The sequence below is a fragment of the Dermacentor variabilis genome, chromosome 6 (genome assembly GCF_050947875.1).
Source record: "Dermacentor variabilis isolate Ectoservices chromosome 6, ASM5094787v1, whole genome shotgun sequence".
In the NCBI taxonomy this organism is placed as follows: Eukaryota; Metazoa; Arthropoda; class Arachnida; order Ixodida; family Ixodidae; genus Dermacentor; species Dermacentor variabilis.
The window spans coordinates 61,194,718-61,266,806 of NC_134573.1; the positions used below are offsets into that span (position 1 = coordinate 61,194,718).

At 44.8% G+C, this 72,089-nt stretch overlaps 1 long non-coding RNA gene across 1 annotated transcript; it reads left to right on the forward strand.

The window, feature by feature from the left end:
• Positions 1-23,815: 23,815 nt before the first annotated feature.
• Positions 23,816-44,631, forward strand: LOC142584177 (uncharacterized). The gene is made up of 3 exons (XR_012828717.1): positions 23,816-23,947; positions 43,768-43,832; positions 44,556-44,631. It is a non-coding gene; the product is annotated as an uncharacterized LOC142584177 (long non-coding RNA).
• Positions 44,632-72,089: the final 27,458 nt, after the last annotated feature.

Consider the following 72,089-nt stretch of genomic DNA (forward strand, 5'->3'; position numbering starts at 1 on the left):
CCATAGACGGACGCTCCACAGCGTAGTGGCGCTGAACGATGACTCACCGGCGAGCAGCCGTGCTCGTCGGTGTTTATTGTGGTGCGGTGACCAATGTTGCCTGCCGAGCTTTAGCAGGCCACCGAGCCTGGCGACGAACGAACATTATGCCTGGGGGGCGTCACATGCTTGCTACACCCCCTTACCCACAGTTCGTTTGTTAAATAAAAAACAAACGTGCACGTTCAAAATATGAGGCTCTGCCTACACCCTAGCTCGGTCGACGGTGCCTGCTATCCAGGCGAGTAACGGTCTGGTGGCCTCCGCCGTCGAGTACTCCACCTGGGCACCGGTGTTGATGGGTCGGGTGTTGCAACGCCCGGTGCTGCCTGAGCCAGCCTCGTTCCATTCGGAGGGTCCGTAGTGGTCGGCCTCGTGAGTGGTGCCGAGCTCGACACCGGTCCAACGGGTGCCGCACCACTGGCTACGGTTGCCGCCTCCGAGGTAGGTGGTGCTCCGCTGGAAGCGACTGGTGCTGCCGCTAGTCCTCCTGCGGGCTGGAACTCAGGAGTGGCAGTCGAGGGTGCTGGCCAGGTCCCGAGGCGAGACCTGACATGGTTGGCGTGTCTGTGCCACATGGCCCCATCTGGCATGCGGACGAGCAGCGATGAGGCGCTGGCAGGAGACACCACCTGTCTGGCAGACCAGGGTGGGCCAGGACGGAAGTGCCTGGCGAAAACTGGAGCTCCCGACTCTGGAAAAGGCCCGGGACGGCACCCTTGGTCAGCAGCCAGCTTCTGCTTCAGCTGCTTCAAGAGCACTGTCGATCGGAGGTCCGGATGCAAGACGTCCAAGGGTGTCTTGACCATCCGACCCAGCAGGAGCTCACAGGGGGCACGGCCAGTGACATCGTGAGGTGTGGTCCGGTACTGGAATAGTACCCGGGCAATCTGCGTCCGGAAATCTCCAGTCTGGCTCTTCTTGAGCTTATCTTTGATGGTTTGCATCACCCGCTCGGCTGCACCATTTGAAGCAGGGTGGTACGGCGGAACCATCATCCGGCGGATGGCGTTTTTCGTCAGCCAGGCCACGTACTCCGCGCTGGCGAAAGCAGGACCATTGTCGGACACTATGACGTCCGGCAACCCCTGGGCGGTGAAGACCTGCCGTAGCGCTGCAATGGTCGCGCTTGTTGATAGAGTGGTGACAGGTACAACCTCCACCCACTTCGAAAAGGCATCCTCCACCACCAGGAAGTAATGGCCCTTCAAGGGTCCTCCAAAATCCACATGTAGTCGGGACCAGGGTCTCTGTGGGAACGGCCAGGGGGTGATTTCCACACGACGCGAGGCTCGCCGATTCTCCTTGCAGATTTGGCAGCTCTGCACCAAATGAGAGATGTCTTGGTCCAGGCCAGGCCACCAAACATGGGACCGAGCCACCATCTTGGTCTTTTCTATCCCTAGATGGCCCGCCTGCAGCAGCTGCAGAACCCTGGACCAGAGACTTTGTGGGATCACCACCTTCGAAACCCACAGTAGGCAGCCCGGCTGCAAGCTCATCTCAGCGGCCTTGTGGCGATAGGCCTGCTGCACCAATTCCTCTCCACGGGACACCGCCTTGACCACCTGAGACAGGACTGGGTCCCAGCTGGTCGCTTGAGGTACCGTAGATCTGGAGAGCACCTCCGGGTACGCGTGTTCCAGCATGAACACTTCAGCAGGTTCTGGAACAGCATAGGCACCTCTGGCAGGGGCAGGCAGCTCAGGGCATCAGCAGGTCGCAGGTCCTTTCCCGGGCGGAAAACCAGCTGGTAACTGTAAGCTGCCAGCCTCAAGGCCCAGTGTACCACTCCAGGTGATGCCTGCACAGGAACTGCCTTGTCAGGCCCCAGCAGCCCCAACAGCGGCTTGTGGTCCATGACCGCCTGGAACTTCCGGCCCCACAGGTACTGGTGGAAGCGTTCGACACCGAACATGAGGGCTAAACTTTCCTTGTCCAGCTGGCTGTAACGTTGCTCTGCAGTATGAAGCCGTCGAGAAGCAAACGACACATGGCGTTCCTGGCCATCTTTGTCCCGGTGTGCCAGGACGGCTCTCACACCGTACGGCGACGCATCTACGGTAAGGACAACAGCGTGAGCAGGATCGAAGTGCACCAGCACTGGAGCCTTGGTGATTAGCTCCTTGCTGCGCTGGAAGGCCTGGTCCTGCACCTTCTTCCAGACCCATTGTTGACCATCTCGAAGCAGAAGATGGAGCGGCTGTAGATGTTGCGACAGGTTAGGCAGAAAACTCCTGTAGAAGTTGATGAGGCCCAGGTAGCTCTGAAGCTCCTTCTTGTTCCGGGACTTAGGTGCCTTGAGTACCGCATCAACTTTGCGGGGATCCGGGGCTAGGCCTGCCTGGGAAATGACATGTCCCACTCTGGGAGCTAGGAAAACACACTTTTCCAGCTTGAGCTTGAGGCCGGCGTCCTGTAGTCGTGCCAAGACGTTGTGCAGGTTCTGAAGGTGGTCCCCGTCGTCGCTGCCAGTAACCAGGATGTCGTCCAAGTACACTTCCACGTGCCTCATGCCCCTGAAGAGGTTGTCTATCTCCCTCTGGAATATGGCTGGGCCGAGGCCACGCTAAACGGTAAGCACGCGTACTGAAAGAGTCCCAAAGTTGTCGATATGGGGACATACTTCCGGGAGGCATCCTGGAGCACCAGCTGTTGGTAAGCATCTCTGAGGTCGAGCTCGGTAAACTTCTGTCCACCGGACAATGCTGACCAGAGATCTTCAATCCGGGGCAGCGGCTACTTCTCGACGGTGTTTATTTATTTATTTTACCCTCAGGGTTTGTACATAACAGAGGGGAGGGGCATATTACAGACGAAAATTGGAAAAACAGTTGATACAATCACAATAAGAAGCATGAACAATCACCAGCTTAATACAAAAATGAACTGAAACAGTCGCATCCAAGAAAAAGCAGAGTAATTTGAACATCTAAAACTGAAACAACAATAAGTAAAAAACAGAAGGACAAATTCAATACAATAATTAAGCAATATTAGGCATGTTATTCAAGAAATCCTTAAAAAGCGTTGTATCCGTGATAGCTGTAGCTGCTCGTGGCAGCTGATTCCATTCGGAGGTGGTTCTAGGTAAAAATGCATGTGAATAAGTTACAGTTCTACAACGAGGAACATCAACTTTTTGTCGGTGGTCAATTCTAGATGAAATGAAAGGAGGGGATTTAATGAACTGATTGCGGAGATGATTGCTGTGATAGTAAAGTTTATGAAAAATAGCGAGCCGGGTTATTTGACGCCGAATTGTAAGTTCTGGAAGGTTAAGTAGTGATTTCATCATGGTAACACTGGCTGTGCAGTCATAATTCGATAAGATGAAGCGAACGGAACGATTCTGCACTCTCTCAAGTTCTTTTATCAGTGTAGTACCACCGGGATCCCAGATAGATGATACGTATTCAAGTGACGGACAAATGTAACTTGTGTAGAGAAGCTTTTTAAGTGATGGCGGTGCCATATAGAAGTTTCTTCGAAAGTACTCAAGTGATCGGTTAGCTTTGGTGAAGACGTGCCTCGCATGATGGTTCCATGATAGGTTGCTACAAATGTTAACACCGAGATATTTGTAAGATGAAATAGACTCAAGAGGCGTGTTATCAAGATGATAGTGTGGCGATGCTAATAAGGTGCGGGATACGCGCGTTGATTTGCATTTGGAAATGTTCAATTCCATGTTCCACGTTTGTCACCAGGAATGTATAGTATTTAAGTCGGTCTGAAGTAAGGCAACATCGTCTTGATTAGTTATTTACTGATAAATTACACAGTCATCCGCAAATAGGCAAATCTTTGATGAATGTTATCGGGTAAGTCATTCAGGAAAATTAAAAAAAGTAATGGTCCCGATACAGACCCCTGGCGAACTCCCGATAGCACTGGCTGGACTTGGGAATCAACATTATTTGCGGAAACAAACTGAGTACGGTTAAAAAGGAAAGCTCGAATCCAGTTTAGAACATTGGGATCTAGATTTAACTGGCCGAGCTTAAAAAGTAGTAAATGATGACTAACCTTGTCAAATGCTTTGGAGTAATCTAAAAAAAATACTGTCTATTGCGAATCCAGAATCATGTAAAAGATGCAGGTCGTTAGTACAGACTAGAAGCTGTGTTTCGCAAGAAAAATTTTTGCGGAAGCCATGTTGTGAGGGTGTAAAAAAGCTCGTATGACGCAAGAAAATTGACAAGGTGAGTGAAGATAATGTGTTCAAAAACTTTACATGGAACAGGTGTGAGTGAAATTGGACGGAAATTTGACGGGTTGTGTGTTACCGCAGACTTGTGAACTGGCACAACCTTACCTATCAGCCAGTCTTCCGGAAGGCTAGATAGCTGCAGGGACTGTGAAAAAATGCATGCCAATATGATAGAGGAGTATTCAATAGTATTTTTCAAGAAATATGTACTGATGGTGTCGATGCCACATGATGAGGTTTTCAGTTTCTTAATGATTGTACGAATACCCTCAGAAGTAACAAAGATGGCGTCCATGGGCAAGTAATGACGTAATGGCAAGGTATGTTGTGCATTGGTAACTACTGGGTGAGAGAAAGCCTTTACAAATGTATCATTTATTACGGACGCGCATTCTACGTCAGGCACTGGATGTCCTTCCGTTGTTAGCAAAGCTATTGCACTGCGCTCATTGCCCCGTATGACACTCCAAAATTGTCTAGTTATTTTTTAGCATCCCTGGAAGGGTGCGATTAAAAAACAAAAATTTAGATCGTTTCATTTCAGATAAGTAAGTTGTGGTGGCAGATTTATAGGCTGACCAACATTTATCCGACAGAGATTTGATAGCAGCGCTATAGAGCCTTTTCTTACGGTTAGAAAGACTGTTTATGTATCTGTTGTACCACGGGGCTCTCGTATTCGAAAAAAACTTTCTTGGTAGTAATGTATTCAAATGTTAGTTCTGAAATTTTCGTTTTGAATAAGTCCCAGTTGCTTTGCACAGATCGTTCAAGGTAATCGGACAAAAACTCATCTAAAAAGGAGCATAATTCGTTGTTAATTGCATCGAAATCCGCTTTTTTGCAGTCGCGTATTGTTCTGAGATGCTTTCGCGCGCGTGAGAAAGGCAGTGAAATTTTTGCCTGTATAATTACATGATCGCTGATACCAGGCGTGTTAGACACACAAGATACAATTTCCGGCGTTGATGTCAAAACAAGGTCAAGAATTGAAGATGTATTATTTGTAATGCATGTAGGAAATTGAACCAGCCGTGTGAAATCGAAATCAGAGCACTTGTGAAGGAAATGGTCTGCTTCAGCTGAATTAGGCGATGAATATGAGTACAAATTTGACCACATAATGTTAGGAAAATTGAAATCACCTAGTAGAATGACTGGCACTCCGGGAAACAAAATGTTTATGTGATTCAGGCAATCATGAAGGTCGTCATGAAAATTGGAACACCCAGAAGGAGGCTTTTTTAGCGACGGGGTTGATGGTAACTTTGAAATCCCCGCAGATCCTGACACTGTCATCTCGCTTGAGGACTGGCACGATGGGAGCGGCCCATTCAGATGCCTTTATGGGCACCACGATGCCCTCTCGCTGCAACCGCTGCAGCTCCTGGGTGACCCCGTCCATCAGGGCGAACGGCAGTGGGCCAGGCTTGAAAAAACGTTGCCGGGCTCCCTCAGGTACATAGATGCCAGCCGTCGTGCCGGCAAATGAGCCCACCCCTGGCTGCAACAGGGACTTCAACTGGGTCAGGACGCTGGGGACGTCTTACACCACATGCAGGCTAGCTTCCTGGTACTGTGGCAGACGAACGTCCAGTGCATGAATCCACTTTCGGCCCAGCAGCGTCGGCGACGACCCCTTCGTTAAGTAAATGGGAAGGGTTGCTTCCCTGTCGCCAAAGCGAACGCTGACCTGTGCCTGACCCTGGACCTGGGAGAGCTGCCCCGATTAGCTGCGCAGCATCACGCCCGAAGCCTCGACGGACACGCCGGGGAAAGTACGCTTGAAGAGCTTCCCGGCCATTACAGACACGCTGGCTCCTGTGTCCAGCTCCATCGAAATGGGGTGCTCGCAGATTTCGACAGTCAGCATGTCTGGCGGCAAAGACGACGGTACAAAGCCTGTGCACCACATGTCGAAAATCAGCGGGTCCTCGGCCACGACGTGGAGCCTGGCCGCGGAAGAACTTGAGCTTGCTGTCGCATGCCTCCGCCGCGTATCCTTGCGATGGCTACCCTGGCCGCGGGCTTGTGTTGTACCTGGGCTTGTATCAGGCTGCTGCTCTGTTTGCTGTTCGTCCTCACGCTTCGGCAAACACGTGCGAGGTGCCCAGTTTTCCCGCACGTAAAGCATTGTGCTTGAGAGAACTGGCACTGTGAGGGGTAGTGGGCACCACCACAGCGACCGCAGCTACTGTCCTTTGTCGCCAACTCGTTGACTGTCGCTTCCGCCGACGGTGAGCCAGTCGCACGGGCAATCTCGCTGTTGTCCTTGGTGGCAGCTGCCATTGCCAGCGCTGCCTTCACGGCGTCGTCCAGCGACGGGTCGGGAAGCTCCAGGAGTCGCGTCTGCATGGCGGGGTTGTTGATGCCGCAGACGAAACGGCCGAAGGCGCAGGCACTCGCTAGCCCTCGTACCGCAGCAACGAATTGCCCGAAGGTCTCTCCTTCCCGGCGGCTCCGGTTGTTGAAGCGGAAACGCTCCATTAGTGTGGACGGTGCTGGGTTAAAATGAGAGCGCAGTATGGCAAGCAGCTCACCCAGCACCTTAACGTGCGGCGTGGCTGGCTTGAGAAGGTCGAGCAAGAGGCTGAAGACGCGGGTCCCGCAGCTGGCCAGGAAAATGTCCCGCTGTTTGGCCTCGGGTGTGTCGTTTGCCCGGAAGAACACGTGGACTTGCTCCTCGTAAATTTTCCAGGCGGACCCACCTCCCTCGAACGGCTCGAACTTTCCGTACAGCAGCATGGCGACAGCAACGCGGGGCGGTGTTTCGCCGCTCGTGCGGCGTGGGACAATCCGCGGGTACTCGTCGCAATCCTCGTCGCCAGTGTCACGATCCAATCGGGCTCGTGAACAAGGGAGGGCTCAAGGCACCCTCCGATAGACGGACGCTCCGCAGCGTGATGGTGCTGAACGATGACTGACCGGCGTCACATGCTTGCTACACTGACCTGCTTTCTAAGCGCATGCTCAGACACAGTTTGTAAGGCTCAGCCAATATATTTGGGCTGGTGTCGTCAAAGCTGTAATTGCTCATCTACAGCATACGCCCTTACAAACGCAGTCTTCAGGCTCCTCATGAATGCTTACGCGTCGCTGCCGGGCGACCAAGATCTGAGCGTCTTTATCGAGCCACGATCTCGCTGTAACTACGCTGTAACCTGGAAAGCATGCTTCATTTCGACGCAGCGAGTAATCTAATCCCACCAGCAGAAGAGTGCCGATCGTCTCGCTCACGATTTGTGTACCGCACCCTCAGTGATGCAGAAGACTTCGCCGCCTCCCCCCCCCCCAAAAGAAAAAAGAAGAAAAATGCTCGGCACGAAACGTAGTAGCTACTACTCGCTCACCGCTCTAGAGACCACTACGAAACAGCAGCACACAGGGGGCCATGCGAGCAAGCAAAGCTATCAGAATAAACGGGCAGCAACAGATGGTTTTCTTTCTATATATATAGAATTCGATGGACTTCGGCGCGGCTCTATTTGCTCGGCCGCCCCTTGCCCAATGAAAAGCGACCGGAGGTGACCAGACGACGCTGTATCGTCACAGACCTCTAGGCGCGCAGCAGGACGGGAAGGCGGAAGCTGCGCCAACATTGCATTCGCTGTTCTTGTTACATGAAATGTATTGTCTCGTTTTCGCCTGTGTTCGCATCTCGCGCTGTGCGAAGTAATTTTAAACGTGTGATTAGTTTTGTGTTTGGTGTAGAAAAAGATGTGGCCCGTGCTTTGTGTATTACTCGTGCCCCACTTCAAAGCAAAGCGTTCGTACGCACTGGAAGATGGATCTATGGTCGCTGAAACAAGCAGTTGCAATCTTCCCGGTGTCGGCGATCGGTAGTACTGCCATAATGGAAATTTTCAGGCAAGTGCCGGTTTATTTATTATTTGTTTGGTAGGTTGCATGTTATTGTTTGCTCTAGAAGTATCTCACTGTGATATCGTAGCATAATTCACTAATGTAGGAGCAAGAGCAGCTGCGCTTCTAGTAGGGGCAAGTTAACTACCTCTATCGCGACCCGTGTTAATGTTTCTCAAACCTACCTCGGGCGTGGTGCGCCTGCATAGCTCCGCTTTTTTTATCAGCGCTTGAACTTTCGTAGATGTTTGTCTTGTGCGTTTAGCGCGGTTTCTTGTATTACGGTCGTTCGAAATTAAGTGAAATGTGGTCGACCACTTTTGCGTCGCGTAAAAAAATGACGACTGCCTTTGCCACCTTTCGAAAGAACCGGCGAGGTATTGGTTATCCCTGTTGCGCTCGCGTGCTTCTGTTGCTGCTTGCCGGACGCCTTCAGCATGTTTTCGGCTCGCTTTGTGTGGGTGGGCGCGCTCGCGCTCGCGCTCTGCTCACTTTGTGTGTGTGTGTGTGTATCTGTTCGTGTGTGCGTGTGCGCGCGCGCGTACATGCCGGTTTGCATGAGCCCGGCGTGTTTGCCTGTGTCTAGTGCGTACGTGTTCTGTGAGCGTGTTTGTGTATGCGTACGTGTGCGCGCATGTTTCTGTGTGAGTCGCTGTGTGTGCGTGCACGTGTTAGCGTGTCTGCTTGCATATATGTGTGCTTCTTGGTGTTTATCAATGACTGGTGCAGCGAATTTTCCCGCCTGAAAGCCGAGTTTGGTTTCAAGCCACCTTGGAAAACTGATGAGGCGCCGTTTCTCGGCAGGACCAGTGGGAAGGCGTCAGGTATACCCTTCCTTCTTTTTTCCTCCTCTATCCTTATGAATCCATATCATTGATTGTTATTGTGAAAGGAACCCTACATCCAGAGCATAAATAAATGATTAAGAAATCTGGCAGTGTGTGTCGCCAGTACCCTAATTCTGATCTTAAAGACATGGATTTCCCATTAGCCTACATTTCCGTTGATCTAAACAACCGCTAAAGCTGAGAATGGTAGCTTATTCTATTCGATACGTTCCACGTATATAGCAGTTGGCTTCTGGAGCTTTAATGAATATTGAAAATTTGAAGTGTCGTGGTTTAGAGGTATCATAAACAAGCTTTAGGTCTCTCTGGGTAGTTTGTATGCCCCTCTAGAGCTGTCGCCTATAGTCCTATTTAAATTCGTAACTACAGTTTGGAGCACTGTGGAAGCTCGAAGGCTTGCCCTGGCTTTCGAGAAAGTGTTTAAGCAGGAAGTGTAGGTTGAGGAGTTTGGGGTTGGTCACACAAAGGCTTTTTTATGCCTTAACAGTAGGAGAGTCAAAGGATAAAAAAAGTGGATCTGCGTCATGCGTGGGAAGCTGCTCTTGTGGTAGAGACTTGTGTGCGTGTGTGTGTGTGTGTGAATTCGCTCCTCAAAAGGGAGTATGTGTGTAAGGGAGCTACTTCGTGCTGGTGTTGTTTGCCAAGAATTGGCACGAAAGCACAATAATCAATCTAACTTTAAATAATAAACTATGCAAAGCATGCGGGTACAGTGGGGACAGCAGCATATCAGCATACAAACATGCAGCTTTGTGACAATCTTAATGCATGACTGCGACATCTGAAAGCAGGCTTGCTTCTTTTTCAGTAAGCAGCACAAAGTCCATATTTTGACTTTTCTCGTGCAAACAAAAACGAGGTTCATTGCCAATGATATTGTCTTTTGTTCTAATAGCATTTGTTTATCTTGAACTTAAAGCGTTTTTTCTCGCAGGTCAGGCAATTGATAGCCGCAGTTTACCAATGCCCAGCCTAGGTGCCCTCCATCAAGGGCGAGCCACTTGTGTTCGCCTTCGGACAGATAGTTGATGTATTGGACGCTGTTGTGAAGTCAATATTGTAAGTATATATAGGTGTGCAGTGTAATATAATGAGTCAAATTATAATTTAAAGGTCTTATGCTCCTTGGCGGCCTAAGCAGTTGTAGGGTTTTAAATATTGCCTATGGTACAGTGCATACTGCAGGTATGACTGCTGCCCCAAAGTATACACTTGCATTTTCTTGATGGCCTGTCATAATGAGGATTTTCTTTATGCAACAATATTCACAGAATAAGGCATTGCAGCATAATATTTTCATTTGTGGATTCAGTGCTAATTTCGTATCATTTTCCTGATACCAATTTATTTGCAGGAAAGTTATATTTACTGTCTGCAATGAGCTTGTTATTTACTCATTGTATTGCTCTTCTAATTTTAATTTAGTTCCATATATATGTAAAAACCGTAAAATTTGAGCTGTTTTTATTTTGAATACTATATCAAAATTAACATGCGTCGGATTGCAATCTAGACTGCAAGGGACTTGAAAAAAATGACAAATAACCAGGACCTCTCGTGGGCGTTAAAAAACGTTTCAGCAGGCAAGGCGCCTATTTCTCGTGCTGAGCTAGCTGCTCATGAAAATTGCAAGCATATTTCTTGTTAAGCAGTTTTGCAGCACATAGCAGGACTATCCATTGTCTCTAAGCAGAACGTTTCCTCATTTGCATCATGAAAATCTGTCTCATGCTTAATTTCGGACAAGTCTTGAAAAATGAATGATTTATAATTTTGAAACTATGTATTGATTGGGGCTTGAATTTTTTCAGACAACTTGACCATGTTGAACCCATCCATTACGAACGAGAAAAAAATCATGCACAGGAGCACTCATTTAATGAAATACAATGCTTGTGGTCATTTTCCATGTGGCAAAATGTACTTTTAAGTGAGAGAAGGGGGGGTAGCCAATGGCCACTTTACAACCATTGCGACTCACGTGGGTAGTGGCAACACAGGATGAGAAATGGTTGTGGCCCTGAGGTTCATTGAATATGTGAACACTTATATACACCCCCCCCCCCCGGTGAGGGTTAACCTTGCAATATGTTTCGGGCGGTAAAGATGATTGTTTTTGGAGACAACAAATTTCAGGCTCTAGTTGAGAGGCCACAGAAGGACCATGTAAATAGTCACAGATTAACATAAACTGCGTAGGAGGGGCATGATAGTTTAGAGCATGAAGTAGAAATCGGGAGCATGAGGAAGGATCACAAGTTTAAATAAGGGAATACTACTTGTCAGCGTATTGCCAAGCTGGCCCATTGAAAGAAGGGGGCGTGCTCTAAGGAAAGCAGTTGGCAACACATGCTAAATTTTCCAGGTGAGTATGCCAAAATATCAGTTCTTACTAAATTATTAAATGAGAAATACACAATAAATTTTAGGATACAGATAGGGCCTATTAAACTGCATTGGAGATCATTGGGCTGGATGCATGTATTGCAGGGAAATGAGAATGCTAGTGGGGCTTTCCTCATTTTCATTTTGTGTGCACTCTTTGTAAAACGAGACTCTGTTTCCTAGTGTGATAATGTTGTGTAAAAACAATTATTTTTTCATGGCTTGTGTATCTGTCTTAATGTGCCATATCCCAAGAGGTTGTCAGCTGCAGTACTTATAACGTGTAATTATTGCACAGCTATATTGCAGATTTGACAATGTAAATTTCATACTAAGGTCACATACACGCTCCTGGAGAAATGCCTGCTTTTGAGAGATATTAGTAATGTCGATAAATGTTATTCACTGTTTTTTTCTGTGGTGAAAAGGCTACTGTAAATTTATTTGCTTTTGCTGCTGTCTCTGCCATGTTGTATTCAGAATGAAATAGAGGCTTAGTGTTCACAGTAACACGCAATCCCTAAATTTGCAAAATAAAAATTTCTCCTACCTTTCACTTGTCTTGCCCAGTTACCTAAGTTGTGCAGTGTGCCCGGTCACATTAATTAAGATTGTTGTTTTCAGGAGTTTGTTGCCTTATCAAATTTTCCGCAGTGTACATGCGTAATTGCACAGACTGAACTCTCGTGTTCCCTTCATAATTTGCTAATGCAGGATGAAAGATTACAGCAAAGCCATGTGCTGCATTTATTGGTCAAGATACTCGGACAATGGAGCCCAAGCGCCTCGTAGTTAAAAGTGAACAGTATTTTTTTCTTTTTGAAAGTAAATGCCATTTGCCCCATTAATTGCACTTTTTCAGCTGAAATGTGTGCCATACCTTTTGTAATTTTGAATCAATTAATATACACTGTTCATAAAACCTATACTGTTTGATACAACCATTTCTTGCTGGCAAATGTTAACAGTGTGATATTTATCTTGAACTTAGGCATGACTGCCTTTGCCTGTGTTTTTAGTAACCAGAGTATGGCTGATTTAATAAACCATATTTGCTCATTTGCATGCTCATATGCTACAGCAAGCACTAATCTTGAATTACCGCATTTAAATGCAAATAATTTAGAAATTTACAATGTATTTTAAAACTGTGTCCAGCTTTTGTCCTCAGCAAGATAGTTTTAGTCAACAGAGGTTTGTTTTTAACAGGCTTCCATTGATACTGCACTTTGCACCCAGACAGTAGTAAATGTGGAACATATTGTATAACAGACCAGTCCCTTCGGGTTTCAAAACAAAAATTTAAGGAAACCGGCATTGTAATTAGAAAATCTGCTACACAGCACTTTTAGCCCAGAGAGCTCTCATTTCGCGAAGGAAAAACCTATTTGGGCACTAAAACATCCAACATAATCTTTGTGCCCAAGTAATCTTGGAAAGAGAAAATGAGCAATAATGCTCCTGGCCCAAACCATATTTAAAGCACGTCTATGCTTGGAAAATATTGTTTCAGTCTCAAAAATGTTGGCCAGTTATGCCTTACATCGACTTTCTAAACTTTTCCTAATGCTTTGCCATGACATTGGTGACATAATAGCAGGTGTACATCTTGTGTATTTGCTCAGCATTTCATTTGCTTCCCTAATTGAGCCTTCCATAATCCCATTTTTATTTCAAGAAATCAAAACTTGAATTTTCGTTCATTGGAGCTTAATACGGGAAATTTACCACTTTATCTTCCCCAAAACAATGCAAGGTCGTCTCAGGCTCTTTTAATGCTGCTATACATAGTTTCTTCTCTAAGAAAAACAGATTTCATCACTACATATACATTTAAATAAGTTTGTGGGAAATGTACGTGTACTTACCAATGTGTTTGGTGATTGTGCATGTTTAGATTTCATGTGATTTAGGTATATATGTACTGTGTGTTTGCATGCAATAAATGCATTTATATCTTTTTGTGAAAATGCAGCATGTCTTACCAGTCTGTGTTGCATGTTATACGGATCTGGAAATCGTGATAACAGTTGGTATTGTTATACATGCTCAAATGTGTCAAGTTTGTTAGGTTGTGTTTGTGCAGCGAAGAGAGGTTTTGCCATATACACCATTAATTACTTATATGTAATGTGATCCACACGTATAGGTGTTGTGTATGCCCATCGAAGCTTCAAGGCCGGCTGTCGGTGCTTTTGTTAGCCGAACTTGAACCTTCTGGTACACACGAGTTACGCGTGGTCATTACACGAGTCACATTTACACGAGTCACAGGAGTAATAATTGAAGGCGTGTACTGCCGAACCTGCCTTCCATGTACACCAGAAATAAAAGGGTGTGCACCCTTCCAACAACCACATAGATGGGCGTTAATGTGTACTAGCACCCTAACACCCTAAATTTATTTTGCTGGACACTCTGCCTCTAGGGTGCTATAATTGCACCCCAACTGTTGGGTGTAGGCACCAACACCCTTAGGGTGTCCGTCTGACGACAAACTGATTTACACCCTTAAAGGTGTTAGAATGTTCAGTGTGTAGAACGCACCACCCTTTCCTCCCCTTTCCCCGGTGCCTTGCGCGCGACAGAAGATGGGGCCCTTCCTCCCGCTTTCCTCCCTTGTGAACGCGAGATTGAGTCACCTTCGACAGCTCACCCTGGAACGTTTGACTCGCATATACCGCATATGGCGCACGGCGACGATGTTATCGCCTTTGGACTTTGTGCGAAACATCACAGCGACCCCCACGCCGCCGCCGACGATGACGGCAGAAGTGCGCCTAAGGTTCCCATATAATGGCTATCGCTATAAAATTGGTTTAACATATCCATTCAGCATGCACCCTGACAATTTTTCTTGCGTGAGTGTCTGGAGCCACGCTCGGTTAAAACAGCGCACCTTGCAATTTTTCTAGAATTTTAGTGGCTTAAATGCGTTGTGCAGTTCGAATACAAGAAGTTCAAGGAATGTTCGCCAGCATTGATCTCTCAGTAAATAGTTTATACGCGAAGTGAAAATGCAGAGCTTCCCAGAAGACAATGCAGTGTTCAGAAACATTGCGTTTGAATTTTTACGGAAGCCGCTGCGAAAATGGCGGAAATAATGAGTGTTGCCAGATAACTGCAATTTGGATATTCACTATTCAACTTGTCAAGGCTTGTCAACTTGTCAAGAATTGCGGAGCTACGCGAATGACTATGAATCAGCCCAGGCGCGTATTGGTGACGTTACGAAATCCAATGAAGGGTGCGCTTCTCTTTACGCTATCACTCAGGTGTTCATCAACTTTTTCATTTGTCTAATAACTAGTGAAACCACACGTGACGAACCTGTGTGATCATACCTATATTTGTGAGAACGTTGTCTGCAATGCTTTGATGACATCATATTTGGTGGCAGCTATACGGTCAGTGAAGCTGATAACTTCTGTAGCATTTTGTGGTGCTCCAGCTTTCATCGTGAATGGCTGTGCATGTTTGTTTATATACCTCTTACGCGCATTTTGCAGTTATTTTAGAGCAAAGATGGTTTCCAGAACTTGATAAACTTTTGGCTGTTAAAGTGCATACGTCTGGTGACAGTGGGAAAGTAGCGAACAATAATGCGTGTCACTGCTTTCTCCGTTAGCCACACTTTTTAGTTTTATTACGCACTCATTCGTCCTTGCACTTCAAACGCAAAATATCACTCTTATAACATAGTTTATGCTCGGATGATCCACAAACACCGACCTCGTGTCTTTTGTAAACGATATTGCATCGATTGTTGCTGGCGGAGGTCAGGGAGACTGTGTTCATTTTTTCGCAAGCTTTTGGTTTGATGATTCATAACATTCTAGTACATGCGGTAAACATGTATGGCGCCATAGAGGTTTTTGTTTGCTGCGTAAGGGTTACTAGTGTCAGCACAAATATTTTGTTTGTTTATCATAAAGTTTATAAGAGCCACACATCGCGAGCATTGGTTTACACAAGGGTTGAATTCTTGGACCTGTTATTTCGAATGCGTTAATAAGCATCTCGCGCCTTGAATTAAAGACAAAAAATGCGGCAGTATGCAGACAAATGCGCCCTTCTGCTAAAAATATGACAGTCATGGTCGAAAAAGCAGCGTTAAATAAGTGGTGAAGTGGTGCAGCTCTAATTGAGTACTCATGCAATAAAAGAAACGTTTCGTTGAATTTTATTTAAAAAACTCTGTTGTTGATTTTACAAGCATGTCAGATGGCATACTGTTGAACAAAAACAATTTAACCAACAATCTAGGCATTCATTTTGAATCTAACTTAACATTCAATGAGCATGTTGAACATATCGTAAGGGCATCTTCTAGCGCCCTTGTTTTTTATCAGTAATAATTCGTCGTTATAGCAGTCGTAATCTTTCCATTAGATACTTTTATTAATTGGTGCTGCGAAAACTAATTATTATGCGACATCCTAGCAGAACGTTGGCGTTGTTCGACTAGAGAAAATTAAAAAAGTTCAACGCAGAATTGCTAGCGTACTTTTCTGTATGTGTATGGGTCGTTCCGTCATTAAAATAACACGACAGTTCTTGACAGGCACAACACGGGGGCGTTCACCGATAACTTGTAAATTAAATGTAAAATGCACGCAGCGACAAAAAATACGGAAATGGCCGATTTGAACGGAGCGGAGTGCAAAATTTCCAGTCACCATGCATACGCACAAGAAAGAGGTCTGTGATATGCATCATTCCGCGACATGTGCTTGAAGAATGTATTAGACATCACTACAGCTTCATTCTAAACAATGCTGCCCGGAGTGACCTGGAATGACCGCAAGCGTAGATTTCACAGACCGCAAGCGATGCCACGCGCCGTTTTTGAGAGTGCTGTTGACCTTTCGTTCTGCGGCAACAGTCCGCTTTCTTCTTTTCGACCTTTTTAGGCATCAGTGCTGCATCCTCTCCGACGCTCCAATAATTTAGTGTACCACGATTTTCATTTCATTTTGTTCATAATATCCCACGTCATTCAGACTGGGCATAAATTTGACGGCACATTCTTAGCACATACATCGATCTTCTTTGTGGAACGCGAGCATGAGCGAAAAACTAAAATATATTAAAAACTAATATTGCTCGGAAAAGGTGAATTCTCCTGCTCATGAATGGTTTAGTTTTTTTGTTAAGTCTAAAGTGGTTTTTCACTTATGTATATATACAGGCATGTAATGGCTCATTCGCATATCGCTAGAGTAGCAACGTCTGCACTGAGCTCTTGAGAACGAAAACACTATGCGCTCCATAATCACGTTTGTGCTTGCTGTGGTTTCAATACCGGCCCTATGCTTCGGCGAGAAGGGAAGCAGCGGTGATCCTATGGGCGTGTTGCGCGTGAGTACGGTTCCTTTAATTCACTTCCCGCCGTATTGTTTAGAATTTTCGCAGTTTTCAGGTGTTTAAATCATCTTGACTTCGTGCCCGGCAATGTAACACTATTCAAACAAGTTAAGATTCTAACCTCCTGAACTCGAATTTCCGTAGCCACAAACGTAACCGCAGGAGGGTGTACCGCACCTTTGTCCAAGGAAAAAGTCTAATCAAGCGCGCTCCTCGTTTAGAGCCTTAGCTTTCTTTTTTATTCTAAAGCGAGTAGCATTGCCTGCACTGCAGACTTTTTTCTAATTGGTCGACAATAGGCGAGGAGCAGGCTCAAGTGGAGAATGTTTAGATGGGGCCAAAGCAGTATATTAAAGGTATAGTTAACCGGCGTTGGGGATCGATAGCTGGGCGTGTGGGTTAAGCATAATCTGATGTTAAAGGTGCGAGGACGACGACGGAGAAAGCAGGCTAACACACATACAAGGCGCCACTTCCAACGATGTTTAATAAAGAAAGAAACGCCACCATTTCATCTGTAAGCCAGTTCATCTGTATGCATTCACGTTCAGGTAAAGCGATTCTTATCGCGATAATTGATTGTTGGGATTGAAATTGTACGCCAATTTTTCACGCCGGCGCTATGGTGGCCACAAGCCGTGCGAAACGGTTTAGATTAGTGATTGAGGTCAAAAGGAGCACTGAGGCAGGCGAAAGGTGCATGAGTGTTGGGTTAATCTCACTATCGCAAAAGGAATTGGATAACCTCAACGGGAATGCGCACGGAAGAATTGGAATAGCCATCCTTGTTATATGTAGTGGCGTTTTTTCCTGATTAACGATTACTGGAAGTGTTTTTGTTTTTCTCCTTGTCCATCGTCGTCATCGATGTGAAACGTATCAGATATAAATAACCAGATGGGTAGGGTGGTGCCCGCTTCACTTGACTTAGCTTGCGGTGGCTGGCCGGAAATCGCGGCGGCGTGCGACGGAAGATTAAAAATTCCGCCAGAACGGATCCTCAGTAAAAGAAGAGTTGGCAGAGCGATGTCGTATACGTGCCAGAGCAGCTCTATCAGGTTATACTGACACGCATGCATTTTTTAAACGCAAATAAATGCATGCTCCCGGGCAGCTCCTAGTGGGCAGTGCCAGAGCGGTGGAGGGGCCGCCATCTTCTATGCCTTTGAGAACTGGGTACTCGCCGGCTATCCGGCGAAAGAAATCTGTTTTGTTCAGTATAATAATGCGTGTTTAACGCGCACACGTGGATTTGACGATTTGGGTTTTCGCGGTTTTCTCACGTAGCGTGACAGACTGGCGAAGTGGGCGCATTCCGAAAACGTTTGACCAAAAACAGAGGCCAAAAAGAGGTCGAAACCGACATAATTACTTTTGTTCCCTTTGGTCTAACCATGCATATTCAGGCTGCACACGTCATATTAGATGGGGAGTTCTCGCGGTTTTCATAACAAAAGCCGACGGAGAGCAGACAGAGGTTAGGGGATAGCACGATTTCTTTTTGTTTACCAATCGTGGATGGCCGATGGCAGAATTGAAATAGAAAACTTTGAATAGCTTTACGTTATAGCGTCCCTATAGTGGACAGAGACTTTGTTTCGGCGCTTTCTCAGCTTGATGATGGTATCACAACCTAACATGCTCCATTAAGCATACACATGGAGCTAACAAAAAAAAAAAGATATTGGCAGGCCGTATTTCTTTTCGGCCCAGAAAGTCAATCCTGCGCCGTGTAAATGTGACAAGGTAGGACCGAAGATTTTATAGCTGGAAAGAACAGCAGACTATCCTTGCAGTGTTATTACACGGCCATGTAGTATTTTGCTCTAACAACCCGCCGTGGTTGCTCAGTGGCTATGGTGTTGGGCTGCTGAGCACGAGGTGGCGGGATCGAATCCCGGCCACGGCGACCGCATTTCGATGGGGGCGAAATGCGAAAACACCCGTGTGCTTAGATTTAGGTGCACGTTAAAGAACCCCAGGTGGTCAAAATTTCCGGAGTCCTCCACTACGGCGTGCCTCATAATCAGAAAGTGGTTTTGGCACGTAAAACCCAAAAATATTATTATTATTTTGCTCTAACACAGTCGCCTGATAAAGCAAATACGCTTCAAATGGAAGTTTTCTTTGCAACATTTAGCGAAACGCGGCAGTTGGTTGCTGCTGCAGTCTTGCTGGAAGGCTAGCACGTAAAAAATAAAATGTATTACGTTCCTGATCGTGGGTTTGAACCCCTGCCCCTCAGCACACAAGCCGGATTCTACCCATTAGGCCAGATCTTGCTCGTGTACTGCTGTCGTTCCATGGTCAACAAGCCCTTTAGGATGATTCATCATCATCATCCTGGTTACGCCCATTGCAGGGCAAAGGTCTCTCGCATGCTTCTCCAACTACCCCGGTTATGTACTAATCGTGCTCATGTTGTCCCTGCAAACTTCTTTATCTCATCCGCCCACCTAACTTTCTGCCGCCCTCTGCTGTGCTTCCCTTCCCTTGGAGTTCCGTCCGTAACCCTTAATGACCATCGGTTATCTTCCCTCCTCATTACATGTCCGGTCCATGCCTCGCCCCCATTTCTTTTTCTTGATTTCAACTAAGATATCATTAACTCGCATTTGCTCCCTCACCCAATCTGCTCTTTTCTTATCACTAAACGTTACACTTATCAGTCTTTTTTCCATAGCTCGTTGCGTCGTCCTCAATTTCAGTAGAACCCTTTTCGTAAGCCTCTAGGTTTCTGCCCCGTACGTGAGTACTGGTAAGACACAGCTGTTATATACTTTTCTATTGAGGGATAATGGCAACCTGCTGTTCATCAACTGAGAATGAACGCCATACGCAACCCAGCCCATTCTTCTGACTATTTCAGTCTCATGATCCGGAGTCACTACCTCTACTAAGTAGATGTATTCCCTTACCACTTCCAGTGCCTCACTACCTGTCGCAAACTGCTGATATCTTCCGAGACTGTTAAACATTACTTTAGTTTTCTGCTGATTAATTTTTAGACCCACGATTGTTGTGTTCATATGGCAGGTTCTTGCCAAATACTGCCCCAGGGTGGCGAATCCTGCTCTGGTGAGGGAGTGCGTTGCCGGTTCTGGTCACCGGGATGAGGCCGCACTCCATGCTTGTTTGTGCAATTTTATCAATACGCGGATTTTTTTTAATCCGGTGGATAATGGCGCGGCACCGGGATTCGAACCACGGGTCTCTTGAACGCGAGGCGGATTCTCTACCTCTACGCCACCGCTGCACCTGATGATTACTGATAAGATGACTACCGCGTGTGTAACATTGATTATCTCGGGAGAGTCAAAGAACTCATGAATCCGATTGGATCTGCAGGAGCCGCGCTTGGACAGCCTTTAGGGGGCATGAATATGATGGGGTTTACACGAAGGCTTTGGACACGGTCTTGCACTGACATACAATGATACAGAAACCAAGACAGCTTTCAGCATTCCTTACGCATTTCAACAAAGCTTCGGGTAACGCAGATTCCAACGAGGTGTGTTGGATCTGCCACGATTTTTTTCAAGCCATAAACTGAACTACATTGTCGTGTCTGTATGAAAGAGAGGAAGGAACGATACATGACCGCTGTCTTCATTTTTTCGCTAGTATGTGGAATTGTTGCTGATTTGTGCACTTAACAGCCAACATCTTTACTTTAAAGGAAATGAGTGTTGTTTTAGAAGTGAATAAATTATACCCTGTCAAGCGTAAAAATCGATAGCCGCTTCTAAATAACACCGAGCTGTGGGACGCACCATAAATATTGACTTTCACAAGATATTAACAGAATAATTGAAAGGGAACTCTCCAATTGTGTTTTTATTCTCGACTATTGTTTTTGTATTCGGTATAACGTTAAGCAAATGCATCAATAATCTGTTAATGTGTACAATGTGGCCAGCTATCAAGCACAAATCATAAATATGACTGCTCATGCTACGCGAATAGACAAAGTGCTATTCATTCGTAGTTTTCTTGAGGCCATTAATAAGTCTTGTATCGTTTGTGTCCAATGATACATATACAAGTAATATATGAACTTTTGATTCTTTTTGTACGTGCCAAAGTGAAACGTACGTAGTTGTAGAGTCTACATAAGATGATTGAAGAGGCTGAGCAACACACAGGACATCATATTTTAACCCGCAAAGGTCAATATACTGCCCATAAGACAGCGGGAGAGAGAACTCAGAGTGGAAATGCATGGATGTCCGCGTGTGGTTCGCTACCTAACACTATGGGTGAGGGAAAGAGGGAATAGAAAGAGGAAAAAAGAAAGTGACTGAGTGGGAGTGGGAGGATGCGTTCGACAAGGTCGCATTCTTTATTGACCGGTACAATTAGGATAAATTTTAGGTTCACAGGCATCAGAAAAACTGCAACACACGGCTTAGCGCGAAATTTATCTATAACTTGATCTATGAGTGCACATTTGTTTCTTTTTGTTGCTGCTTATGATTGTATATATATGTCGACTTTCTCCGCGTCTTCGCTCTCTGTTCATATATTTATTGTTTTTTAAATCTGTAGAAAAAAATTATATTGTAAAATGATGACCTGATTTTAAATAGTGTATGTTGCTCCATTTTTTGTATTTGTATTATGTAGGCGTGCCGTACTGTATCTCGGAGCGAAAGCATCCGTCTGGTTGTACAGCCTTTTGCTTTTGCTAAGATTTCTGTTGATGCAGACAAAGAAAAAAAATGAAATCAAATGATACACTTCTTGTATCAGTCAGAAATATAAAGGAATTTCTGAATTCTAAAACGATTCCTTTCATCAGTTTACTCGTTCCGCTCGTATTGATGCTGTTGTCCTTGTGAAATAGCAGATAATCTTGTCTTCCTGCTTGTTTGTGTTTTCGTGTTCCTGTAGCTCCTGTGCCCGGGTCGGTGAGGTACTCGGCTAGGAATGTGGTACTCGACTGTGATAACCTCATTTGCAGCTGCCCAATAAGCTGCGTCTGGTGAGCTGTCATGTAGTGGGAACATATAGACAGCCTCAACACGTATTTATTTGCAGGCGAATTCTGTGCACGCGAATGTCCCTGTGTCTTTTTCTTAATCGTTTACATTGGGAAAATTATTAGCATAACAAGCTTCCCAGAAAAAATGCAGTATCTGGTGCCAGACATAGGCAGCAACCAATCCAAGTATGTTAAATAAAAAAAACATGTTTCCAAAGTTGTACATTTCCCGAGGTTTCCTGATGTTTAACGGCGCAAGGGCCAGATATGACCAAAGAGCACCGTGTGTATATCTATATTTACATATACTTGCTGAGCTGGAAGGCGCGCATACTATGCAAAACACACCACATCAATACGCACCTGCGCACAGGCTACATAGCGCCATTCAACGGTTTCAGTGCGAACGGAAGCCCTCCATCTCAGGCTTGGCAGCGGGCGTTATGGATGTTGATGCCCCATAATTACCGGGAGGTGTCGCGTTTTGTCAACCACACACGTTGTGACATGAAAATTGTAACAGCGCAAACACATGCAACCACAAAGTACCAATGACGAGACACAAGCGCTGACTGTCAACTAAATTTTATTGACGGAATACAGATACATTATATAAGGGGAAAGGCAGAAGTGTAGGGGGGGGGGGAGTGATACAATCGGGGAAAATGACATTGCGCATCGATGAACGAACGTGCGGCAGACAACGGAATCAGGCGCAGGAAAACAAGAAAACTAGAAGAAAAAGATTGAAAACAAGGCGACGGAAGGTAAGATACAATCAATCAGTAAACGGTCACTTCCAAAAACTGAAGCTCTGCAGCAAAAAGCGACACACAGGGAGTGCTTACGCACCTACTGCCATATTTCTGTATGTGAAACGCTTCCAAACTGACCCGCGCCGTCGCGTCTGCACTCTTACCGAGAGTCCATCGCCTTGTTTTCCATCTTTTGTTTCTAGTTTTATTGTTTTCCTGCGCCTGATTCCGTTTTCTGCCGGCACGTTCGTTCATCGATGCGCAATGTCATTTTCCCCGATTGTATCACTCCCTCCCCCCTTCACTTCAGCCTTTCCCCTTATATAAGGTAACTGTATTCCGTCAATAAAATTTAGTTGACAGTCAGCGCTTGTGTGTCGTCCTTGGTACTTTGTGGTTGCATGTGTTTGCGCTGTTACAATTTTTATGTCAAGTATGCACCAACTCGCCCAGAAAGAAGTTTTAATGAAGTATGTCACACGCGTTGTGATATGGTCGATGTACGCTTCGCTGACATCTTGTGGGCATTAAGGCGTAGTCAAATGTCACTTTTTATATTTAGCGTGTTGTCTATTTTATGAAAAAAAAAATCCACATCGTAGGACAAAGAGGAGGTGCAGAAGGGTACTGGGCAGTTAACCGTTATTAATGACTACGTATCATATTCTTACACTATGCAGTGCTGTAACTATGTATAATAACGTAAGCAACGAAGTAGCCCGATTTCGACTTCAGTGATTGGAAGCATGCCTAGTGAGAAACATCTTACATAGTCGTCCCAGACGATCCTCTACTACCAAGTAACCGATGTCTTGAATAATTGTTGCTTGGCCAAATAAGAAAGTTGACTAAATAAGTATAATTATGATATTTGATTCTACGGAGTACTAACATAACTGGCGGTTTGTCCATTTGACTCCCAGTACCATACATTTGGTCCTTCTTGCATAGAATGGTCCATGGTGTTAAGAGGCGGCATGTATTACAGCCGGGACACTCTGTGTCTAGGTCGCGGGAAGAAAATAATGATTTCACATAAGAATTTATATCTAATGGCATTTGCGGACCTTTTATGCCATTCTACCTAGAAACTAAAAGTTGGAGTAGCCTCGCCCACATAAGCATCAGAGAAAGGATCAGGGGTTGCATTCACAAACGCTGTTGTCCGTAAGTGGTCTTCGCCAATGAAGGGCTGCTTTCATAGCTATTGTGGCCAACATCGCGATTGGCTGCAATACAGAGACTTAACGTTAGACGGTTCTTGTGAATACGGGCACCGGATTTTACATCGCTTTGACTTGGCATGCTTAAGATGGCATCTTTCAACTTTATTCAATTTGCAGGGTGGTACCAACCTGCCGAACCTGGTGCTGGCTTTGGCAAGCATTGACGTACCGCCATTGAGGTGCCTAACTGCTGACCTCACATCCATTGACGAGGATGCCGGAGAAGTAATATACACCTGGCACGTGAAATCCCCCAACAGTTCAGAACGGTGAGTGCAATATTACACTGCAATCACTTTTTACTCGCTTATGAACCTTTATAAACCTTCAAAAAGCGAAAAGTTCTTGCAGATTTTATCTGATGAAGCCAGGCACCCAGATTATTCAGCATTAGAGTAAAAGCAGAAAAAAATGTCATTTATGTTTTGTAGTTGTTCTTTAGTTCAAATAGGTCCCGTTCGAAATCACAGAAAAATTACATGAGATACCTTTTAAACTGGCTAAGCACCTTCGACGAAAAGAGGCACAACAAAACGGCTCACTTTTTGTGCATGTTGAACTTGCGACGCCTAATTTCTCTTCATTTTTATAGCTAAAAATGTGCCTTTATATCGTCCATAGGCTGGTACAACTGAATTTTCTAAAGCTAGTTTGCAAGACAGGAGTCTGTGGTCTTGAAAATTATATCACTATATTCGGGGTACGTATCACTTGCTGATTCATCATAGTACCCTTATTGAGTCACTGGCACATAGCATCCGTACCTAAAATCGTCCGGATTATAAGGTCGTTCAAGCGCCTCTGATCATACATTATGCAATAAAACAACTTGTATAGAACTATATGCAAGTAGCAATACATTGAACACAGGACCAGATTAACCTCGTATTTAAGGGCAAGCAGCCCTAAGCGCAAAAGCGCTCTACAAGAAAATGTTGCCTTGCTGGGCCCCTTTACAATAATAAATCCTAAAGCATCGTTGAGGGACGGCCTACCACAAGAATTCTCCAAAAGGGTTTCATGGCGCCCGAAATGGAAGCAAAGGATGCGCGGTGCGAAAAGGCTGCCTGGCTTTACCAGGGATCGCAGGCCACCTTACAATCTGGCCTTCTCCATGATTACGAGGCTTCTTTCTCGTATTAGCCTAAATGGTTCGCTGCATATGCAGAGATACTCAAAGAGTCTATGGTAATCAAATATTGTGTATAGCGCACAACTCTTCATTCTTATTTTTGCTGAGCGGTGAAGACGGAGCAGGACGCTGATTCGTCGTAAAATTCACGATTGAATGATATGGCCGTTACCGTAAGACAATAAGTATTAGGTGCCAACTTAATTGAAAAAACCAATTTTTCTCCAAGCGTAAGTGTTGCAACCATATTATAAAAATGCAAGCTTCTCCCGTATGTATGTTGACAGAGACGTCAACTTTTATCTGTATATTTTATTTGGAACAGAAGGTGATATCTGTAACTGTCAACTTATTTTGCATCTTTGGCGATCACCATGATCATTCGCATCATTAGCATGCCCAAAACTGGGGTGCCGAGGCATATTTAGCGCGAGGGCAGTAATCTTATAGTTCTGAAGTGATTCATCGAGACAGTTCCAGCACTAATGTATAGAACGGTACTCTTCTCCTACATCTATTTGCATTGCAGAAAGTTAAAGGATTACTCACGGAATCGCGAAGAATTGCCATGAAAAAAGGGGCACGCAAAGTAAAGTATACATGAAAGGAAAACACACGAATACAAAAACCTAAAAAACCAAATAGACTCCGATACTAGCCGTACAAACAGAGTAAGCAGCTGTATAAAACCACTGCTCTAATCCTTTCTTTTGTCTGTGGGGCACATCCGCGGTACAATAGGAATAGATTTGCTGTAAAAAAACACATTGACGTTTATTATCGAGTCCATATAAAGAAGAAGCGCAATGCTTGCATGATATTCAAGAAAGCTCTCATTCCTGTAAAGGAAGCACCTGACGCTTTGTAGCACGTTGTGTACTACTGCAAAGTGCCTTGCACTTTGCGGAGACATCAAATTACATGATCGTTATCAGCGTTGTCCACTTGACTTGCCCGTCGTTTTTTAGCGAAGCTGTTAACGCAAGTAGAAGGGTTCCGAAATATAAGCCAAGATTAGCAATGTAGATCCATAACCAAACATTGTAGCATCCTTTGAAGTGGGAGTGATGTATTGCATGACAATGGTGATGCGTAGCCGAAATTAGAAGCGTGGTCGTATGTAAGGTCTCTTGTGGCAACGCAGCTCGAAGGAAACATACAAGGTAGGCTTTTTTGGTTGCGCCGTCGCCAATGGTTGCGACGGCAGAATTTACAATTCTCGCCGCATTTCACGCCGGGCGAGCTCGTGGACCCGGATATTAGAGCCATAAAATTAGAGCTATCGAAGTGGTTGAAAAAATGATATAGTGGGGAAATGGGTAAAGGCCGGGCAGCTGCTCAGAGGGTAATATCTTTCTAGCAACAGATGTCAAAGGCATTGCAATAACCCAGAATTGGCCTGTTGAGGGAGGTATCTAGCAAGGGAAACCGAGTAAAAGGAGTATGTGAAGGCCGGAAATGCAATGACGTTGTGAAAGTTCATGCAGGATTGAAGTGAGAATTCCCACTGTCTTCATTGTTGTTCAAGCTCTATATTAAAGGCGGAGGAAGACGACTTCAAGGTGGTGAATTAGGTTTCCATCTATTCTACATCCATTAAGGCAAAAGTTGCAACAGAAGTTTCTTATGATGACTTATGTAGACGACCTAGTGCTTTCATCGAATAATGCAAGGAATTTAGAGACACTTGCGAATACGAGTGGCAATGTAGCGACCATCCTAGGCCTGAAGTTTTGTACAGAGAAAACGCGAACTCTGATCTTTAAGGAAGAGACGAGTAACGAAGTGGTATCCTTCAATAGAAAGTGAAATTCATAGAAAAACAAGGTGCGCAGCTTGCACATGTGGCGCAAGGCATTAGTCAACAGCGGAGTTTCTGATCACCTTGCTTTTACGTGATTTGCTTAAGTTGTCTGTAGGTTTTGCGTGGTTATGCTAGGTTTTGCTAAATTGTTGCTTGGATTGGCTAAGTCGTTTCTATGTTTTTCCAGATTATGGTAGGCTTGGCTAAGTTCTTACTAGATTTTGCAAGGTTATGCGAGGTTTTAGGAAGTTGTTGTGTAGGTGAGCTTGACGCTAGAAATTTTCGAGCATTCGCAGGCCGAGATTGCTTTCGCCGCGACGTCGAGCATTCAGGAGCCGACTCTCGCGTTCCCTGAGCAGAAACTAGGGATCCACGATTCGGCGTCGCCTCTTCTGAGCCGCTGATTCGGCGCGGTGTTCCGGATAAGCTTGGCGGTGAGACATCGCTTCTCGCTTGGCAGTACGGCGCTTTTCTTAATAAACCGCTTCTGCTTCTTCATAATAATAAACCGCTTCTTTTTCTTAATAAACCCGGTCCGGCTGCGTGGGAATCAACTACATTACCTCTGAGCCACGCCAATCCAGCGCCACTGAAGATGGCAGGGTCCTTGTGACGAAGCGCCTAAGAGCATATGATAGACAGAGAAAGCATATGCTAGGATGGAGGAGGAAGGGTTTGCTGAGAAGCATCTGAAACGGGATCGTAGATCCAGGATGGACGTTGTACGCTGAAGCAAAGGCGTCTATTAGTCGCTGACGTTTGGGACCGACCGTCAGAGCAGGGCATAGATTTCCAATACGAGCCGCATTTACGATCAAAAGCGCTGAAGAGGACGAGCTACTAGAAAGCGCTGTCGAAATCCACTATGTCGAGCCAATCCTTTTCTGCACAATATATGTTACAGCTACATACTCAAAACTCGAGCACACACACACATGCGTCCACCAAGTGCATCCAGTCTGGCGGAAGTTTCTGAGCGGCGTGCACACTTCTCACATGAGCTCCACTTTCGCGAAAGAAGGATGTTGAAGATCGCACGCTTTCGGCGTGGCGATCACACATTCTACATCTCCACAGGCTCTATAAACCCAGTGCTTTTAGGAACGGTCGTCCGTAACCCTAAACTGTATAAAACTAATTCAAGATGAAGTGAGGTGAATATCTTTTCTAAGCGTCCGTAGTAGGATGTACAAAAAATACAGCATCCCTATAATATCTGAAAGCGTGATATATGGTCTCAACACACGTAGATCGGTATCTGGACAGTTCGTTAATCGTGACACAAAGCAGCCCCTCGAATTTAACGAAGTTGTCACGGGGAGTGTTTCCGAACGCCAAGGCCTGCTAGCAGGGAGTGGAAAAAGCTAGCAGTGGCTTAGCTCGGCTATGCCAGCATATACGTAGCGTCAGCTGGTATATCCAGCTGGTTATTCTTAGCTTTCCTGGTTGTCTAGGACAAGCTTCATTATTATGCTTACTGCTGCTTCAATGACAATGATGTGACACATGCATATTTATTTTTGCTCAACGTCTGGTTGCTTCTGTAGTGCCATAAAGACGACTCGGTGGTCAGTCTGGTAACACGTTCCTCCCTTTGCTCCGGTGTCTCCGCTGCACGTTTAGCCTTCTTCTGTTCGTTCTTCTTACGGTCAACCGGTAATTGCCAGGCAATACTTCGGGATCCGATGAGTTAAGCTTCTCCGCTCTTCTGCGCAGCTGAGCAGCAATTTCGCTCTCATTTTCCATGGCTATGCCCCACTAGCAAAGACCCCGCTATATGTACACCCGCACTGATACCTCTGCGCATGCGCACAAATTGAGAGGCGCTATCAAGCGGCTCCGGCACAGCGTGAGACTTGGCTACTACGCAACGGAGGCGCACAGCCGGGCACGCGCCGGCGCTAGTGCGTCTGCCGCGGCTATGACGTCATTCCTCTGTAATGCGCAGACTGGCGAGGAGCGCGCGGCGGCGGTGGCTCCGGCGCGCCAGCTGCTCGCTGTGTCACGTCACTACTCCTCGCGCATGTGCAGCACGGCTCTCCAGGAGCCACGCGATACTGCTCAACGTCGCCCCAGTGTAGCTCACGCTACAATATACCCTATAAGTGCGTCACAACACGTGAGGATAAACACGATGGGACATGGGCACCGCGTAGCATTGAATCATGGAAATTTTCATTGAAGATACATAGCATTACACCAGGTAGAACGCCTTTTGCAGGTCCACAGGTAGCGGTGTAAAGCAGTTAAAGAAGGCTCAAGGAAGAAAAACAATTTGTGGAGATGTACACAAGGGCACTTGAAAATTATATATTGTGTACCTTAATAAATCACGCTGCAAAGGTGACTTTGTCACCGCTGCGTTTCAGAAGGCATGCCAAATACTCAACATTATCACCACGATTATGTTGCATCGTATCTTGCCACTTCCATGGATTGATTGATTGTTGTTGTGAGTGTCCCCTTTAAAACGAGGCGGCGTATTGCTCCAAAAAGCTCTTAATTTATCGCCTGAGGTCCTACCTATGTTAAGAAAGACAAGAAAAAGCATGATGAATTGCCTATAACCAAAGTTTCTGAAGCCCTGTTGTGAACTTTGTTTTTGTACTCCTCTGTTTTTCCCTTTCGCCTACTTTTCATCCACCAATCTTCCAATCAACTCTTACTAATCTCTATTTCGGACTTGTTTACTTTCCCCTTGCTCTCACGGAACCCAAGAGCTTCAAGGAGGCCAGTGATTCCTCAGTCGACCACTGGGCAGATATCTTCAGATTCTAAGACAACATGCTCCATCGTTTTCCTATCCTTACCCCAGCAAGCATATCATTCTTGTTTCTTCGTATATCTCGCTTTGAAAGTGCGTGTTATAAGGCTTCCTGATCCTGCTCTGAAAAATAGTGAGCTTCCCTTTGAGATATCACGAATTGTTTCTTACCTGATTTCGTTTTTTTTTCTCTTAAGTAGCTACTTATGGCAGGTTTATTTTCCATTCACGCCACCCATAAGAATATCTCAGCCTCTCTGGCCTTCCGCATGACGTTCTTTGTTGCTGTGTTGCTCACCATACAGGCCGCATACTTGGTGGTAAGCATGCTAGTTCTTTTCTCCGACTGCGAATCCATCTTATTCCTGTACAAATACCTGAACACTCTCCAAGCCCGTTTACTTTCTTTCATATGGCTCACTCGTTCTTCATACTTAACTTTACTGTGAGTTTCCCTGACTTCAAAACTTGTCCAGCACATATCACCCTGAACAGCTTCATCTATAATGTGTTGCGACGTGAAATGCGCGCCGCGTAGTGTCTATACGTGTGCCCTTTGAAGTTTGAAGTTTATTGCAGATACAAACGTTTACATATTTAGTACAGAAAAAGGTACCATAGTGAAAGCACTGTAGTGGCACCTTTTGCGATGTTAAAAAGAACACAAATACTACTTAACAGCAAAAAAAGCAGCGGAATATGAAATTACAAGATTTCAAATACAAATGTATATTGAGACAAAACAATAATACAATGGAGAGTATAAAACGATAGTGTTAAGAGGAAGCTTTAGCTCGGGTGCTCCTATCTAAATACACGTAAAAGCAGAATTCGTTTTTCTCGTCAACCACCGCACCAAATTTGAAAAGGTTTGCTGTATTTAAAACAAAAGCTTAAAATCTAGTGGCTGTTGGTTTCGGATTTTAAATTTAGGCTGTCAATTTTTTATTAAAAATTTGCCCGAAATCGCAAATTTTCAGAAAACGAAACTATGAAGTGTACTACTCCGTAACTCAGCAACGAAAACTGATAATACAATTCCGTGAATTGCATATAATAGTACATCTAAAGCGGACAAAACTGATATGTTACACATGAATGTCAAAAAATTTCGTAATATGGAAATATAGCTTTTGCGGAACCCTTGTAAACAACGTAACAAATTCACATAAGATATAAAACTACGTATCGAAATTGTCCGCTTTCAATGATCTAATGGATCCCGCTTACAGAACCAAGATATCTGTTTTTTATGAAGAGCTATGAATCTGTAAACTTCGTGCTTCTATTTTTTTCAAACTTTCGAATTTTGAAAATTGTTGTAACAAAATTCAGGACCTAAATTGAAATTCCGTGACGAACAGTCACTAAAATTGAACTTGCTCTCTCAAATGCAACAAATTTCATTAAGATCGGTCCAGAGGTTATCTCAGAAAAACATTTTTGAGTTTTTACATGCATTTGAATAGGCCGCGTCGGAGTTGGGTCCGAGCTAAAGCTTCCTCTTAAGGCATAAGCTGAAGTAGGAAACGACTTAAACAATATTCAAAACAACTTTAGCCTTGAAATTGCGAAGGTGATGTTTAAATGACAATATAGAATAGACACACTTAATGTTCTAAGGCAAAAAATCCCGAAGTATGAATAAAACAAATGCAACTCTTTGAGAACCAGAGTTAGTTCGTATCTTAGGGAGTATAAAATTGCAATTGCAGGAAAAAAGCGTTATATTTGATTTAGTAAGATGCTGGATAAGAACAATCTTAGAGGGCTTTGGTCTTTAACTGTTTGATAAGCAGATGTGCAGACATTAAATTTCCTTAGTTTGCCAATATTCAGTATGTGCAGTTCCCGATACATATCAGTAAGACGTGTACGTCAGTTGCTTCACGTAAAAATGCGAATGGCCTGATTCTGCACATGTTGAGGGAAGAGAAGTGGTAATGAAGTGTTTCTACCCAGGATGCAATGCAATAATTTAGATGACTGTGAATGAATGCGTAATATAAGGTGATCAAAGTAAAGTCTGGGTAACATCTAGCTTTGAATAATACCCTGACACCATAAGATGTAATCCGCTGCACTTCATTAATACGAAAATTTAATGTTAAGCTAGAATCAAGCTTGATATGAAGGAAGGAACAATGATCTCATAGATGAATGGATGTTTGCTTATAAAGAGCGGCATAACTTGCGCGTTATTTACTGGCCGGAAATTGAAAATGAAGAACTTACTTTTGGAGGGATTTACCAAAAGCTCATTTTCAGCGCACCATGCACTAACGTTTATAGGTTCTGCAATAAATGATATTATAAGGTTGCTTTTAGAATTACTCGAGCACAAGGGAGTCGTGTCGTCGGCATATAAGATGAATTCTGATAATGTGGTTAGACCCTTGGAAGGTCCTTAATATATAGCAGAAATAAGACAAGGTCTAGCATTGAGCCTTGCGGAACGCCAATGTTCAATATCTTTTTAGTGGAATAGACGCCGGAGATGGATATTTTTTGCTCAAGATCAGATAAGTAACTGCGGAAAAGATTAAGAGAAGTGCCAGAAATGCCATAAGATGCAAGTTTAGAAACATGATGCCATGATTAAGTGTCATGATCAACTGCGACGCCGAGTGTCCACTGTGCGGCAAAGACCACCTTACGGGAGAGAAGTGCAAGGGAAGATACAGGATACCGTACCTACTCAGGAGACGCCACTGGGAGCGACGGAGGAGGGAAGAAGAAGAAGGCGAAGAGGAAGAGTACTACTACCACAACTACAAAGACACCAGAGAGAGCAACAACAACAACCAAAGACTGTAGCGAGCAAGCAGCCCTCAACCAACAAAGAAGAAACAAGCAGGAAAAACTATGGAAGAGGGCGCTCCGGTTCCTTCCCGAGACTGCCCGGGGAAGCCGGTGGCGGATGCTCCAGGTGTAGGTACAGGACCAGATTGTGGACCAGATCAAGATAAAGGTCCGGTTCGAGTACTAATCGAGGGGGAGACGGGAGCAAAGCAGGGGTGAGCTGGGCAAGCGCGGTCTCCGGCACTGTTACTCAATCGCCTAAAGTTAAGGGGTCCGCCTTAGAACAGGAAATGACACAGATTAGAAACATGTTAGAACAGATTACCCGAGAGAACGCTATGCTTCAAGAGGGGATCAAGCAGGTTAGGGCAGAAAACGGGAAGCTTTAGCAACAATAAAAGAATGGCAACACACCTCCGCCAGTACGACGTCGACGCCTAGTCGAGCTCCAATACACATTTCCATACAGGCGTACGGGGAATCACGACCACACAAAAAGAGGGCGCGAGAAAAGGTTGAAGGAAAGAGGGTCTTCGCAATCAGCAAGGTTATGGGAATATTCAGAGGAATGTTCGATGCGTTACAGCAACAAATCACAAAGATGTATGTAGAGATTAAACATCGATTCGATGGATTAGTGAATAGAGTAGTGGCATTAGAAAGCACACCAAAGGATATTCGGCCGGCAGGCGCAGGACCGGTTAAAAGCAAGGCGTATAGCGTAACGAATGCGGCAGAAAATAGCAAAGCCACCGGGAAACATAGATAAATCAACATGGCGCCGCATAACCAATACGTCATTTGGCAATGGAGGTGCCGCGGTTATTGTCGTAAGCGAGCAAACCTGCAGCAGTTCGTAACAAGTAAGGAGAAGCCACATATCGCCGTGCAGGAGACCGGGGGGATGAAAAATTATCGCGACGAGAAGGCAACTGTCACGACATTGATACACAGAAAGCTCTCGGCTGTCAAGCACGACGCCGGTATGCGCGGCATAGACCACATCCTGATTGAAATAATCGCCTGCCGTAAAGAAGAGAGATGTCTATTTATTTCTAACATATACAGTCCACCCTGACGCAAGCCCAAATTCAGCCCACCCTTCCGCAAAGTCTTGAGCGTAGCGCAAAACAGGTGCTAGTCGTGGTCGCCGATTTTAACGCGCCACACGCGGCTTGTGCATACCGCACAGAAAACATTAAGGGCCGAAGTCTATGGGCAGACGCTCAACACGAAGGACTAACGGTGATAACTGACCCTCAGGCACGCACCAAAATAGGAAACAGTGTAACCTACGACACGAAACCAGATCTCACATTTACGAAGAATGTAGCAAACTGTCAATGGATAAACATGCAGGAAAGCTTAGGTAGTGTCCACTACATCGTCGTCACAACGGTACAAGCAGGCCCAAGGAAAAAGAGGGGTAGAGAATTGAAACTTGTAAAATGGGACTCTTTCCGCAAAATCCGACAAGAAGATGTGGAAGACACTATAACGGACATTGAAAATTGGGCAGAGAAACTACAAGAAAGCATTAAACGAGCTACCAAACTGTTCCAGAGTAGGCAGGGATAGAGGAGTTGGATAGAAGATTATTGCGCATGTGGGAAGCGAAACGTAGCATACTGAAAAGATGGAAATGGCGAAAACATAATCGGTAATTTTGGAAGAGAATTGTGGAATAAAAGAAGGAAATTGTAATATATGTAAATGGGTTAACCCAACAAAAGTGGGAAGCCACGTGTGACTTGATGAAAGGGCACATAGGAATGTCTAAGACCTAGAGCATTCTCTGATGCCTCTTGGACCCTAGCAGTACAGAAACCATACAAAGACACAATCTACAGAAAGTTATACACAGCTAAGACGGTATAGAAGAAGAGCCTTTCGAGAGCTCCAAAAATGAACGTTGGAGATGCGGATATAGAACGACTCCCGGATTTCCTAGTTAACGAAAATCGTGATCTTGATACTCCTATTACGGAGGCAGAAGTCAGATATGAACTTTCCAGGCTCAACCTGAAATCTGCACCAGGACCTGATGGGATAAGCGACAAAACACTGTATCCATCCGAGCTCTCAAGGACTACATGAATAACAGCTGGGAGCACGGTGGCATTCCAAGTCACCCGAACTCATTTTTATATGGAAGCCTGGAAAGAAACCACAACTGACGAACTTAAGGTCCATATTGCTAACATCCTGCGTCGGTAAGCTCTTTGAACATGTGGTGCTCACAGGCCTCTCGAGGTACATGGATGATGGAAAACTTTACCCACATACCATGGTTGGATTTCGACCCAAGTTACCGACGCAGGATAATACGCTCAAACTGAAACATCAGATGGTAGATGCGGATGAGAAAACTCTAGACACCAAGGACCAAGGCACGCTAGCAGGCACCAAGATACCGGTAGCGGAGAGCCTGAGAATACTGTGAGTGCGCATATCCGAAAACGGCCATAACGGAGGAACCATTAGACTACTTGATAATAGTGTTCAAAAACAATCAGACTAATAAAGCGGATATTCAATAGGCACTATGGCATGAAAGAGCACAATCTCATCTGATTAATAGAATTTGTAATCAGTCGTATTGTGTATGTGGTCCCCTACATCAAGCTCTGCACTGCCGAGAAAACCAAGATGAAACGCATTATTAGAAGGGCGTATAAGCAAGCCTTGGCACTTCTGGCAAATACGTCGAACGAGAAATTCTTGGCGCTCAGCGTGCAAAGCACACTAGATGAACTCATTCAGGCCCATAGAGTAGCGGAGTATGAAAGTCTTACACAGAGTTTGATGTGGAGACACATCTTAGATGACATGGGAATAACCTACAAGGCACAGCACGGAGGGCGGAGAGACATCCTAACGAAAATAAGGGACCATCTATTAGTACCCCCAGTCTCCAGAACCACGCACCCGGAGTTTCACAAATATCAAAGAAACACAAGAGCGAGAGCTCTCCACAAAATATCCCGTAGTGCCAGGTACGTGGTATCTGCGGACACGGCGGAGTACGGAAAGAGATGGAGTATGTCGATGGTTGGTACGAGTCTAGAGGGTGACTTCAGAGTTAGTGGCACGGTAAAGGCAGGGAAGGAGGCGGAGAACGCTGCCTTAGCACTGGCAATAGCCTCCACGGAAGCTAATATTGTAGTAAGGGACTCCAAGAGAGCCGTTAAGAACTATGCGAAAGGAAGAATCTCGCCGGAAGCACTGAGAATTTTATACAACGTTCTTGAAGATTGCGACATTCGCATTATATGGGCACCCGCACACTCCTCCCTTCCCGGGAACTAAATTGCGCACAACCTGGCTCGAGAACTGATGGGCCTAGCAGATAACAGGCCACAAATACTGGGAACGGAGAGAGACCGCGGATTACCAGCTCTAAAAAGATCACCAAACACTACGGTTGGCGAAGGGTCCATTTCCCCCGGCACACTCCTCGCTGAGTAGACGGCAACCGACGGCATGGCGCCCCCTACAAACAGATACATATCCGAAGCCGGTGGCCTACCACCGCTACTACCCTGACCTTTAGGCGGATAGATGTAGATTCGATAAAGAAAGGGCGGACCTACAACATATGGTTAGGGCTTGCCCTCGGACAGCCACACAGAATAATATAAACAAGACCAGAGAGCAGCAGAGAATATGTTGCTCAGCTGTGCACCGGAAGACCAACTTAAGGCAATCCAACAGGCCGAAGATGCTGCCAGGGCACAAGGGCTCGAGGCCGTCATCTAGGTAGAGAGGCCTAGGTCTCAGATCTGCTGTGCAAAAATAGAGTTTACTCCTCCTCCTCCTCCTCCTGCTCCTCCTCCTCCTGATAATTAAGTGTATCAAACGCTTTAGTAAAGTTTAAGAAAACCGAACCAACGAAGTTACCCTCGTCAATTTATAGTTTACATTTTTCTCTAAAGTAAATTAGAACTAGGTTAGTCGAAGATCCTTGTCCAAATCCAAATTGGCTCGGATGAAATAGGTTAAATTCCGTAAGGTAGTCAGACATGCGAACATGGATTACTTCTTCAATACTTTGCTAAAAAACGGCCGAATGGATATCGGCCTATAACCAGAAATTAAGCATTTGTCACACTTTTTAAACGCTCATCTTCAACTCTTTAACTCATTTATCGTCTTTAACTCTAGGGGAAATACACTAGATGCAAAAATTAGATTGAATATGTAAGTGAGCACATCCGCACTTTCATTAGCAATCAATTACGCATGGTTAGCAGCAATATTATCGATATTCGCGCTAGAGGACTTTATACAAGTAAATGCTCTCCTTAATTTGTATGGGGTAGCAGGAAGAAGAAAAAAAATGAGTGAACACAATGATCAAGTTTGTCATGCGTCCAATATGGAACAGGTATGGGAGAGGAGAAGTAGTCACTAATTGCGTTAGCGACATCTAATGGGTTAGATATTACTGATTGCTCATGATCAATGTGGACTACAGGCGGAAAAATGGTTTTATTGAGAAATGAATTGATCAAGCATCATTGTTTTTGGTCTCAGCCAGTGCAATTATTTCGTTTTGGTAATAGCGCTTTTTGGCATCCTTCATTAGTACATTCCTTATGTTACTATACTGCTTGTAACGATCGAGTAGATTTACATTAAACCGTTGGTTTTTTTAAATAGGTTGTCTTTTTAAGCAGGCTATTATCCCCCTGTCAACCATGGGTTTCTAGGGCAAGGATAACGTTTTTGGCACTGTACACTAGTCATCGATGAAGAATCGCCATTGGATATTATAGAGATGAAAGCCGTGTATACTGATTCAGCATTACTCATTGAAGTGGCGCAATACCAATCATAACTAAATACTATTTCTTCAAATTCGTCGCGATCAAACATATTCTTAATAAAGTTCACGCTATCAATGCGAGGACTGCTCTCAAAGCAAAGGGCAACTGGGTAATGATCTGTAATATTGCTTTGAAGAAATAACGCGAAGGGAGTATGAAGAAAGTTCGAAAGCGCATGGTCAATAAGGGTTCCCAAACTATCATTAGTGCAGCGAGTGGGAAGGGATAGTAAAGATTCAGGCCATAACCTTGAAAACTGCGGACATACTGAGTGAAATAAAAGGAGGAAGCATCAAGTAAATTAATAGTAATGTCGCCCAAAATGACACCAGACTTTTTTCCCTCGAAATAATGTCAAGAATAATGTCGAGTGCTTCACACAATGTAGGAATTCATGAATGTGGGAATCGATAAATGGTACCAAAAACAATGTCATTATCACTGCCAGTTACAGAGTGGTCAACCTCAATCTACACGGACTCGCAATCACATATATTTAAGTGAAGGTAAAGCCTACGCTTTAATCTGATGTCGGACCGAATAAACATGGTGGAGCCACCATGTCGGGATGAAATGCGATTGCAATATTCGGAATTGTATGATGGAAAACCATAAAGATTTTTATTGCAATTACTTAGTCATGTGTCAGAAACACATATAAGTAAGCAGGAATGAAGACAAGAAAACAGTAGTATCTGATAATTGTGAAAATGCTTTCGAAGACTTCGTAAACTGAAATGAATCGCTCAATGATAGTTATGCGAAAAGTAGGATGGGACATCGTTAACGGAAACGTACGACATCAGGTCAGATCAGAATACGACGAATCGAAAAACAAGCAAGAAAAAAGAAACCCTATTCCATTTAAGCAAAAATCGCCAGGTCCGAGTCGCTCCTTATGCGAAAAACTTGGCTATCAGTAGATTGCTTCGCCTTAACGCAGTCATCTGCCCAAAGTGATCAATAATTGAATACTAAATAATCGCTTATTATGAGGAGGGAGGTGGCCATTCACGAAAACTAGTTTGCTTCATGTTTTGCTGAATCCAATGTCATTAGCGTTAAGGCGTGCCTTTCGGGCTTTGACTATGAACTCACTTTTCAAGGCTCGAGAATGAAATTGGACAAACAAGTGCTTTGTGTCAGAAGCAGACGAAACATGACAAATGACAACGATATCATTAGCAGAAACAGGACAATGTATTTTAGAGGCAATAGCTTGACGAATATTCATGCAGTCTTCACCCTGAGTAGACGAAACTCCTATGAATTCCAGGTTGTTTTTTCTGAGTACTGTTCCATATCATAAATTCGTCTTTCCAAGGATTGGTTGTGCGTAATCAGGAATTTGTTCATTGCAGTTAGCTCTTCCTTTTGAGATCTGAGGGATTCAATAGTATTGTTCAGAGAATCAAGACTGCTTGTTAGTTCTTCTATCTCTTCCTTCAGACATTTAATGATGAAGAAAGGCTGGGAATCCAACTTGGAAACAACAGTTGTCGTTATCTTGTCAAGAAAGTTATCAAGTTTGTTTTTAAAAGCATTTTCCAGCTTTTCGAGTTCTTAATATGCATTGCAGTTGCACATTTACACCATGTGGCACATGTAGCTATTGCACAGGTAGCGGTACAAGGAAGACAGAGAAAAATTGAAGAAAGAAAAACAGGACTATGGAGATGTGTAAATATTGATGTAATTAAAAGCACGTAGGGCATGCCTGATTAATTTAAACACAAAGGCGTCTATTTATCGCCACCCCGTATCGAAACGAATAAGAGTAAACCAGGATTATCATCATCATCAAGAACAATAGCAGCGTACCGTGCCGCTGCTCAAGTGATGTGATTAATGTGCAGGTGGTATATCTACCTTTGTTTACTTTTTGGTAAACGTTGCGGCGCCTCCTCGCAAGGCACGAACCGCTGTGGAAGAAGTGAATCGTGGAACTACGGAGGCGGCTGCAACAGGCAACATCGGGCAGAGAAAGATCGCTCCGCAGAGAGCGGGGCAAGCCGCAGCTCGCCGTCCATGCCACGGGGACTGTTCAGATTGTTATCGCGGAAACGACACGAAGAGATTGTGCCGCGAAGGCCCTGTAGCGCGTGGTGCTGAAAATGAAACTCTTATGGGGATGATTCTCGACCTTACGGTGCGACTATGAAGCGTGACCGCGCAGGCTTGTGTCTTTTTTCAAACAACTGAATAAATATACGCAGAATGGGATCTTGTGATGCGTACAAGTGGTCAAAGGTTGTGAGCCTATGTTGCCACCTTTTCTCCACTTGTACGCACCACATGATCCCACTTTGTGTATATGCACTCACTTGAATGAGACGTTTGACTTAGGTGAGGTATTGACTTGTTAGAGTAAACTCAGCAGATAGTCTCAATGCAACGTGACGACACACCTGCTAATGTATTCCGTTTCTCGTCACCTGCGTTCAACTGACACTGGGACAAGCTTTATTTCAATACTTTTCTCGTTGTAAAGTGCTCCTTTTGCAACTTGCATTTATGTGCCAGTTTGCCACTGTTCCAGTGTAGTATTTCGTGTTTGTCAAAGGAACGCCATTTGCGTTGCAGTAGGTGTGCGCGATCTTGGCGTGGTGTACAGCTAATACCAGTTCTGCAGTCCTGCCTGTGAATATTCTTCCGTGTCAGGTGAGCTGTGAAACCATCGAAACAGAGTTTAGTATTCAAAGAAAGCTATCGCTTTAAAAGTGTTTTGAAGTGAGTAGCTTTCTGTTGCTAGCGTGAGTATTGGGCGGTGGCCCGGCGGATCCCCGAGAAGAAAAGCAAAGCGTGAACGCATAAGCTATCTAACAGAGTTTCGGATCGTGTACATCGCCGAACGCTAACGTTGTAGAGGCACGAGTTGTCGTGCGAGACTAGGTCGCATATCAGGAATATAAATATTTAGAGGCGATGGTTGCCAGTAATGCTGGGTCACTCGTCTCCAGCGCCTGGGCTGACGGTTATGGCGCGTTTGTGCAGCCCGAAATCTACTGTACGTTCCTTGTTGAGCTATGCCGCATAGTATTGGTTGCTCTACACAACTTTGAGAGTGACTCAGCAATGCATTAAGTTCACACAATTTTACAGTTGCAGGAGGGAAAGATGGTCTGATTGTATAGAGAAACAAGCGCTATTTCCTGTAGCCCTTTTAGGAGCACGTCTTTGTGGAGGACATAAAGAAGAAAGAGAGAGAATATTGGTTGGCGCGGTCGCATCACACATTGCTCATAATGTAAGGCAGCTATTGCTTTTAAGCTTTCGCACCCACCCCACGTCTTCCAGGAACCTAAAATCAGGTATTTCAAGGCAAAGTTGGGGTGTCGGCCGGCGAGCAGAAGTTGTAACACTGAGCCCGCAGGAATGGTGAAAAAAAATGCAAAGAGATGCGATCTCCTAGGAATCAGCGGGACAGAAGCAGAGCAGGTGCTCGATCGCCTCTACCGTGCCGCACGCAGTATATTTTGGGGATGAAACCGGGATCTTTCTTTATTTCTGGGTTGCCATCCTCCATGATTAGCAAACACAGAGGTACTCCGGGAGGAAACGATGGCGGAGAACGGCGGCGCCGTTCAGTGGTGACGCGATCACCTGGATAGACCGGCGCAAGGTGCTGCTGCAACATGTGCCTTCTTTATTCAAAGGATTTTCCAGTGGTGCAGGCGGGTGCACCGGCACGATGCAGAACCTTCGCGAGAGCGTTTGTCTTCCCTTTGTTGTGAACGCTCACGGCAGGAAAAAAGCCCCAGCCGTGGCAGTTGGAAGCCCCTCGAGATGAGTCATGGTGCTTTGTCGCTAGCAGGGCTACGCCAAGGCAAGAGGCCTCCGGTCGTTGAAGAGCCAGAAGCCCAGGCTGAGAGTGGTAGACGGTTACGACCACTTAACCCAAGATGTTCTCTTGCAGCAGGTTCGCATCCACACGCAGGCCAGCCGCTTCTCATCGGGCATGTGCAATAAGTTGAAAAAGGGGCTTAGAACTTATTCCTGCGGATTTCCGCAATAGAGCACTCGAGGGGAGCGCATCGCCACCCGAAAACGAAAAGAGCGCCCTGTAAGAAAAAAACATGATGAAGCATCACTCTCCACGACCCCAAGGTTGTTGAGCGAATTCTCAAGGACCATATGAGGCAAGTAACGAAGCAAAGGCGCTCTCTAGGCCTACAAGTATTAGTAGTGCCATTTCTCCAGAACTTCTGGCGGCCTCTAACTAAACTAGTGACGTTCGTAATCGAGTGCGCTGACGCATTCCGTTGTTCTAGAAAAAAAGTCGACATTTCTTGAGATGCAGTCAAGACCTGCCAGGGCAACGGATTTAAGCCCCACACAGTTTGCTGACATCAAAGAGACCGGTCTGTAGCAGGCGAGTGCCTTGGCGGATTCTCTCGCCTTTAGGACCATTTAGGATGCCTATGAAAGGTGGCCAGACCACTAGGCATGGAAGAAATCAAGTAACCTGTCCTTCCCCGCGTGCTGTGTATAATCTGGAAAGTGATGCTGTAGGACCACGGAGCAATGCGTCAATTGAAGCTCTGATACCAGCTAGGAGCTCGTGGAGCGTGATGGGCTTGTCGCATGGGGCCGCTACGTACCTCTTAGTCCAGGCGGGATGGTTGTTCTGCAACCAGCAGAAAGCATGAGTCCGAGGTCCACTTTACTTTCTACGATATTCATCTTGGCGTTCGAAAAGGCGATCACGACGGTCAAGATTCGCTGTCGTAGTGTGGGGCCTACCAGGAGGAACCGCAAAGGTTACGACATCCTCAAATCACAACCAGCCTGAAAGATGGCTAAAAACTCTGCTAGCTTTGCCAACGCCTCAAATTTACTTGACGTCAAGAGGCGGCATCTATTCGCCCCGTGGCAGTCCAATACTTAGGCTGTTTGACCCACATAGGCCGGCGTTGCCCTTGGAGTGGTGCAGCCCATAGTTAATGTAACCGTAAGTACGGTAAGGACTGGTCTCGTTGCACTCTTGTGAACCAAGCGCAGAAAGTTGCCGCTGGATTCGCTGCCGAGGACCAACCGGTAGGCATCAAAATGTCTGAGCTTGCGCGTTCTTGACCTTGGTGCCCGAGTGTACAAGGGCGGTGGCGGGATAGCAAAGTGGTTGCAAACTCTCCTTGCCAGGGGGGTAGCCCTATGCATAGCAGAACATCCTGTTGTTATACTAAGGCCGATAGCTGGGCTTATGCAGCAAGAATGAGGGCGTACATAGGTGAGCTGATGGGTGTTTAGGATAAAGAGGTTGGCCTGAACGGTAGCAGATACCGTGGCATTGCCACTAGACCTGATGCTGCGGCTATCCCAGGCTGTGGGATGTGCCTTCATATCTTGGCAGAAGAGGTGGTCCTGTTGTAGATGGCCAGTAACTGCCAACAGACAGCGAGGGTACCAGCAGGGTCCGTGCGTCTAAGACTTATAGCCATCCCACAAAACATCATGGATTCACCTTTCAATTCAGCAACAGGAACTGCCGCATGGCGGATAGAGCTGCGCATGTAGATAGCAAAGCTCGGGGCACTTTACGGATAAAAAGCATCCAGGCAGAGGTCAATAAGCAGGAGGCCAGGGAGCCCGATATGATGGTGGAGTACCCAAAGTAGCCGTAGATTCTGAGCACCCCAGCCGCATAACTAACCTCCTGCAGGGCTAGTACTTGATATTCGGTCAGCAGGAGATGCTCCGAGAGGTCTTCTTGCTGCTGCTACACCGAATATGCGTTCCACTTCAGAACCTTCAAGTAACAGGACTTGTGCTAGCGTTAGATTAGGTGCATACCCTGTTTGGGCGAGGAGAAGGCGAGGAGGCAATCAAACTCTTCCCAATGGGTCACCGTGCCGGCTCCCGCGTCAGGAGCGGAAATAATTACGGAAGCAGGCCCTATCCCTGCTGCTTGCGATGGAATGCCTGGCCTTCGTGGAGTAGGCCAAAGGAGAAGGGATCACGCATGTAAACCCGTTAACATGCCGTGCTGTTGTCTGCCCGGAATTCTTTCGTAGTGATGCTCTCGTACTACAGTCGTCATTGTACCGTCATCATGTCCAGCTTCGTGACTTCATCGCTGACTCTCCCCAGTCTCTGCAATACTGCCTACCAAACCGAGTCAGCAATTATTTCTGCCCCTTCATGAAACATGCTTATGTCAGAAGTATACTTCCCAAGTGCTAATGATTTGTCTGTTTGATTTATGGATTCCTCATAATAGGTTATTCGCTTTCTTTGTCATTCATACTTGATTGCTCCTGGCTAATTTTATCCTGCTTGCCGGCGAATGCTTAGCCCTCTCGCTCTGAAAATGTGCTTTCTGCGTTTACCAAAGCCCCGCAGAAGCAACGGCAATGGCCACGGCATTTGCATCGGCAATGACAACTAGGGGATCAGGCCCCCTCTTATGACGGAAATGGTTCGTTGGCTTCAGAAGACTAAAGAATGAAGCCTTGCTAAATGATGGCCCGTCAGTTTGCAAGGTCGCAGAATCCTGAAGATTTTTTTCATATTTATTACCAAAAACATGGATTTCTAATGAAATAGTTCTTCTATAACGTGCACAGAGCATATACACCTTGTGCGCAATATATTCCGGCTGCTTTATACAATACTTTCTTATTTATCGCAATACACGTGCCCAATAAGCACAAGAAAATGACATTAGGCGCCGAAATGATGAGTTGTCTTGATCATCAGAGGTACAAATTCTTCATCTAAATAGCGACAGCTCTCAATGCATTTTACTATTTATATTCTAGAACGGATTTCCGGTTCACCTATGTTCTTACTGGGCCCGACACGTTTGTTTCACACATAAATAATGGTAAGTAAAATTATTCCGCATCTCGCAGGTGTAAAAGCCGATAAGGTTTGGAGCCTTCCTTCCTCTCTAACGTTACGTTGATGTGCTCGAGAACCTTGCAGAAGCAGCATAAGTGTTTTCCATCGAAACATTTAGGAAGAGAAACAGATGTATTCCCATAGGTAATTGCAAGTAATAAGGTTTAAAAGTATTTCAAATTACTGATAAGGGGAACACTAACTACCACCATCCCCCTAAATGTTCAGTGAACTCTCAAATTTTATGATTTCCAATGAAAGCTTCTTTCCCTGTGTTTCTAGGGAGCACACTTACGCTGCCTTTGATGCTCCTATCGGTAATTCTTGAAATAAAATTCGCAGATTTCTTTTTCGAAAAACCGGGAAAAGTTTCCACGTATCGAAAAAGGAGAATTTATTTACTTAAGCGTGCAATTTTATTATTAGCCTAAGCTTTGATAAGCGGAAGTCGAGCACACAGTATGACTAATATTTTGCGAGCCATATCACGTCCTGTCATAAGGGTTTCATACTTTCACGTAATACTGTTGTAACCGCACTTTTAAATGAGCAAGCATGCATAGTAGCTTAATGAACTTCAATTATGGGTTTGGACTGCACGCCTTCCACCTTCTTAGACAAAAAAACATTAACAGTGACACTGTTCTTGAAAAGCGGCTTCCCAAGCAGCTCTGCTAAATATTTCCTTCAAACTTTTATTTTTCAGACACCAGACACACCTTTGTGACCCGACTTTTGTACAGCGATTATAAAAACTGTATTGTTGACCAAGTACTCGTGGGAGAAAAAGAAGGTAAGATATTGGCAAAGGAAAATTCTTAAAAGTAAAAAGAATCAGTGGGAATCTAATGGTAAATGCGAGAGAAATGCGATCCCATTACGACTTACCTCTTTGAGGACCCAGATCCATAATCTATACCGCGTCATACAAGCTGCAAAATGTTATTTAGGAGTGCACCTTCAAGCGCATGTACTGTAGCTTGAAGAAGTGGATTTCTCAGATATATGTATATATATATATATATATATATTACCACGAGTGCAGCAGGAAGCGCTTTTCAACCAGAAATTGAGTTCGCGCAGCGGCGGAGGCTGGTGATGTGGCTGCACCGCCCGGCACTCCTCTTCACATCACGAACCTTTCGAAAAAAGGCAGCCATCCTTGTGACTCATGGTCAACATAGTGTCAGAGGGTCGTAGTACGGCTTCAAGCGCTTTACGTGGACGGCTTCACTATAGCGTTGGTCCGTAGGCAGCGTGACAGGTTGGACCATATAATTCATGGGCGATGTCTCCGCTAAAATATGTTAGGTCCCTTTATATTTGGAGACAAGCTTGGTTGAGAGGACAGCAGAAACAGCTGCAACACAAAGCCACACAAGGGAGTCTGGAAGAAAGTTACAATGCTTGTGGTCATCGTAAAGTCGAGATATTGGCTGCCATTCGTCAACGATTCTAAACGAACTGTGAGAAGACGGCATTCGTCGGCCCGCTGGATGGCTTCAGCGATGAGCGTACATTCGGATGAGTCGGGTCGGTACGCAAGAATGGTGTAGAGGGTAGGTGATGGTTCGCGACCATACAAAGGAAGAATGGCGAAAAGATTGTGGTTGCCTGTGGTTCAGTGCTATAGCCAACGTGATGAATGGCAAAATAAGTACCAATCAGTGTGGCCAGAGGCGACGTTGATTTAACCGCCAAGGGTGCGGTTAAATCTGTCTCTCTAACTGTGCGATGAACGATGCGACAGTGAGCAAGAGGAGCGTTTACATCTTCGGAGAGAACCACACGTCCTCTATCGCTCAAACCTTCGAGAGCTGCGCCACGACAGTAAATGAAGTTTTTTAGGAAGAAGGATGCAATATCACGAGTTTCCACACCAAATGCTACACCAATAAAACCTGGAGCAAATCAGGATGTACGTCTTAAGACATCCGCCTGTGCACACTGTAGATAGTTGTGGAAGGCAGAAAGTATTTCACCATGAATTTGTCGAGGTGTGACCAGCCACAAATTGCGAACATCTTAGACGCAATAGTGGTGATGTGGATGACCATTCCGAATTTTTAAGTGAGAAGCTTGACGGCGTAAAGCTCGGGAATGTTGAGGAGGAGTCGACGGGTTTGAAAGGTAGCGGATAAGAGCGATAGTCCAAGTGTACTTGCGTCGCTCTGAAGCCATATCGGAGGTTTCGGGGAACCAGAGTACTTCGTGAATGGCAAAAAAGAGCGCAGCGTTTTCAGTTAAAACGGGTGAGCGGGAAAGCAGGTCGGCATTGGTGTGGCGGCAACGAGACCTGTAGACAATGTGCATGTAGAAATCTCGCAACCGTAAAGCCCAGCCAGGTAATCGGCCTGAGGGTTCCATGAATCCGCAACGTCAACAAAGCACATAATGGTCTGCTATTGCCTCTAAGGGGTGCCCATAGAGATAGGGTTGCAATTTACCAAGTACCTGGATTATGGCGAAATATTCCATCTCCGTAATGGAATAATACGCGTATGCTTTTGTGAAGGTGCGGCTTTCGTACACAAAGACGTGCACGTCGAATCCAGATTTGCGCTGCGCGAGTACAGTGCCGACTCCAAGACCGCTGGCGTCGGTGTGTACTTAGGTTCGAGCTGCAGGACCGAAGTCACGCAGGTTAGTCACGCAGGAGGCGAGGTTAGTAGATGAAGCAGCTTTTGCAAGGCATCGTCGCAAATGAGTGACCAGGCTTAATTGTGGAAGTCGCTCCGTAGAAGCTGACTCAACGGCGCGGTGATTTGTTCCAGAGCGGCATTTCTTCAGTTTTACCTCACGGCCAACATCATTTGGAGGGTGTAACACTTCCTCTAGCCTAAAGAGATGGTGGGAATATCGGGTGAAAAAATAACTACATTATCTAAGTAGTCGATGCCCTTTTTCCACTTGAGACAACGCAAAAGCTTGTCTATTATACGCTGAAATGTTGCGGGGGCTTTGAAAAGTCAGAAAAACATGACACGAAGTTTACATAACCCATCCGGCGTTACAAAGGTCCTTTTAGTTTCGTGTTCTGGTAATATGGAGACTTGCCAATAGCCGCTGCATAACCTGATTGAAGATATTGATTGACAGTCAAGGCCATCGTGAAATCTCGGTGGAGCTTAATCTCTTCACGAGTCATTGTGTTAAGACGATGGTAATCTGCACAGATTCAAATTGATACATCCTTCTTTTTAACAAGAAGATCTGGAGTTGCCCAGGGACTTCCCTAAGGGTGAATTACGCTGCCCTTGAGCATGTCCGCTACTTGGCCGTCGATAGCACGGCGCTCTGTTGTAGATACGCGATATGATGTTTGCCGCAGTGTGGCACTGGTGCCCGTCTCGATGCGATGACAAGCATTTGACGTGTGGCCCAAGGTAACATGCTGGAAGTTGAAACAACGGAACTTGTTGAGAAGGCCTAGAAGCTGGGCGCTTTGGGAAGCCGTCAACGTGCTGGAAACGGAGCTATCTAGGACATCGGGCAAAGTGAGGTCTTGCGCAGGGTACAGATCACTACGGCGAACTCATGAATGGCGACGGAACCAGCTGGCATGTCAACAAAGGCAGCAAGATGAACACACTGGACGTGGCCAGCGCACTCACCACTAAGTAAATTTAAGGGACATGACATTTTGCGGAAACTAGCAGTCTGTTGACGCCGACATGAACTTCTAAAAGAGCGAAAGCCATTGACGAACATTTGTGCCGAAAGAAAATAGCAGATAGAATAAAACACGCGATTGAATCAGCAACAATGTTGGCTGACACCGCAGGAAGTGCTGATGAGCGCGGTAGATTTGCAACGTCTTCGCAACAAGTACTTTACCTTCAACTTCACGAGCATCAAGAAGCGGGGCGTCGCAAAGCGCTTGAAATATCGCTTTAGCACGAGAGCAGATGATGATGGCCTCATTAGGAGAAAGAAAGTCCTAGCCTAAGATAAGATTGTGGGAACAATAATACACCACACAAAACTAGACGATGCAGAGGAAGCTGTGAACCACAGCAGGAGGACTACACGAAGCCACAGGCCTGGTTCGGCTGGCGCTCTCTGTATGAAGTGATATGTTTCACAGTGGCGTCGTAACTTTTCTCAAGCAACGGCAAAGTTTGGCACTAATAGTTCAAAATGGGGCGTCAGTTTCGACGACGGTGAATGGAGTGACACCATCTACATACACGTCAATGTCAACACTAGGCGGATCAGGTTGAAACGTTGGTTTCTTTTGGGTGACGCAGTTGCTGCCTTGGGAACTGCGGTAATTTGTTTCGTGTTCCGTCGTAGGGGGACGACTACGCATCAGCAAAGACAAGCCGTGTCGGGGCAATGGCAAAGGCACTCAACATGAGCGCGGTAGTCGGAATATGAATATATCTGATCGGGGTTCAGAGATGCAGAGGACGATATGCACGACTTAACATATGAACCAGCATCGAAGCTACCACTGTAGGGCGGTGCCCGGCGCCGGCAAAATCGTACGACGTGGTCAGTTAGGCTACGCGCAAAACAAATTGCGCGGTTGTCGGCAGTACGCCATTGCCTATTGAAGTGTGGGTATTTGGGCAGAACGAAACTAGGATCTGAATACAGTCACATGGGTCACGAAAATGGCGCAATAGTCTTCAATGATGGCCTTGTAAGAGACTCGGCATACCTGAGTGGTGCATTCCCTTCGGCATAGGCAAGGGTAGTCGGCACCGGAGGAGTCTCGCGGGCAGAAGGCAGAGCAGCGTAAACTTGCTCTTCTATGACCTGTCAAAGGTTCGCCGGGAAATGCGAGAGTGGTAGCCCGGCAGAGGACAGCAACGAAAGCTGACGAACGACCTAAGCACGGATGAGCTCTTTCACTTGGCAAAGCAGTGCATCAGTGTTTGGTGAGTTTGCCATGCTCGAGAGGGTTTCGGGGGTAGTCAGGTGGACGTCGTAATAAAACACGCTATCAGCAGGGCTCGTGGAAACACTTGCAAAGCTCAATGATCTGAGAAACACCGCAAGGGTTTTTCAAAAGGAGCATATCAACGGCTTTGTGAAAATTCCCATCAAGATGTGACGAACTTTTTCCGCCTCCGACATCGTTGGGTTCACCCGGTGGCAGAGGACACGGACGTCATCTATGTAGCTGGTGAACGTTTCACCAGTATTGCTGAGATCGGTTTTCTTGGCGTTGTTCAGCGCGGAGCTTTCGCATGCCAGTGCGGCCAAAAACTATTCTGATACTGCTTTTGAAGCTTGTCCATGTCCGTCAGGAGATCGGCTTCGTTGTTTTAAACTACAGCTTGACGGCACCCGTTATAAAAGATGGCCTATTTGAGCTTCAAGTAATCGTCCTGTTTGTTGATGGCGCTTGCTCTTTCGTACGATTACTGCCAGTTTTCAGCGCCTTTCTCATCGGTGATGGTGAGGATGTGAGGATCGCTCCGCGCTCGGCAACGGCACATATTATGGCTGGTGAAACCGGTGAACATGTCTGTGTAGTGTCGCCAGACATGAAGGAAGGTAGTGTCGGGCTGCATAATTCTAGGGTGGCCAAAAACTGAAGCAGCAACCTCCACCAAAATCTGAAGCGTACAAATGACCCGACATGAGCGCAGTATCAGGAAGCGTTGGGAGCCATTTTAATAAGCCAGAGGTGCCGTCGCTACCTCGAGCTCGCGTTTGCTCGCAGACTATATATATATATATATATATATATATATATATATATATGTTCGCACGTGGCCTTTGTCGAATGTGATTTGAAGGTAGTACGCGTAACACCTCCATTTTTGACAGTTCGAGGTTGCACTTGGCGATGCCATGCGCTGACATGACCCTTTTCTATGTGCATAGGCACGTCGTTTTCTTTTAACAACGCAGAATCTTGGCAGCCGATGGCACTTACCTGATAGTCCAGTCTGTATATATTGTATCCTGAACACATCTGCATTTCATTTTGTTCTGTATTTCGATATGGGTGTCGTTGAGAATGATTTATGATGCGCAGGATACGTTCTCCTGAGCGCAAATAGTGCGTCCTCTTCTCTTGAAAAGGTGATCTTAAAGCAGTGTATTAATTTTTGATACGTAACTTGGTGGTCGATCAGCCAAACACGTTAAACAAACATGTCGTACTTCCAAATCGTTCGTCGTCTCTTTCCTGCATATATATATATATATATATATATATATATATATTATATATATATATATATATATATATAATATATTTATTTATATATAATATAAATATTATTTATATAAATATTTATTTATATATATATATATATATATATATATATATATATATTTATTTATATATATATATATATATATATATATATATATATATATATATATATATATATATATATATATATATATATATATATATATATATGCAGGAAAGAGACGACGAACGATTTGGAAGTACGACATGTTTGTTTAACGTGTTTGGCTGATCGACCACCAAGTTACGTATCAAAAATTAATACACTGCTTTAAGATCACCTTTTCAAGAGAAGAGGACGCACTATTTGCGCTCAGGAGAACGTATCCTGCGCATCATAAATCATTCTCAACGACACCCATATCGAAATACAGAACAAAATGAAATGCAGATGTGTTCAGGATACAATATATACAGACTGGACTATCAGGTAAGTGCCATCGGCTGCCAAGATTCTGCGTTGTTAAAAGAAAACGACGTGCCTATGCACATAGAAAAGGGTCATGTCAGCGCATGGCATCGCCAAGTGCAACCTCGAACTGTCAAAAATGGAGGTGTTACGCGTACTACCTTCAAATCACATTCGACAAAGGCCACGTGCGAACATATATATATATATATATATATATATATATATATATATATGGGTGTGTGTGTGTGTGTGTAAGAGGTTTACTGGCGCTGGTCTTCAAGGACACCACGAGTTGAAGGAATGGTGACGCAGCTTAAAGCAGCATCTCTACAGACCAGTGACCAATAGTGCTAGAAGGGCGTTGGCGATGCGCCTGCACGGGGCACCCACAGGGAAAAACGTCCCCGCAGAATAAGGGTCATCTTGTCGACTATAGGTTGCAGGCAGAGGGTCGTGATAGGGCTTTAGACGCGCCACGTGGACGAGGTCCCGTGCACGCCGGTGGGCCTTGTAAGATCCAGAAAGTGACTCGATGACGAAACTCACCGGGGCGTTCGCTCCAACATACGGTGAGGCCCTTGGTACTTTGAACGAGTTTCTAGGAAATCCCAGGAGTATGGCAAGAAACAGCCAACTATACTAGAGGCCCTGGGGCATGCGTTCGATTTGAAAGTGAGTCGATGTGGCCTTCCTTTTCGCGCTGTTCTTGTGATGTAAAGATACGTGTGCTGGCGGCACCCTTCGGTTTGTCAGGCAGTTTCGTACACAGATAGGCACTCGGAAGCGTCTAGATATGTGCAAGGAGATTGTCAGCGGGTATGCGAAGGCTCCATTTCATACAAGGTGAAGAAAGGTGATATACCCATAGTAGCTCGTATCACGGTGTTGAATGCTTACGCTACAAAAGAAAGAACGCGGTCGCGCTCACCGTGATCAGATTCCACCTACATCGCAAACATACCACCGATAGCGCTGTTAATCCGTTCTGTGAGCAGGCTAATTGGCCGATGGTATGCCGTGCTGTTTAGATGAATAATGTGGCATCCCGAAAGAGGAGTTTCGGCGACTTCTCCGTATCTGGCACTGCACCTATCACTAAGCTTGTGTCCAGGTGTGGGATGTCGAAGGATGAAGCGATGAGTGACGAAAGAGGTTACATCCCGCGCTGTAGCCTTTGGTAAAGCAGCATAGTATGCAGACGCGTAAACACGTAGCGTGTCAAGTGGTCCACAGGAAATATCATACACCGACTGCCATCCAGTGTCATTGGAAGCGAGCCGTAGTAGGCAATGCGATTCCGATCGCAGGGTTTGAGAGAACATGAAAGCGGCTTGAAGGCGCCTGACACGCGTAAAGCTTCTAATTTTTGACGTTGAAAGTCAGGGAAGCCCTGAACAAACTCATATAAAAGGGTAAATTCCCCGCCAGTAGAAGCGATGAATGGTTCGTTCGTATGCATTAATTACTCTGAAGTGGCAACATTGCAGAGCGCTGTGAAAGGTGACATATTTGGTGACGCCGTGAGATATTTCTGGTTTTAAGCTACAGAGAATGACCAGTAACCACTACGGCCTTCGGGAGCGTAGTTGTGGTGGTGAAGCCACCCATCACGAATTGCGAAATGAACTGCTTTGTATAGGAGGGAACTAGATACAGGTGTAGTCGGTGATTCAGAAAAATAAGCAAAGGGAGAATTGATCCACTGGTCACGCCATTATTCGGTGCCAGTTCAGTGCAGGTCAAGAGATAACGAATAAAGGTGCAAGTGGTTGCGCAAGCCGAGTCAGGAGGTAGAGCTGCGCATGATAGTGTGCCTGCGTCAGTGTGCATGCATCCGCAGCAGTAGACGAAGCGAACACCATACTTCTGGATTCGGAGTTCCCAGAGATCTAGATTTCCAGATGGATGTTTCCACGTGGCTAGCCAACAAAGTACGTGGTCATACGTTATTAGGTCAAATGGGCGGCCCTATTAGGCGTAGGCGGAACTTTGCAAGCCCTTCTACAGCCAGGCACTCTTTCAATCGCGGTGAAATTGGCCTCTGCTTTTGCTGACGTACAACTCGCATAGTCAACGACGTATTCGGAGAATCAGGGCTTTAGTTGCATGAGCACCGTGCCAAGACCAACTCCGCTGGTATGCACTAGAGTGGGCGCTGTCGGGTCAAAATGGCGAAATATAGGTAGAGAGGAAAGAAGACGGTGCAGAGTAGCAAACGTGACCTTGCATGCAGCAAACCAGGACGAGAGGTCCGTGCCACCGCGTAGGAGCTGGATCGAGGGTTACATGATTGATGCGAAATCGCGTGCAAAGCGCCGGACATAATAAAACAGGCTCAAAAAACGGAGAAGTTATATGGTGTTAGTAGGCTTCAGGTACTCATCGACTTTACGAAGTTACGTAGGGAAGGATAGAAGGCCGTGCTTGGCTACGGTGTCGCCTAAGGTGGTTGCTCCCGCGAGGCGGAGCGGCACTTCTTGAATTTGAGGTGTAGGTCAACGTTGGTTAAACATGCAAAAGCATGCCTAAGACGATATAAGTCGGTCGGAAATTCAGGAAAGAAAACCGCGACATCATCGCGGTAACATACTACATAGACCACTTGTGGTCACGCCGCATATTGCCACGAGGCGTTAAAGAAAGCAGGGACGTTGCAAAGCCCAAAGGGCCTCATAATGAATTATCATGGGTGATCATGTCTAAAAAATAGTTTGCTGGCGATCCGCTCGAGTCAGCAGAACTTGCCAGTAAGCAGAACGCAAGTCCAGAGACGAAAAGAGTTGTTCTCCTTGAAGGCTGACAAGGGCATCGTCGATGCACGGCAAAGGATAGACAACTTTGTGAATTAGCTTTCTTATTTGATGCTAATCAACGCAAAAGTAAACAGACATATCCTTCTTTCTTAAGAGAACAAAAAGTGATGCCCACGGACTGATGAATGGTTGAATAAGGCCACGGAATACCACATCCTCAAGTTGATTCTTAATGACGCCACGGTCTTCAGAAGTGACGTGGTACGCTCCTTCACTCAATGGCTGGTGTCAACTGGCGTCAACGTAGTGCAGTATTCCTTCGTTTTGCGCAGTCAAAACTGATAAACATCGGAAGAATTTCTAAAGTGCTGTAGAAGCTGAAGATCGGGGTATTCGGTAAAAGTTAGTGTAGGGGCAATGGAACTGAACAACATGTAACGCGACAGCTCTTCAATTGTTGCAAAGGCATTATCGTTCGGTGGAGTCAGTATGGAAAGATTCGCCTGGCGCGGCAACAAAGAATGAAGAGAGAGTTTTTCACGCGATCGAGGCAATCGCTGACAATCGACGTAACCGAAGGAGAAAGGGGAATGCAGGCCAAACTATTGTTGAGGCCGGTGGCAATTTCAAGCCTTGCACAAGGTAGTAGAAGAAGTTTATGATTGTAAATATGTGAAAGGCTGTAAAGAAAACAGTAGCATCGTTGACGGCTTCGCAAAAGACTACGACAATGGCAAGAATACAAGAGATAATGTCAGTGTCGTCGCACAAGACCCGTTTAGGCGGCTTATCAAGAGTGCTGTGGCATGGTGCGTTACGCATAGTCGAGAATTCAGCTTGCGTGCACTGGAGGACAGCGTTATGACGCGATTGGAATTACCACACAAGCGTAACGTCATGTAAGCCGGCAGAAAGAAAAACAAATTCCACAATGAACATACCGCGCCCTCTATGAGCACACGGGCAATACAAGGTGCGAGATTCGTAACGTACTACGCGCTTGCTGTGTGAAGTGACAGCCCAGAGAGTGGTGTGGTCAGCTCGCGGAGCAAACGGCAGAGTTTGGCGGCTGCAACAGAAACGGCGCAACCGCTGTACACAAGTTCAAAAGTAGAACCATCCTTGAGAGACATTGCGACTATGTCAGCAGGACAGGAGCTAGGAGATGGGTAGATCGTACATGGTGCAATTCTTGCCTCTTGAACTGCTGCACTGGGTTTTCCTGGTTGGATGGTGAGGACGGTGGTCAGAGGGTGGAGGGTGAGCACAAACCTATCATTGGGAAGGAGAAAGGGCTGATGGGGGCATTGGCTGGCTGCCATACTAGAACGGTGAGGCAACGCCGCTGAAAGTTTGAAGGCGACAGTGGCATTAACGAGCGGCGTTTCCTGAACTACAGCAGGCGGAACACATAGGAGGATTGCCAACTCTCGAGGCGGTCAAACATGCAGTTGGAACGGCAGGAAGAGCAGACCCTTACGGGATTGAAAAAGGCAGCAGGGTACGCCTATCACTTGAAAATTGTTTGCACCATTTGGGGTGTTTACTTGTGGCATTTGTAGCACACTGATTATTAGGACCTTGCAAAAATTGAGAGACCGACAACGGAGCTCTGTCTACATGTGCGATTTGAAAAGACGTAGTTGATAACTGTTATTATTCTGCCAACTTTGGGCGCACGGAAATATTTGGCGCCAAAATTTCATATCTGTTCCTTTGAAGTTCTCTGGTGCGATAGTTCTGTGCGCCCAAGGTTATCAGAATGATTACATAGTGTTTAACTACTTATTGTGTCATCGCACGTGTAGTCAGAGCTCCGATGTCAGTCTCCATAATTTTTTATAAGGCCCTAACCATAAGTATGCTACAACAGCACTCAGAGAACCCCTTAAGGCTGCAAACAGAAACGGTGCAATATACTGTACATCATAGCTTTCCCATCGACAGCACCAGTAAGAGCAGTCATTGTTTGCTGCATGCTTACGAAATGTTTTTTCGATGCCGCGCAGATCCAGATCAGTCATTCACACGCTCTAACCTCTGCAGCTTCGCACGCAGCCGACACGGTGTTGTTGGCTGGCAAGCTGCTAATGTGTTTGGGATGATAAAACGGCACGGCTTCAAACCAGACGTTTGTACGATTCGTGATTTTTTCGGAAATTCATTACAGTACTCTCTCCCATATTATCACGTCTACGTTTGTTTGCTGTGCAGCTTTGGTAGACACCTGCGAATTACTACAGTAATAACTGTGATTTCAAAACGAACTTGTCACATGTGACCTTGCGAGTTTCAGATTATTTCTTGAGAGTCGGCGGGCGGCGATGAGCGTTTTGTTGCGCACAACAAGAGATTGCACGTGAACGCGCTCGTTATGTCGCTGACAATCGCGCGGGTCCTCTTGCGATAGAGTTTCGCAGTCTGAACGCGACAGAAAGGAGGCGAAGGCCCCTCTCCTTCCAGGGGTCAGCAAATTTTTTCCCTAATTTGCGAAATGTGAGCTTCATAGTGTTCTATTTCCGAAATATGACGAGTGGATACTACCATGCGCCAACATATTTGCTTCTTAATGCTTGTACTTCATTTATGAATGTGAATATAGATTCGTGCAGTTACGCCTACGTACAGTTTACGATTGCAGACATTTGCAGATAATGGTTTGACACTATACGCTGTCAGCTGTTTACGGATTATGTTGTCAGAATCGTGTTCGCGGTCTTGCTTTCTGCAGTGATGGTGTTCCTATAATACTTCGGGTTCAATATATAACTCCTCCAGGCAAACAATAGAAATTTGTTTGGCAATGATTATTGGCGTTACTTCAAGTGTTCTCTTTGTTAAACATCATTCCTCGAGCTCTTCCTCATAGCAATATGTACTAAATCAGCAGTCCACCTGTGCTACGAATTTTGCGTTGGGATTACCGCACGATCACATAATTGATGGCTTGCCGTAAGTCACACTTGGCTTCCACGTTAGCACACTCCGCAAGACGCCGGTCGACTCAGAAACCTCCATGGTTGTACCGGCGTTTATCAGGGCTTAGAAAACAAGTCGATACGTACGCGGTCTTCCGCACCTAAGCTAACTATATGTCGGTGGTACAGGTTCGACACGAAAGGAGAGCCTATATGTGAGAACACACCCTTTCTCATTGCTCTTAGATTGGCAGCCCTTTGTGCAGGCGATCACTACTGCGCAGACTGTCGTCGCAGGGACCATGGTGGTGAATTTATTTCTGTTGGCGATGGCCACTGTTTCTAAAAACGTGGCACCATAGAGAAGGAAAGAAAAAAGAGAGTATGTTGCGATTGGACTTGCTGCTTTGAGCTAGCACACTAAACTGCAGCATGATGTTGCAGCAAATGCATGGCGAGAAAGTTTTCTGTACCATCGGCGCTATGGCTTCTGGACCATACCCGTCAGCCCCAGCAGGCGCCTTCTTTTCCTGTAATCCGCTCATGTTGCTTATGCCAGCCAAGTCAAAATTCAGTACAGTGGTTGATAGACAGCCCAAACCCCATCGCCCGAGAGATGCCCAAGACATGACACGCACTCTCCATCAAATCATGCAATAATGCATGAGTAATGCAAGTTAATTGCCCGTTAAGGGGGTTGCAGTTTTTCAAGACAGAATGGTGCTTGAAATGCCAAATATAACCGGACGCGAGATTTGTTTCGGCTAGCTGAGTAGTAAAAATGTTTGCCCCCTTAACGGTTTCTTGTCGGTTTCCTGTAGCACTGGCAACACCTTTACTGTTAGGGCCTTATAAAAATAAAAATAAATAAATATGTAGTTGAAAACAATGCAGTCCTTCTGACAGCCTTGGCCGTACAGAAATATCCGTCAAGAGCATTTCAGTGGGATAGATATGAAAGTCTCCTGTCGGATATTTCTGTACGCCCAACGCTATCAGAATGATTACACACTTTTTAACATCGTCTTTCATCATAGGTAGTCTAGTTAGAGCACCGTTGTTGTCCCATATAAATTTTTTTAAGGCCCAAAAAGTTAGGGTGTTACCAATGCGACAAAAAACACTCTTATTGGTGTACATAATTTTACAGTGCGGTGTTTTTCACCATTAACATTAAGCGTGCAAATTACGAATATGAAGGGTGATTGCATGAAAGTGCTATTCTCGTTTCTCCTGGGTACTTTTAATAAACGTACATATACTAAAAATAAAAATTATTGTGTTCTACGTGAACAAAAAAAACATGATATCATTATGGGGATCACCGTAGTGGCGGACTCCGGAAATATTTCGAACATCTAGGGTTCTTTTCCGTGCACCTAAACCAAGGTCAGCGGATATTTCCGCATTTCGGGCCCATGGAAATGTGGCCACCGTGGCCGGGGTTTCATCTCCTGATCTCGTCCGCAGCAGCTTAGGACCACCGGCACTAAGCAACCACGGCGGGTAATGTGCGCATATCTTTGCAAATGCTGGTCAAAGAGAATCATGATGAGACCATTTAGAGGTGAAGGCATTAAGATGTATTATATTGAGCACGAGTAGACATGTTGACTTTTGCTCTAAAACTATTGTGTTATGTGGTAGATATACCACATAACCACACTTGTTTGTTGACTAGTGCTACAAGTTGGAGTAAGCGAAGTTTTGTTATTGGCACATTCATGCTCCGCGATAACGCAGCTACCTAACTGGCACTGCGATCTCTGAAGCCACTTTGTCTCCTCAAGCGGCCTATGTAGGCTCTCATTTCTCGTAAAAGTTAATGAAGATTCCGATGGGAGCCGTTGTAGAATATTTAGTGCTTGTTCAAGTGGCACATAAGTAAAGTTTAAGAAGCCCGTTTAATAATAAACGCTATCATCTCAAAGAACATTCATGATAATTGAAATTGCTTCCGTTTCAGTTTGTTATCTCTGGGAGTCGAAAGAAACAGCGTATGATGTCCCCAAGAACTGTCTGGACGCATACAAAAAGAGCTGCGGTGACTGCGTGACTCTGTACAGCAAGGACGCCTGCAATGCCAACTAATCAGCAAATTTATGCAGAAAACTGGCGCAGAATATAAATAAATCCTTGCACAATGTATGAGAACTTCTGACATGGTAACATAGTGAAATAGTTTTATGAAAACGCCAGCTCAAATTGGACATGTCGTTTTTAAAGGCTGCAAAATTTGACTATTGCTGCTTGTTGAGGGAATGTGATTGATTGAATAACTATATAAGCACATCAAGGGTGAATACAATAGCATTTGCTCTGCAAATGATTTTGCGTTCGACAACTCAGCATTTTAATCTGTCGAGTAGATGCAGTAACCCCTACTTCTTATTGAAACGTGGCGTAGAACTGTTGTGACTCTTCGACATTGCTAATTTGCAGCAGAGGAGAGGGTGGTGCGCACAGGTGCCACTTCATTAAAACCTACCTGAAACTCTTAACTACGGGTCCATATATTAAACTCACTGCATAAGAATTTCCCTAGCCTTTAGGGAGAGTAGCAATGTCTTGCCTCGATATGGGCAAGGCAATTTATTTTCGGGTCAAACTTACTAGCCGTTTATATAGGAGCCAACTTATGGGTTGTATATTTGCATGGAGTACATATATTTACAGGAATATATTACGGTTACGGTCCTTGGCATACATTTCTAATGCAAGCGCTACAGAAGACTTAAGAAAACGCATGCTGCCAGCGACCCCCGAACTTTGTGAAGCCAAGCGAGATTAAATTTTGTGGAAATGAGAGGACAATGTCATTCAAGAGCAGGCATGAGTGAGTGAAGCACCGATCTTGCAAAATATTCCCTCTACAAGTGTTTAAATGCATTATGTCACAGTAGCAGTTTTAAGTGTGTGATTTATATGCAGGCAACTGTTTTGCCACGAAACTGTTGAAAACAAAAACGAAAAACAGCTTTACAGTCAACAGGGCGTGTGTCTGTATAGCGTGAACAAGTATACTGTCTAAGGTCTCCTCAGTTTTATTTTAGGATCGAAAAATAGAGAACCTTATTTTCTCTCCACATTCAATTCGGAACTATGTGCTGAATCTGCAGCTTTTAATGACCGCCCTTTCTGTACCAAAGCATCATTTCCGGCATGTTGTCTATACATATCAGCACGGAACACACAACCGTAAATATGCGAGCAAAGAAAAAGTACGAGCAGAATCTTCCACTGGACGTCACTTCGGCCAAGGATAAAAATGTCAAAATACCTTGTAGCTGGACAAAGCCAAGTTAAAAGGTACGTTTCGCGTGGCTTGGAGCAAGTAGGGCTATTTATTTGTTCTTTTTATTTTTGCGTGCGTTGAATATAGTATTACCAATCTACTCGAACATTATGTCGAGAGCAAGACTGTAAGTGAGAATGTTGCAGAAATCTCTAAATGATATCCGGTCCGGCTACGCGCTTGCTTAAATAGCGTTACATTTCATTTCATTCGTGCTTCAAAGAAAGCCTGCGAAATAAAAATATAAAATGCAACTTTTTGTGTCCAAGCACGCAACATTCCAGCCGAATTTCGAGCGGAGTTCCTTCTTTCGAGCCGTCACAATAAGAATTTCAGTAGTCTCTAATGCATGATGAAACGGGGTTTTTAATGGCGCTGGGCTGCTGAGCACGAGGTCGCGGGATCGAATCCCGGCCACGGCGGCCGCATTTCGATGGGGGCGAAATGCGAAAAACACCCGTGTGCTTAGATTTAGGTGCACGTTAAAGAACCCCGGGTGGTCAAAATTTCCGGAGTCCTCCACTACGGCGTGCCTCATAATCAGAAAGTGGTTTTGGCACGTAAAACCCCAAATATTATTATTATTATTTTAATGGCGCAAAGGTAAGTCATGGCCAAAGAGCGCCAAAAGCCTCTAACGCTATTATAGACTTTAGAACGATTCCCGTGTATGATTCACCTGTTCCAAAGGCTTGCGCACAAATCATTCGAGCATTTCATAAAGAATTCTCATAAACGCGCTTCACCTAAACACATTTTACTTCGCAAAAGCATAGGCCATAATTTTCGCTTCCTCACTTATTTCGATTACGTATAATGTATGTTAGGTTCCTAAGTTTTTGCATAGCAGCAGGAAAAGTTATGCGGTGTTGCTAAAAGGGATTTATAATGCTCCGGATCGCTTGCATACCTAATTTTCTACCAGCGCCGTAACTAGACCATGCACTTAGTACTTTTCTTTCCTATTACCCGTACCCCGCCTCTAACTTTAACAAATATGCACCAGGTACGTTGCTTAGTTCACTAAGGACACCGGTAACTCAAATATACGGACCACTTGCTAAGCTAAGAAAAAAAGACAACGCGAGGGTTAAGAAGTAGTTTGCAGCACCTACTTCTAACTAGTCTAGGAACGTTAAGGCTTTGAAACAAATTTCCCATAACATGATCCCAAATTCGACTAAACATAAACTTTGTAATGCATTATAGGCGTATGTTCAGAAATTTGGAAGTGCAGCTTATAAACGGCGCTATGGCACTATAACACAGAAAATTTTGACCGAAGGCTGTCCAATAGAATTTCGTTCAACAAAACATCAAGGGGCCGGAGAAATAACATCCAATAAATAGAATGCACAATGACTGTGAAAAATGTGTACGCTTGCCGTCGTATATCTTATATTCCCTTCAAACACTATTAATAACTAAGCATAAAAAAGTGAATATAGCAGTTAGTCTTCTCCCGAGGTCGGGAAGTGGTGGAAGACTGCTGGATTCATTATGCTTGCCTAGTTTCTGTCTGTTTGGCCGCAAACGGCGTACCAAAACAAAATTAAAGCTCTCACTTCTTCACTCTGTTGCCGAATAATATATTTGTCCATGAAGAGGATTCTGAATGATTGAATGGTGTGCTGTAAGAAGTGCGCAACCTTGGTTGTTCTTATTTTGGATGTTTATGATGCGAATGGCGGTGCCACGGAGCTGTCCAAGTGAGTAAATAATGTGAATTAGCTATCGATGAAATGTCAGCTTGTTAGTCTTGCTACGGCTTTTCAAGAAAAACGGAACGCACAAGGTAGCCCACCGCGTATGACCTTGGTAAGGCTCCCTGCCTTTTCTTCTTGTCTTTTTCTCTCCATATTTTAAATAATGGCTTTCTGGACAAAAGAGAGTTGTTGTGAAATGTGTAATTCAAATCCTGACGCTTAATGAAAACCTCATTTACAGCTTGCTTCTATGATTCCGTTTAGAGAGTAATTAAAATTTCCGTTACAGATATTTGTAGTTAGTTTTTTCTTTGCATTACACCGTTACAAAAACACCTGTTTTTCCCTTTAAACACAACATTTGTTAAAGTGGTTTTCATTTGCCAAGATTCTAGTGTATTTTAATAACACGCATTTGATTTTGCACACAAATCTACCAAAGCGTTTCTCGAAATCTCGCTATGTTTCATATGCCTTTGTAGCTGTGAGAGAACAAATGGAGGAGTTCCGCGCGGCCTAACAAACAAACGCAAGGCACCGGAGTTTTTGCTTACTCACTTCATTGCAAGGGCCCCAGTTAACCTTCCTACTTTGAACTAAGCTGGTATATCACAATTACCGGCCCCTTTACTTGCTCTAAACATTAAAAGAAATCTTGAGTACCTTTAATGAACCCCTTCAGAAATGATTCTTACGTTCAAGCGCATGCTTCACTTGATTTAAATGAGGCCGGCCATTACCGCGCCGAAAGAAACGCAATGAGTGTCCTGGATAAGTTCATGCGAGGCGTCCTTTAGTTAAAGTAAACTACGGGCTTCAAGCTAAGCTACGTTACTGAATGTAAAATGAAGGTTAAAGTATTTGCTGTGGTGCAGTATGCACCTTCTCAATCCGCATATCGAGCTAGCCGAACAGCTTGGGTGTCAGAATAACCTGCTTCCTCCATGAAGCTTTAGTGTATAGGATCTCTCACATGGTTCTCGTTTAAACTACCACGCTCATATCCAGTACTCGAGTGCGCGCCGGATTTGTTCGCATAAGCTGGCGCAGCTGGAAGTGGTGTAACGTTAATGGGATGACGATTCAGAAAGGATAACAGTGGTATAACTACAGCGTGATTATGACGTTATGGAGAATATTAGATGACAACGAGTGCATAACGACGACGATGCGACGGCAACTGGATCACGACAATGAAGCAATGAGGTCTGCAAGAAGCATACGGGAATCAGGCGAACAAGCGTAAGTGACGACAACAGAACTACAATGACGGGACCACGACGATGGCACAATACATAAACAAGTGCATGATGATGACGCAATGAAGATTCTGATTAGATAGCGATGGTATAAATGAAGAATAATGAAGAAAAGGAACGACGACGAGTCTATGACGAAAATGATCTGGCGGCGACTGTAATCCAATCATACAATGACGATGGCGTGACATTCGGATGACGAAGGAGTGAAGACACCTATATGACGACGATGGCTTCACATCGGAATGACGGCCACCATATAACTGTTTTGGCGTGGGATGCAATAACGATAATTCTGGGACACAGATGGCGTGATGGAGACGGCATCACGACAATTTGATGAAGCTAGAATCATGTCAATGTAAAGGGCACGATGGCATCACTAAATAGCATGACAACGAATGAACCTCGACCACTGTATATTGACGACGCAATAACGACGACCGCCCGAGACCGGTGGCGTAATCCCAATGAGATAATGACAGAGTTAGGTACAATTTTAATAGCATTGATGGAATGCCGACAAGGCACGATGGGTCGGTTTCACCGCACGTGAAAGGTGGAGGGCAACACCATCCTGTGGAGTTAGAGGGACCCTAAACTGGTATGAAATCACGAAACACTCCTGACTATTCAGCGGAAGCACCTTCTGGCACCTAGCTGTTGCCGTTCTAACCTCACTCGCTGCTGTATGCGCCAAATGTTTGAAACTTAGTGACGAGCTAACGCTGAAAGAAGTTAAGACTTTAAATGTGCCTCGTATATTTCACAAGGACACCGCACAACTGTCGCCTTTGCCAATGTGGCCAATGGGCACTTCACGCGAACCTAGCTCGATATAGTGGCAAGGCTCAATACACTTCAGCATCCTCTCGTACTCGTACGGTCGATCGAAAACGTTCTAGCAGCCATAATTTGCTCACCAGCAGGCCAGGGCACTCTAGGACTAATCCCGCCATCGGCGCCACCGCCGTCGTGCTGTGCCGCCATCGACGGCACATGTGTGGATTGCGGGCGAGAGGCTAAATCGCATATAGAAACGCAAAGTGCATTTCGCTGCGAAAATGACGAAGCAATGTGAAAGCGTCATCATCGCTCTAGTCAGTCGGCTTGATGCTGGAGCTAGGGCAGCGCTGGGCCTCCTGCTCTTGGCGTGTGCATCGTGCTCGCTTGCACTATCAGCACACTGGCGTGTCTGCTGTGCTCTTGTGTGTATGTACTGGTATCTTTATACAAAATAGAAATTTAAGTAGTGCAGACAATTGCTGGGTTCATTTCACATATGTGGCTTCAAACATACTTAAGCAAAATGCCCAGGAGTATACAGAGTGCTTTTTTTACGATAAATTCACCTTTACACATGGCACCGAAATCACTTGAGGCAATGTCATTACGGAAGACGTATTCCGGGTTTGCATGAAGAGTCAATAAAGGAAACAATGCACGCGCTTGAACTTAGCTTACCCATACAAAAATGCATCTTTACTTTATTTGTAAAGCTTCCCAACTTTCTATCAGTTTTATTAACAACCTATGCACTTTTACGTGCTTTTAGCGCATGTTACAAGAAAGTTGCTAGGCTCCGTTTTTACTTTCGTTTGAAGAAGTTGGTAGGCTCTCGTTTTAGTTTCGCTTAATAGAAGTTTGTCAAGAGGAAATTTTGGAAAAGGTGGTCGGCTCTGCTTTTAATTTTGTTTGAAGAAAGTTGGTTGGCGGTGTTCTTTGTTCTACAAAGGTTATAACAATCGTATTTAGTTGATTAATTTGCTCATATAAAACTACGATTTAGAAGCATAACGTGTAAAATTTGTTGTGCAATAATTAGTATCGATGCCACAGTGTCACAGTGATAATTCATTCGTGCAGTTTGCAGGAAAGCAAGAATACAGAATACCCTTTTGCTTCGCGTGCATATATATTCAGCAGAAGCAAAGGTAAATATATTTGCCCTATACCCAATGAAATTGCCTATGTTTATTGTTCCTACTGCTCTAAATAAGAAATACTTTTATAGATTGGGAATCAAACCATTTAGTTCTCGGCGTGAAGCAGAGACGCTACCATTGCTCCATCTAAAACAGTTGCAATATGGTATTTTAACGTATTGCAGGTTTGCTTTTTTTTGTTCGCGATGCTATTTTTTTCCTCTGGTTGAGTTTCTTATACTACTTTATGCAAAGTATACGCAAGCTTCGTTGTCTCACAAATGCAGCGCTCACTTTTGTTGTGTCACAAATACGGGTCAACGCTGTGTTGAGATTGGTGGTCGAAGAGAAGAGCGACAGCACGCATCCCGTAAATGTTTGCTTGCGTGCACAACTGAACAAATTATGACTGTCTCGCTGAGCAACAAAAGTAGCGAAAGTGAACGTAGAACTGCCACATCACAAGGACAGATCACGTGGGAAGTGGGAAACCGCCAATCGATCATTTATTACTGTCTCATGGCAGAATGAATTCATGATAAGCTGAGCGAAATGGTTATTGACGAGGAAGGGCATAGCAGAATAGGGAGCGATCATAAATGCATGATTTTGAAAAAGGGATATGTAGCTTGTAAAGAGAGCAAGGAATGCAAAATAGCGACTCTAATTTTAAACGATGAACAATTAAGAAATATGGTCTTAAGAGTTGAAGAAGAACAGAGCAAATAACGAATAAAAGTGGGAATATAGTGAGCTTCTAAATGTAATAACGAGAAAAATGTGGAATGAGGAGCAACATGTTCGTTGGAAAGGAAAAAGGAAACCGTAAAGGTTAATGAACAGGGACATACAAGAAGCGATCGCCGGACGACATAAATTATCCCGAGAGCACAGGCAGGCAAAAAAAAAAGAAAAAAGCGCAGTTGCCGCAGGATGAAGCAGCCAGTAAACGGGAAATATACCGGACGAAAAAATCTATGGCTCAAATGCTGGCACAAGCAGAGATAAAAGGTGAAAGTGAACGTTGGTTGCCAGAAATACATATGAAAAAAAGGCCGCACCTAGAATATCTCGAAACTTCATAAAATTATTAGGCAGGAAATGAACAATGCAACAACATATCCTAGACAAGGATGGAAACGAAATGGAAGCGGAAACGGCATTAAAAAACATCCGAAAAAACAGCCGAATCTTTCCAAGGCGATGACGATGTTGTATCTGAAGAAAAAAAAAACATGAAAGAGAACCAGCTGGAAAAGGAGTGAGTGCGGACTAATTTCAACTGGAAGAAAGCCGGAGAGAAACTTGCTAAGCGCACAGCCATAGGGCTAGACGAGAGAGAGAGATAAAACTTTATTATGTCCTTGATGGGGTTAAGGGGTGGCGGGGGTCGGGAGACTAACCCCTTATCCCCCCCTTCCTCAGACGGCGGCCAGTCCTTGCTTTCTGGCGGCGTCTTGGGCCATCCTGACGGCCCAGCGCTGCTCCTCTGGGTCGAAGTTCCCGTTAGGGTGATTAATGCACTAGGACCAAATTAAGAAAGCTCTGGTGAAAGCAGTGAAAAAAATATAGAATATAGACGAATAGCAGTCAGTTGGCAACTTAGCAGAATATGTTTATTTATAGAAGTAATGGGGAGAAAGATAGAATTCACTCCTATAGACCATTGACTATTACATCGGTAATATACAGGTTAGGTTACCACAGGCAATATACAGGTTAGGTTACTACAGGTTAATATACAGGCAATGAAATTAAAGCTGCAAGCATGGACAGACAATAATGGTATATTGGGAGAACTTCAGAATGGCTTCGGACTAGGTAGGCATTTGGATGATAACCTATTTGTGCTTACTCAGTGTATTGAAATATCAGGAGAAGAAAGCAGACTGTTATATGTGGCTATTTTAGACATTACAGGAGTGTATGAGAACTCAGACCACAACAATTTGTGGAATATGCTGGTAGGGTAAGGCTTAAGCAACAATTGTCTACGGCTTTTGAGAGAGATTTACCTAGAAAATACCGTTTGCGTGGAATGGGAAGGGATGAGGAGTGAGGCGAAAGTTAAAATAAACATGGGACTGAGGCAGGAGTGTCCTTTATATGCACAGCTGTTTATGATGTACATGGTGAGGATGGAGAGGGCGCTAGAAGGAAGTAATGTGGGATTTATTCTCATACAAACAGGGCCAGGAAATACCTCTGGTAAAAGAACATAAATACCTTGTTATATGGATAAACGAAGGCAATAGACATATGGAAACACAGGAAAAGGGAACAGCAGTAAATGGGAAGAGAAATGCAGCAATAATGAAACACAGAGCGATGTGAGGATATAATAGGTACGAGGTGCTCCGCTGAATGGAGAAAGGTGCATAGGCTGCAAGATTTTCATTCTAAAATGCGGTTGTTTGCCTGAAATCAGCGGTAAAATCAGGAATCGATGGGAACCAAAGGTCAGTGGGACGCCTCGCACTAAGTGCTCACGGGAACAGTACAATTGAAGCTGCGCAGGGTGATACGGGCTACACAAGTTTTGATGTGAGACATGCTCACAGTAATATTAAATATGAAGAACGACTGAGGAATATAGAAGAAAGAAAATGCGCTGGGAGAGTGTTGTGGTATCGGTACAGGAAAAACATTGATTCACAGTGGAGGAAGAGAACTAGGATGCTTGCCATAAAATATGCGGCCTGTAGGCTGGACAACAAACCAACAAAGAACGTCAAGCGGAAAGTCATAAAGGCCGAAATAATCTCATGGGTGGCGGCAATGGAAAAGAAACCTGCCATGAGTAGCTATTTAAGTGAAAAATAACGAAGCTAGGAATTAAACAATTTATGATAACTCAAAGGAAAGCTCACTATTTTTCGAAGTGAGATGAGGATGCTTTGGAACACGCACCTCTATGGCGATATTTAAGAAGTGAGCAGTAACATTTGCTTGCTGCGGCAAAGCTAGGGAAACGATGGAGCATGGTTCATCAGAATGTGATGATATCTGCCCAGCGGCCGATATATGCACCACTAGCTTCCTTGAAGCCCTTGGATTCAGCGAGAGCAGGGGTGTAAGTAAACATTTCCGCAATAGAGATTAGTAAGAGGCGTTTGGAAGATTGGTGGAAGAAAACTAGGGAAACGACAAAAACTGAGATGTACAAGAACAAAGTTCACAATAGGGGGTCAGAAAATTTGGTTTTCTTTTTTAACCTAGGTAGGATATTATACAGTATAATAGCAAGAACTTCGTGGTGCAGCCGACCACCCCGTTCTATAGGGGATGCTCATAATGTCCATCCATCCATCCATTAGGACCACCGACGATGTTGGCTGTGTCAGTGCTCCTTGTAGTAAGGAGGTAGATGAATTACATTTTAGAAGAGCCTCGACAAAATGCGCTTCTTATCTTGTGCATTAACCAACCCTTTGTATGAAAAACGAGTCATCCCATCAAATCACTGTCGACCTCACGTAATATGACAAAAGTTCAAAGTCAAGTTTCCACGTTTCTACAAGTTCGCCTTGCCTCGCTAAAACTGCCCAATCCTCTGGTTATCCCGAATTCACAGAGCGTTGTCGAATACCTCTTGTCAAATATTCCAGAAGGTGTGTCACTTTTAGTGTGGACGTAGAGGATCTTTTTTTATTCTTTGCCTCACAACCAATTAATGTGCGGTGTGAAGGCTTGCATTACGGAGCAGAATGATGGAATGCAGTTTGTCCAAAAATGTGGTGGTACTGTTGAAAGCTTGCTTGAACTTTTGTAATGTTACCTGAAGTCGACAGTGATTGGATGGAATGACTCGTTTTTCATACAAAAGGCTGGTGTCTGTATCGGACCTAGAGTGGCTCCCGTCCTGAGCAGAATTTTTTTTTTGCGCAGCTGGATGAGACATTATAGCGGTGTCTTTCTGGTATAGCCATCAAGACGTTCAGATATGTTGATGATTTTTTGGCTTTAATTGACAAATACGACTCCACCAACAAGGTAGATAAAATAATGGGTATCTTTAGTGAGCTTGGTCAGGATTTGAGGTTCACCTCGGAGCAACCAGAAGAGGATGAACTACAATTCGTTGGCCTTATACTACGTTTTCTAGACGATCATGTCTGTTGGGAATGCTTCCCCCGTTCTGCCAAGGCCTTGTTGAACATCACCTCAAGTCAATCTAAAGTAGTGAAAAATTCCATTTGCATCTCCGTATTTCGCGCCGTTTTGGTAAAAACATGTGGGCATGCAATGAGGGAAGCCTTTGCAGGTTAGGTAGTCGGGCTGGAGGAAGCTCGGTACCCGGATACCTTAATAACGGGCAGCTCAGAGAAATTGAATAAATGGGTAAAAAACCTGAGGAGGCAGGAGGCCGAAGGAAATAGCCAGAAGAAGAACGTGGTAGTTGTACCCTATGCACTTCGCCTATCTCATCGCCTGAAGAACGTTGCGGGTCGTAATGGTGTGCAGGTTATCTTTTCGGCTCCTGGAAAATTGAGTGCTATCACTGCTGCGGTCGAAAGACGAGAAAGTGGAGCAGAACGGGATCCTTACGTGAGGTGCAAACTGAAACATGTTACCAAGTGTGTAGGCTGCACTACCAATGGGGTATAGTCTTTCCCGCTCAAGTTTGGGCGAGTGTACATAGGGCAAACCGGCCGGTGCATAAATGTACGACTTAGAGAGCACGAATTGTCCCTGAACAAGAATGATTATGCGCATTTCTCTGCCCATTGCCGGCAATATAAGTGTAGGTCTCTGCTCAAAGGAGACAAGAATTTTGTTTAAACATACTGATGCATCCACCAGATTAGTCGTGGAAGCAGCCCACATTGCGCGAAAGGGCACGTGGTGCATTAGCCAGCCTTCGATCGCGCTTTTTCAGCAGAAATGAACGTACCCAGATAGGTACGGTAACAGATGCCATGTATACACGAGGCCCGGTTGTGCGTTCCTCGATTGACCATGTGATCGCTTGTGTCCTTTATATACCTGATGTGTGTTTCAGTAAATGTAGTTGTGAGTCAACGTTCGTCCTGTGTCCTTGCACTCCGTCGTCGTCTTGTTCACGCTGTTCCCATTATGAATGTATACCAACTCACCCAACTTTCCACTTTTATACAAGGCTCACTGTACTGTTTGTTAACAAAGCAGACAAGCAAATCTGTGTGATCTTTATTTTTTACATTAATATTCAAGAAATTATTCAATGTAGTAGGTGGAAACATTTCTGACACAAGAAATATAACTTCTAGCTATGACTTTCTTATCACTTTTTGAGTGTATTCAATACAAGAAACATAGCGGGGCCTTAAGTCTTGGTCATTCAAGGTGGCGCCCCCGCGGCAGCGTTTCACAGTTTGTACGTATGGCACATGCTGTGCTTTCTTTCTTATGCAGCAATAAATGCAGGTGCTAGGCTATGGAAGTGGCGTGTTGAACTATGATAGCACCAACATTACAATCGTCCATAGCCTTAAAAGAGCGTTGCGCCTGGCGTCATGACTTCGTTCTGGCCTCGTACGCAGAAGGAGCGCGCAAACACGCGCCAGAATAATGCCCCCAAGCGTGCACTCAGCGTCGAGGACTCCCAGACCCGAAAGAAGCGTCGCACGGGACAGGGCAGTCTTCGATATGCAATGATTCGTGGTGCCATGGGCGAATATGTGTACAATGTATACGTATAATTATGATAAATATTTGAATTACGTACAACCCTCAAATTAAAGTTTGACACTTGTGGCACGATGCGGTGTGCTACGTGAAATAATAATAATAATAATAATAATAATAATAATAATAATAATAATAATAATAATAATAATAATAATAATAATAATAATAATAATAATAATAATAATGATATTATTATTATTATTATTATTATTATTATTATTATTATTATTATTACAGTTTACTTTTCATCATCATCATATTCAACCCAATTAGGGATTACGAAGAATGATGCACAGCAATGCCTCAAAAAAATGTGGCCCTGCGCGTTCCATGAAATACGCAAACATAAGTGGTGCACGCAAGGAAACGTTTCGTGCTGGACTAACTGCTGTAGAAATTCCACATTGACTACTAACATCACCGCTTATTATCGGCAATCAAAGCAAAGAGCATAAAAAGATTCGCTTAGATTGACTCCTGTAATGCGTAGGATTCAACCATTTTCTTATCGAAGTAAAGATAACAACGTCGTACTTAGTACCAAGCTACTTTCGCATCGCTGTATGCACAACGGGGAAGCGAGAAAGTTCTAAATATTTCAACAACGAAAATTTCTGTTATGTTTATTTAAAGCAAATAATGGCTGGAACCTTCTGTCACGCTAATAAAGCTACACTAAAGGCAAAATTATAATAACCGCAGTCAACTGTGCGTTATGGTGTCCTGCATCGAGCGACTGACATGTCATAGATGTACCATATGCAAAACTTTATTTTTACTTTTTTTGTTGCATGGAATGAAAGTACCAGAGGCCTATAGATCACTTGCGAGGGAAAATGTATTAGTTGATTTGCAAGCTGAGTATGCAAAGGTGACGCATAGTATGCCGTTTTCAAGAGAAAAGTAACTCTACATGTCATCGTACATTAACATTTAGTAGGTCCAGTGCGACCAGCGAATGTCTACCTTCGTGCAAAGTTCGCAGTCAAATATTCTAGTGATGACCTCCGCAGGATAGCCACTACATAATTTATCGGCTGTTCTTAACGATTCAAAATGCGACGTCCATGGTTCATCGAAATACCTTTCGGTATATCTCATTGATCTCATTCCATCTTCGTCCTGTTGTAATAATACTATCACCAATCAATTGTGCTAATGTTGCCGTTTTCATGTCATTGTTGTCATCGCCTAATCGTCAGACAATTCTTGTCTCTTTGCCTCATGGTGGGGTCATGCCACCCTCGTCCTTTCATCTAACTTATTCCTTCTTAGGAATCCCATTATCGTCGTCCCTGCTGCGCCGTTGGTATACAGTCGTCGTTCTCCCATCATCGTCACAGAAAACCCCGGTGAACGAGGGTCATAGCAAAGGGGGCTGATCAATATAACTGAAACACTTTAAATCTCAGAACTACCTGTACAGATTCTAAAGACAGGGACCTTCGACAATTTGGTGTGTCACTACGTGGTCGCTACCTTACTAGAATGTTAACTGGACTATCTTTGAGTCATCCGAGGATAAGTTCTGCTGAAATGTGTTCATCTTCACTATACTGAAAACTCTGGTCAAATAAATGTATTAAGGCTACAGATTCATAGAGGTGATCGTCTTCAGGCGAGAGACGCACGACCCGACGTTTGACTGGAGGTAGCGCTGGGAGTTTGGCAGCGACCCACCTGTCAAGAAGGTGAAGAACATTACTGGGGATGGGAATAGAGGCGAAGGACGAATTTCAAGACTGGCAGGACATTAAAGAATAGGGGGAAAACGATGAAGAGATAAAAGATATGTGCATTGCTATGGCGATGAAGAATAGGGAAAATTTGGGGTGATGTGACGCTGACTGCAGAAAAATTCTCTAGCCAGTCTTCAGTTGCTCGAAGTATTCTTACACTGCAGTCATCCATGTGAAAAGGTTTAGTACAGCTGGTTACCTATTTCATGAGAAGAAGACGAGTCTAAGGGCACTCGCTCACAATATTTTTTTTTGCTGCACGATATACGTGCATTTGTTGCAGGATCATTGAAATGTATTTGTATTGCGAAACAAAACAAGGACACAAGAAACGAAGACAAAGAGA